This window comes from Ochotona princeps, chromosome 23, assembly GCF_030435755.1.
Source record: "Ochotona princeps isolate mOchPri1 chromosome 23, mOchPri1.hap1, whole genome shotgun sequence".
NCBI lineage: Eukaryota > Metazoa > Chordata > Mammalia > Lagomorpha > Ochotonidae > Ochotona > Ochotona princeps.
In genome coordinates this window covers 38,052,511-38,124,599 of record NC_080854.1, presented here as the reverse complement: position 1 = coordinate 38,124,599, position 72,089 = coordinate 38,052,511, and positions in this window count along the sequence as shown.

Below are 72,089 nucleotides of genomic sequence, written 5' to 3'. Positions count from 1 at the left end.
TCCGTGGCAGCAGCCGACTTGGTGTGGTTTCCTGTCCCTTCTGCTCTTCAGACTGGCTGGCTATGTCTTCCACAGTGCATGGAAAGTTGTGGTTTGCAGCTGAATAGGAAGGCGAGAGAAGCAGTAGTCAGCATCTCACTTCCCAGCATGACTGTCCCACCCTGACTCCACCCTTAACTCTGTTTAGACAGGTATATGCATCCGTGGCGAGGGCTTGGGCTGTCTGCAGGTAGAAAGCAGGTTGCTGTCCGGCACCAGCTGGACGTGTGGACACCATGCTGTCCCTGGGGCCAGGGAAGGATGATTCCTGGTTCATAGTCATTGGCAGCACTTCTGAACTTATAAAGGTCCCCTAAAAAGCTCAAGGGAAATGACCCTGAATCCATTAAACAGAAAAGCCACGGCCGGAGAGCCAGCAATGAAGGCCAGCCAGCCCTGGCTCAGCTCACTTCAAACACCAGGAGCCTCGTGCGCAGTACCTGATTCATCTGGCAGGAGCCCCGTCTCCAATGCAAAAAGGAACTGTCAAAACATGAGCCCCTCTTCTCTGCCTTCCCATAGTCATTATTTCCTGTCTTTAAAGAGACCCTCGTCTGCCTTTCATCTTATCCTTGTGCCCGTGGCAAGTGCTGGGCCTGCTCCTGTGCGCGCGTGCGCGCGCGCACACACACACACACACACACACTTGCTGGTTGGCCATGCCATTTTTATGGCTCTGTTTAAGTAGCTGCTGCAGACTCCCAGCCTCCTGTGAAGGTCAGGAGGAACACTTTGGGCTAGTGGTGAGCTCAGATACAGCAGAGGAGGAGACCCAGGCTAAGGATCCAGAGCCCTTCCTAAGCTCAGCGCACAGAGAATGCACACCTGTGGCCATGGCTCTAGAACACCTGTCTGTGCTCCTGGTCTAGTCCTTCAGCAATTGCTTGAATACATGTTTTATGCACTGTGCAAGCTTTACCGACAATGATGCCTATACCTCAGCTACACTTAATGTAAGCAATAAATGAGCTTCAAATTCAGTGCAAACTTGATTCACCAGAGACATGGTTTGGAAAGTGTTACAGTCTTTGTGATTTCTGCCTCTGGGTTCTACCAGCCTTTACAGAGCAGGGTCTCGCCCCAGCCAGCCCCACTGCTTCCTTCTGGAAGTCCTGTTGTTGTTGAAGGTTGTCAGGGCATGCAGGTAACTGGAGATGAGCTGGAGGATGCCGTCCCACTGCATGTTGGCAGACTCAGGTGAAGCTGGGACTAGGGAAGGATGGCACAAGGTTTGCAAGCCACCCTTGGGGTTGGTGGGGAGGTGTCTACTGCATCTTGAATGACCTTGCATCCCTGCTAAGCATCTGACTTGGGCACTGAGACTGACCCATTTTTAGGGGGTCAACCCTTTTCAAACATGCATGTGGAAGCTGCATCATCCATTGACAGGATCAGCAGGAGGGACATCCTGGGCCAGAATGCTGGCCCTGTCTACTCTCTTTGGATCAGTGCACCTGACTTGAGGAGCCAGGGTGTGTCCTGGAGGGCTCTGGGCTGTGGGTGGGAGGGAGGCCCCCTGCCCAGCAGATCACAGTCCAGGAGCTGGACACGGAGATCCAGGTCCTGTATCCTGCTCTCCACAGAGACACCTCTCTACAGCCTCTTCTGCAGCTCACCTGTTCCTGAACTAGTTGAGAGCCCAGACTGTGTCAGTGTGGGAGCTTGGCTCCCCAAGGCAGGTAGCCATAAAGGCAGGCATTCTGGAGTCAGTATTAAGCTTGATGGGCACAGATGCGGTTCTTGATGTGGGGAGGTGGAGTGCTGTTTAGGTTCCCTGGGTCTCCTCACCAATCTGTTCCCATTGTGAGCACTGCCACCAGTCTCAGAGGCTGGCAAAATGACTGGTACCAAGGGAGGTAGCCCAGCTCCTGGCCTCATGGTGCTGGTGCTACAGCCTCCCTGGTTCCTGAATAAGCATATAATAAATCATACTTGTTCATGTATTACTGGATGATAAGAAGTATTTCACAACATTTTGTGGAAAATGGAGTTAAAAGCCCCCCCAACAACATTGCCCCCCAAACTACATTGCTCCCAATAACCACCTTCTGTATACCACAGTGGTTTTGGAAGGGACAAGGGAAATCTAAAGTATCTTGGAACATGTCAATAACACAGACAGAGTAAGTGGCTCCCAGAAGAGAGAGGGAAGAAAAGTAGTAAAATTGAAAGGCTGAAGGCCTTGGATTCTGGTGGGCATGTGGTGGAAGGCCAACCCTGTACACTGCTGGTGGGAATGGCCACAGTGGGGGACAGCGTGGAAATGCCCCCCAAACTGCAAACAGAAGAACTTCATTATTAGGCCAATATCCACAATGAACTCAACTCACAGGTTCAAGTTCAGTGTTGCAGTATTCATGGTACAGTCAGGGAGTGGGGTAATTGCAGAGTCCTCCCTCTGACCAGCACAGAAAGAAAGTGTGCTGTGTGTACAATGGAATACTACTCAGCTGTTGATAGGGTGGAATTGTCATGTCATTAAGAGTGGAATCCAAGATCTTTACATGAAATGAGACGAACCAAGTATAGAAAGCCAGTATCACATGATCTCACCTATGTGTGATCCAAAAAAAAGAAGGTCACTTCACTCAAGGAGACATAATCACACCTACTGGAAGCTGGGAAGGCAAGGGAGGGATGGAAACATTGACTAACAGGCTCCAGGAACACCTGGATAGGAGCGAGCAGCTCTGGGCCTATCTGGAGACTCTAGGTAAGGCTAAAGTACTGCACATTTCTCTATGGAAATAAACTTCTGAAGGTAGAATGTGAGGCTTTTGTCAGAGAGAGATGCTCTATGTTTGAGAAGATGAGCATCTCTGATTGGACATTACACAGTGGCTACATGATGCTGTCAAGGGACAGTCAACTTCAGTGTTGACTCATGCGTATGTACAACTTCACGTGTCTGCTAAAAATTTACAAGAAATGCTGAGACATGCAAGTGAGATCACCTGGATACAATGGGTGTTCAAAGGATAATCCGAGAAGACAGGGCTGGTTTATTCCCATCGGTGCTGTAACAGGGCCAGCACAGACAAGTACTTGAAAGAACCTACCAGGCACACACAGAAGTTGTAGGATTGAGCTGAGCCCATGTCCATGCACACAGCAGTGAGCAGTGACCTTCCAAGCACAAGCTCACAGCTCAAGCTCCAGGAAACACACAACGACCCTGCTCCACACTCTGCTCCACCAAGTGGAACAGGCAGAGGCACTTCCTAACCTGCTGCATGGCCTCCGTCCCAAACCCAGATCAGACAAGATATTCTATAAAAGAAACTCGGCAGGCCGCATCTTTCACAAATAACAATGTCCAATTCATTTAAAAAGTGGCAAACATAAAAGGTCCTTACACATTTCACAGAAAATGTATGTTATGAAAAAATGCACAGATAGAAAATAATTTGCATGAAAATAGTTTTTAACTCCACTTTCCGCAAATACTTCTTACCATCCAATAATATATGATAAAGTGTGATTTATTATATGCCAGCCTGGCACAACCTTCAAAAATCAATGAATGTAATCCTGCAAATCACCAGGCTGAAGAAGCAAACCGCAAGATCACACACTGCTAACTGATACAGGAACAACATGGGGCAAAATCCAACAGACGCTCAGACACAAACTCTCAGCACACTGAGAACAGTGGGGAAATGTCTTGATAGAAGTTGATAAAGAACATTTATTTTTAAAATCCTATAGTTCACATCATCCTTAACGGTCAGAGATTAGACAATGTCTGCCCACTATCAGAGATAAGACGTGGGTGTCACTTATCCTCATTCGTATGTATGAAATCACAGCTGGCAGAATACATCAGCGTGCGCACACACACACACACACACACACACAGGCACTCCATAAATAAATGTAAAAGAAACATAACTTGGCTACCTGCAGGTGATATGGTTACATGTAAAATTTCAAAACTGTGTAAAATGCCCTGGGAACTAGCCAACAAGTATGCACCATAGATTTAAAGCCCCAGCATGGAAGTGTTTTCCTACATTCTAACAATGGGCAAACACCACCACTATAAGCAATGGTGTCATCTATGAGAGCACCAAACACAAAGAAGTACCTAAACACAGATCTATAAAGACATCTAGGGGATGAAATAAATCTTAAAACTGAATATAAGGACTATTCATGAATAGAAAGACTCAATATTGTTAAGAAATACTTTTCTCAACTTGATTGAGTTAATGGCAGTGACATTCCAGCAAAATCCTAGTATTTTACTCTGTGGATATCCCATTATTCTCTAACATGAAGAGGTAGATGTTTAATACCCAAGTGTCTCTGAAGAAACTTAAAACAAGACGCGACCACGACCTATGCTGTCTTTTTCCAAGGCTACTTGAAGCCACAGCAAGGACAGTGTGTTCCAAGGAGGGGATAGACAAGCAGATCAAATGGATGCTAGAGGGGACTCCACCCGCACATACAGCGGCGAAAGGACAGCTCTTCCTACAAAAGCTGTTGGAACAACTGGGCATCCATATGAAAACAATTCTTACTGAAGACTTCATACTTTCCACAAAAATCAATTCTGAGTGAGCCATGGACTTCAGCACAGCAACCGAAAGCAGAATGTTTCTAGGAGAAAGTAGGAGCAAGGAAGCTACACAAGCAGGGATTTCGTGGTGAGGGTTTAGACACAAAACCACAACGTCACACAGACAGTAAAAGTTGAGCTTCAGTAAGATTAAAATTTTAAATTCAACTCTGGAAAAGAGTTTGTTTAGGGAACGAAAGAGATGTCACAGACTGAATGAAGTATTTCTAAGATTGAAGTCGGATGCCGAAAGTGGAACTGTGGCCTGAATGACCCACTCTTGTGGCCAGCATAGCCAACAGCTTCCCTGTTGTGGGTGACTGTGAAGCGGCTGATCTCAGCATGCAGTCAGTGTGTTCTGCTTGGTGAAATTTCCCCTGTGAATACAGGTGAGCAATTTTGTTTGTTTTGTTTTAGATGATGTTAACATAGTTGATCAAGGTGGATCAAGGGTTAGGGAAAAGTGGGTGTAATCATTGTTTCCAAATATTTTATTTCTTCTTCCTGTTTCTGGAGGAACGGGGAGATAAGGGAAGAAGCCATACCTCGCCTCCCAACCGCCCCAGTACTAGAGGATGGGAAATGGCCATCCGACATCAAACCAGGGTCCCAATGTGGCACATGCTCTGAGGATTCTGTCCAGGTGGTTTTTGATAGTTCTGAGTCATAGTCAGTCTCGCCCTTTCAATGTCCATTGACTAACATAGTCCACCTTAGCATTTTCGTTTGTCCAGGCATTTGCTATCATTGTTTAGCTGGGGTAGTTGTCCAATTTGTCCTGCCTTCCTTCCTCTGGCATGGTACAGATGTCCTTTGCAGGCCTCAATGGTTGCCATATCCCCCATGTGGATCTGGGCCAGCTGTCCACTACTCCATCTTCTCCACTGAGGAGGACCAAATCTCTGAGGTGCGCTAAGTGAACAATTTTGACATCACTACATGTATATATACATACTGGAAATAACCATGTAGGTAAGTGACAGCAAATCATGAAGTTCAGTGAGACACCAAGTAGGAAAAGGTTGAAGCACAGATTTACCTCAACATTGCAACTTGGTCCATGTTCAGCTTAACACAGTGCAGGTGGTCAAGGAGAGCTATTTCTTGACATGGTTCCTGTGTACATGGTGGCTTGGTTCATGCCCACATGCATGTTTTTGTTCCTGCAGCCAGCAAGGCCCAGATGCAGACTCCTGTAACAAAAAGCCTATCTAGCCATTATTTAAATTTATTTGAAAGTCAGAGATAGAAGGGAAGAGGGAATGAGAGAGAGAGGGAGAAAGAGAGACAGAAAAAAAGACAGAGAGAGAGAGTGAGAGAGAAAGCAAGCACGTCCATCCATTGGTTCTCTCTCCAAATGGCCACAACAGCCTGGGCTAAATGGAAGCCAGGAGCCAGGAGTTTCATCCAGGTCTCCCATGTGTGTAGCCAGGAGCCCAAGCACTTGGTTCACATTAAACTGCTTTCCACAGATCATTAGCAGGGAGCTGGATTGGAATGGAGTGGCTGGGACTACTCGTGGTGGCCACTGAGCATGATAACACTGCAAGTGCGGACCCACATGTTGTGTCCCTCGGTTGCCACCTCCCCCTTATGCTTTCTAACATATTATGCAACAAAAGGAGCCAGACTTCTTAGAGAAATGACTGGCTTATTTTAGGAGCACACACACACTGTACATAGGTATGTGCACTCGTTTACAGAACAGTAAGAGGCTGAGGGGATTCCAGGGCTAAGCGAAGGTCCTTGCAACACCAAAGGTCACTTGGGTGAGTGACACTCACTCTGGTTGTCTTGAATTCTTCCCAAAGTATAGCAGGAGCCTCCATCCTCTGACACTAACACATGTAATTTATTGCATAAACAAGTAAGTGGGGGGGGGGTGGACAAAAACCTGTAAGGAATTCACGTGTTTTATGTGGGTGTCCAACCTCAAGGAAAGAGTGTGGGCTACATGTAGTCACTTTCTCCTGCAGAACGCGTCGAAGCCTAACGGTGTAGAAGCCCATCGATAGCATCTCAGTCGGATGTGCAAGGTCAATCTCAGCAGTGAGGCAGGGCGCTGGACACACTGAAATGCGGAAGAAGGCATTTTGAAATCCATTCCAATAGCTCCATCATGAGCTGAGAGGTGTCCAGCAAACCACTTGACCAGTGCTCCCTGGAGCTGTCAAGGGAAGGCCAAGAATGTCACTGCCAAGAGGAGCTGCAGGAGGGCACTGGGCGCAGTGAATGCAGTGTGGCATCATGGATGGAGTCCTGGGATGAGACAGGTGAAGGAGAGCTGTGAGGACGGTGGATCTTACTACGAACACGAGCACGGAGAGCCTCAGCCTTGGCAGGTGTATTGTACGAAGATGAGGTGTCGATATAAGGGAATGTAGAGGCATAGATGTGGGTGATGTTGGCGCATGTAAATCTGTGTGCCTATTACAAAGCTAACTGTGGATTCCAACTTTATGTCAAAGAGAGGAAGAACTTCCTCCCTTATGAAAATGTGCAATGGCGATGATGGGTGGACCCATAAATGATGAGGACAGAGCCGCTCTGGGACAGGGCACTTGTCAGGTGTTTTTGTCTGGTCAAGATGGGAGTTAATTCTCCTGGGAGCTGACAACATCACTCCTGACCTGAGTTTATGACAGCGCCACTGAGCCAGTGAGAAAGAGTCAGAATAGTCCTTGGGGTGTGGCACTTAAGCATGGAGCCCAGCTGTCATGGCAGTTGCACTCCCAAAGACAGTCCAGCAATGGCTGTGGGGATGGCATCTTCAGAGTCATGTCCCCCTCCCCAATTACGACAATAACTTGTGGCAAGTGGCAGCTCGTGCCAACTGAACTGTTTGCCTCCAACACACCACTTAATTTAAGTTCAATTATTTAGATGAGCAGGGCCAGTGATTTCCAAAGAAAAGCCTCACATCCTTCCCACTAGGTTTTCTGCCAAAACCCAGCGTGAGTTTTGTTTTCTTTAAAAACTACCATTTCCATATAATTGGATTAACTCAGTGTGGGATGCTGGCCAGAGGTCGAGGCTTTTGAGACCGGGCAAATTCCTCCCGTGACCCCAGGCTGCACTCATCATATTTTGGGAGTTAAAGTTGAGCTGTTGGCTGCAAACCACCTCAAGAGTCCTTCAGAAGATCCAACTGTTGGTAAGAGGGGTAGAAAAAAAAAACAAAGAAAACTCCAACGGCACAATTAAAGCTTCAGATGTTCAAACAGCCACATTCAGAGATCAAGAAATGATTTCTTAATTGCTAATTGCTAGACACAACCTTTAACTTTGCTAAGATGGACAGAAAGGAGGAAATAAAAGAAATTCTAACTTTAGAGTCTGTGCACAAGTCCTGTGTTCCCTTCAGTGCTGCTGCTGCTCTGAATCCAGGGTAGACCTGTCCTTCCAACCTCCTCCATCTCTTAAGACTCAGACTCTTGGCAAGGCATTCCATTACCAAGTCCTGCTGCGTGCTGCACATGTGGGCTGTGGGGATGGGAATCCAGTTCGGAGTGAGGCAAAACCCTGACCCAAGGAGGTGTGACATTTCTTAGCTTTCACACAGCTGTGTTGTTACGTATTGAAAAAGCTGTTCTCTTCAGCACTGAGCAAGGCCAGCCAGGTGCCCACAGCTTGCTCAGGTCGTGAGTGGGGCGGGCTGGGCGTGATGTCTTTCTGGTGTGGCCATTTATAGGAGCCAGTGAGTGGGGTCAGGCAGGGTGCTGCTTGGCCCTGGTGGCCTTCCATCTTCTTCCACTTTTTGCTGCTCTGCTAGTACATCACAGATCACAGGGTTTAGAGTGTATGGAAATGGGAAGTGCAAGGCCAGTGGCTGGTCTCCAGCAAGGGCCTTCTTCATTCATCATCCATGGCGGAAGGCAGGAGGGAAGGAGTGAAACCATTCCCCCAAATCAATCACAAGAGCAGAGCCCCCATGACCTAGTTGCCTCTTATAGACTCCACTGCCTAACAGTTGAAGAAGGGCAATGAGATGCCAGGGTGGGATTTGTGGAGAATAAATGTTCCAACAACACCACATTCCCTAGTGACTGCCCTCCTTCCCAGAGCCAATTTCCTGAGAATGTTCTAGGGCTGGATGCTTTGAGACCCAGTTCCGCCTAGCACTTGTTCTGTGCTGGTGTAGCTCCCTGTCTGCACTGTTCATGGGCAATGGGGATGTGATGAGCAAATTCTCTTCTATGCAATAGGGAAGGCCAGGCGACTGTGTACAGCCATGTGGTGCTAGCAAGACAATCCTGCAGGTGCTGTAGAAGCTGCAGCCAAGGGTCAGAGTCCGCAGGCCACATGCATTGCTGGAATCCATTGTGGTGCTCCTGGGTGGTTCTAACTGTGCTCCCAGGTCCAGCTGCTTGCTAACGCGTGCCCTGGGAGGCTGTGGGTGATGACCCAGATACTTGGTCTCTGCCACCCACACAGTAAATATGAACTGAGTTCTCAGCTCCCAACTGTGGCCTGGCCCAGCTCTGGACATGGTGGACTTCTGGAGGGTGACCCAGGAGCTGGGAGCTCTGCTGTCTCTGCCCCTCTCTGCCTTTGCCACCTCCTCTCTGCCTCTCAAAGGCTCCCAACAGAGGATGGGCAATTGGCAGCTCCTCACATCCCCCAGCACAGTGAGGCAAACCCTCAGTTCAAAGCACCAGCGAGAATAACACCCTCCAGGTCTTTGCATCAGGTGCCCCAGCAGGTGAGTGACTTACATCCTCAGGACTCCAACTCTGTGCTTCCTACAGGGACAGGAGACAGGGATGGGGTACCTGCAAATCCAGATGACAGGGATGGGGTACCTGCAAATCCAGGAGACAGGGATGGGGTACCTGCAAATCCAGGGGACAGGGATGGGGTACCTGCAAATCCAGGGGACAGGCTAAGCTTGGAGCTGGACCCTGCAACAAGCACATTGCTGGGGCTGGGGACTTCAATAAGTACCTCTCACCAGGGCCTTTATTCTCATTGTTTTGAAGGTTTATTTACGTTGAAGGCAGAGTTACAAAGAGAGAGAAGCACACACACTATTAAACCCCGTAAATGGCTGCAATGGCTGGAGCTGAGCTAATCAGATGTCAGGAGCCAGGGGCTTCTTCCACATCTCCCACAGAGGTGCAAGGTTTCCAAGGTCTTAAGTCATCCTTGCTGCTTTCTCAGGTGCCGTGTGCTGGGCAGCACAGGGAAGGCCATCAGAGCAGAGCCTTCCAAAGGAGGAGCAGGCCAGCTGGTGCAGGCAGGAGGAGGCAAGGCAGCAGGGAGGAGCCAGAGGCAGCACCACCAACAGGCTTGTGGCCACAGCAGGGAGGATGAGGGAGGATCAAGAGGCTGAGGAGGGAACGGGAACCCCTGGCAAGCAGTAGAGAGGAAGGTGCCCACCACCCTGAATCTCACAGAGGCTGGGATGGCCATCCAGGGACAGAGAAGAGGGCTAGTATCGGGATGTGTGCAGGCTCTGCTGCGGACAAAAGGACGTTTACAACACAGTGCCATAGAGAGCGGAAACGGGGGTCTGATTCAATCCCGGGAAGCCCACAGGTTCAGATGTCAGTGAGATGAGTGTTGGAGTGCAGCTGGTTATACTGTTGCACCTTGTGGCTGAGAGCTGGTTCTCTGGGGCTGGATGCTCTGCTTCAGATCCAACTTGCTGATAGTAAGCCTGGGACACAGCAGAAGGCAGAGCAACTCTGTCCAATCACCACTCAGGATTTCATTGGAATTGATACATAAAGGAGCACTTTCTGAGTGTGAGTGTTCTTGGCAGGCAAACGCTATCTCTGTGTTTTGGTTCTCATGAGCCTCTCATTACTTAAAGTTCGGGAAGAGCACAATAGTCAATTAAAAAAAAATTGAACCGGGGACAGACACTGTGGTGCAGCATTTTCAACTGCTACGCGTGATGTCTGCCTGCCATGCGGATATCGATGGTGTCCAGCTCTCTGCTTCCTTCCAGCTCCCTGCTGATGCACCTGGGAAAGCAGAGAATGGTCCAAAGGTTTGGGCCCCTGTGCTCACATGGGAGACCCAGGAGCGGCTCCCAGCTCCTGACTTCAGCTTGGCCCAGTCCTGGCCATCACAGCCTTTGGTGGACAAACCAGTGGGAACTCTCTCCGTGCTCTCTTTCCATCTGTATCTGCCTTTCAAACCAATCAACAACTTATTAACAAAAAATCCAAGTAAATAGAACTCACTATAGGTTTTGAGTGAGCATGTACTTTTGTGAATCAAATTGTGCTTTCTCATTAACCTGCAGGCTTGCTTCAGAGTTATTCTCTCTTGCCTTCTGGTCAACCACCTAGGAACCACATCTCTCAACGTTCAGGGTCCATGGCCTGTCTTTCGCCAACCGGTTCATCACCATCACTGTGGCAGCTTCAAGAGCTTGGTATAGTTTTGCAAGGCAAAGGTTTCTTTAACTTTGTTTGCAATCACCAACTAAATTCTCTAATTTTGATTTTCATGGGGCCAAGTACTGCTACCTACACTCATAGCATGAGATTTCTGTAAACTAATTACTAGCACCTTTCTGTTGTGACACTTGGTGGCATTATCTGCCACAACAATATCTAATAATTAACAAGATGCATGTATGGTTCATTAAAGGAAGAAAAAAATGTTACAGGAAATCATTCATCAAGCAGCTAGAAAACGAATAGGGCCCCGTAAAGAAGAGCCTCAGAATCCTTGAACACATAACACGCATTAATAATGATAGCAACAATTAGCATGGGGGCAGATGGGCTCATCGCAGCCGTTTGGGTTCAGTAACACATCCTTCTGATCAGTCACCTGCTGTCGGCATGAGTCAGCCACTGACCAGCCCTCCAGGCTCCAGGTGGGGGCACGGAAGGAGAGGCTGGTGGATCATCCAAGGTTGGATGCAGGAAAAGGGGGACACAAAATCCAGGATTTTCAATTCAAATAGCCATGTTTTTGGCCCCCGTTAATTTTCCTGTCAGTTCACCTCTGTGTCAATGGCCTTGGAGGCATCCCTCAACAGTGACAACAGGTGGAATGATATTGGCACCACTGCATTCTTCTCAGTCTCTTGTCTCCAAGGGCCACCTGCACTGGCCAACTTCATCCACCCTCTCACCCTGCTCAGTCCCACTCATCCAGGCTATGATGTGGAGTCCTCTCCCAGGCCTACCATCACCTCGGCCCCTTTCCTTCCACATTGTCTGCACGTTTCCCAGGGCTGTGTCCCCAGCTGCTTGCTCTGGACTGCTCCTGAGATCTCCGGGGTCTGTGGATTATCTGGTCTGCGGTGTAAGCTCCGCTCACCTGCTTTGTATGACTGCAGAGCCTGACGCTGGCTGAAACCACCTCCTGAAGCCGCTGCCTGTCTCCAAGCCCGCTCCCCTCATGCTGCCCATTCACTGAGCCACCTGCTGGGAGCTGGCCTTTCCTCCTACTCCATTTCGTCATCCTGAAGTGTGTGGTCCTTTGGCTTCCCTTTGGAGTTTTGCTAAGTGCTCCATCGTCCCCTGCCCTTTCCCTCGAGTTCTCCTTTGCTCTGTGCTGATTCTCTGTGTAGAGGTTCCTCTTGTGGCTTGCCTGGCTCTGCTTGGTGACCACGCACAGGTTTGACAGGTTCTTGTGGGAATCACGGTTCACATTCCCCAGCGGCACCCCTCTCCAGCCACCACCTCCCCAGCGGCACCACCTCCACACAGTCCCATCCTGCACATCCCCCGTCCACATGTGGACCAGGGCACAGCCCTTCACTGCCTGCATCAGCTACTATGCCACTCCTCCCAGACTCCATCCCAGGCACCTGGAAATAGGCTTTAGCTCTTCCTGTTTATCCCCTTGTATTGCACCAGTGACCTTGAGTTATGATGTTCTCAGCTGCCCTCTCCCAGGGCAAGAAAAGCCATAAAGATAGCAGCCAACCCTTACCCACTTCCCTTTCATCACAGCCCCTGGCTCCACCCCACGGCATATGCCAAGGCCTTCTGCATGCTGGTGTAGACTTGCCCCTCTCAAACCAGCCAATCTGGGCCTGGCCTCCCTTTTCAGTCCCTTACCTGCCCCCTCCTTCCTCGCCAACCCCCATGGAGAAATGCATTTTGCAGCAGCCACGGTCTTTGTGCCTCAAGTGTGGCTAAAGCTGATGCTGCGGCAGCAATTGTGGGATTGTCTCCTGTTTTCCTTGCCTACTCTTCTTTGCCCGATAATTGTTGTCAACTTGAACGATACTCAGATTCCAGCTGAGACGCCAAGGGGTCGGACCCATTTATCTTCAGATGACATCTGCTCAGAATTTTCAATCACAAAATGTGTATCCAGAGTGTGAGGAGGGGCATAGGAATGGGATTATGACATAAAAATGCTAAAGATCCTACAGGACTCTGGATTTGGTGATGGGGCTAATGCAGTTTGCAGTCCCCGGGGGACAGGCCAAGAGTGGTGTGGACTGTAGTGTGCGTTCATAGCCTGCAGCCCAACACAGATCACAGCAGGTGGGTGCCCCAGGCCCTGGGAGAGGCTGTCTGCCCAGACCTGCCACACAGCTGCAGGACCTGCTGCCCCTGGCCTCCAGGCCCCTACAGGGATTGCATAACCTCAGAACAGCGTCTCTCACTGGTGATGAAAACTGAGAGCCGGGCTCCTCTGGGAGGGCGTGTTCTGTGTCTACGGCTTTCCCTCGGGTCAATCTGTCCTTTATGACTCACGCAATTACTCATCTTGGAAATTCTTAGGAATTTTAAAATCCCTCAAACAATTGCTACAACCTTAAAACAGGCAGGGATTATTTTTTTCTTCCCGAGATTTTTAAATACACCATCCGGGTCCGCTTGTCTAGACTCCACTGGCTTGCACAATGCATGTTAACAAAGGCTTTGGCCAGGCTCTTCTGAGACTTCTTGTCAGTTAGGCCTTGGTCTCAGCCCTTCCACCATTTGGGTCTGAGAAGCCCATGGTAGTTGGAATCCTATCACAGCAATTCAGTGAGAAGGGTCCACTTGCTATTATCCATCACTTTCTCTCATACCCACCTGTTTTAAAAAAATCAATTAGTTTTTTGAAAGGCAGAGGGAAAGGGAGAGAAATCTCATCCATTGGTTCACCCCCAGATGATTGCGACAGCCTGAGCTGGATCACACTGTGATCACAGGGGGCGTGTGGGCACACTGTGACCAGTCAGGGGCTCCTTCCAGGTGTCCCACAGCGGGCATGTGGGCACACTGTGACCAGTCAGGGGCTCCTTCCAGGTGTCCCACAGGGTGCGTGTGGGCACACTGTGACCAGTCAGGGGCTCCTTCCAGGTGTCCCACAGGGTGCGTGTGGGCACACTGTGACCAGTCAGGGGCTCCTTCCAGGTGTCCCACAGGGTGCGTGTGGGCACACTGTGACCAGTCAGGGGCTCCTTCCAGGTGTCCCACAGGGTGCGTGTGGGCACACTGTGACCAGTCAGGGGCTCCTTCCAGGTGTCCCACAGGGTGCGTGTGGGCACACTGTGACCAGTCAGGGGCTCCTTCCAGGTGTCCCACAGGGTGCGTGTGGGCACACTGTGACCAGTCAGGGGCTTCTTCCAGGTGTCCCACAGGGTGCGTGTGGGCACGTGACCAGTCAGGGGCTTCTTCCAGGTGTCCCATATGGCACACTTGGTCATCTACTGCTTTCCCAACTGCATTAGTGTGGAGGTGAATCAGAAGTGGAGCATTTGGGACTAAAACAGGTGCCCCATGTGATCCAATGTTGCAAATGGAAGCTTTACCTGTGACACCACAATGCTGGATGCCACACCTCATTTGAAATGTGATGGGCTGGGCCCACCTTCAGTGAGAAAGCTAACTAGGGCAGGAGAGAGCCGCCTGCCCTTGATGTTTCCTGTGAGTACTTTTCCATGCCCTGTAGCCATAAAACCCACTTCTCGTTGCCTCTACTTCTCATGGCCACCTTTGGAATCAAGCCTGCTTCTTGCCCCCTCCTGGATATATCAGACTCCTAGGACAGTTGCTTTCACAAAGTCTTCATTTTTCTTGTTTTGATATTCATGCAACCCTCATATTTCCCTTCCTGTTATCACATTGGTTTATACCATTGTTTCAGCAGCATCAGATGAAAGTTAACCAGCTATACATCTTGCAGAAATTCGGAATATAGAATTAGAAATGCAAGTCACAAACTTGGATGCATACCCAGCAATACAGACTTGATGCACATAACTGAACAACTCTGCTAGAAAAAGAAAAAAAAAAACTCTTGAGAAAGATGATATTGCTGTTTTGAAAGTACAGTGGAATTTCCTGTAATTCTTATGAATTTTCAAGCTGAGACCTTGAACAAACAGATGGCAACTCAACTATTCCCATCAATCAATTCGGAATCGGTAGGATTTGCTTTTCTAAAGCAAGGTTCTCTAGCCATTGTGATGGTCAGATTGTGTCGACAGCCGCTGAGCCAGACAAGTTCGGGAGGGCTCCCTCCCCTGCAACCACAGGTATATCGGGGAGGCCACTCTGCTTCTGACCACCTTGGGCCTGTGTCTCTGTTTATTTTAAGGAAAAGCTTCTCTGACTTGAGAGGGCAACGATAGCCTGCCAGAACTAAGATGCCACACCAATGTGGAGTTGATGGCTGCTGGTGAGATGGGTGTTCCTGCTTTCCTGCCACTGACCCCAAGGCCTGGGTGAGTATCTGAGACGTAGCCTAATGCTATTCAACACAAATGGGATGGTCTCAAATATAGGAGAAGTAAATAGGAAAAGGTGCCATTATTTAAATCCACCATGTCTAACATGTGAAACACACCAGAGAGACAGGCTAGCTTCCCGTTTGCTCATGCTAACTTTTCATGATGCCACTCGTGGAAGCTGGGTGGCCCTGGTTGCACCATGTTGGGAAGTGGGGATGTGGGGTCAGCGCCAGCCCAGCAGCAGCGACACCTGCGTCTCCTTCAGTGAGCTACGTCCAGACACTGCAGGCACTTCCAAACAGGAAACTTGTCCATTTCTGAAGTCCTCTCATATTCCATTGATTTTCTGAATTGCTTTGTTGATTTTTGGTCAAATCCTTCTCTGTCACTTTCATTTGCAACCTGCAGCTCTAGGTCTCAAGGTGCAGCGGCAGCTGTGCAGTCCGTTTGTGACGCAAGACGCCTGCTCAGCTTTTTTGTCCTTTTGGATATCTTCACTAGATCTGTCTGCTCAAGCAACACCGGCCTGGTTTCTTGGCTAGGAATGATCTTTGTGCTATTTTGCAGTAACTTTTGCAGTAATTTCTCTGAACATAATTTGCATTGCCCTTATTCAGTTCAGGAAGGAGGATCAAGTCATGCCTTCCGTGTGACCTGTTCAGCCCGCATTTTCACATTTATTTTGTCATCACTGCAGCTTGGAGGCAACTCGGGGTCTGTCAGCTCCATGACCATCATCTTGGGGTCAGCAGGACCTGTGGCCCGCTGTGTTCTGGGGGCTCCAGGTGCTTCTAGAACATGTTAGAGTATCACACTCAGCTCGGAGGGAAAGCTGGAAGGATGAGTTGGATGCAAGTTCTACCACCCATGGAAATTATGACTATGTCATGGTTTGTTCACTTGAGCAATGTGACCTCACACTCAGGTCCGAGAGATGACAAACTCGAGTTTGACTCCCAGCCAACACGCCAAGACCTAGAAGATCTGGCTCTGTGGGACTCTTGGCTTTGGCTGATGTTTATTTTGCCTGTATTAGCCTCTTTTTCTACAAATCCAGGATTTCCGTCCCACAAGGAGGGGAACCTCACCCATCCGACTTGGGAGGGGTGCTGGAGGGATCTGGGCAGACACAGGGAAGGACGCTCCTTCACCTCCTGTGCCTGGGCTCGCTCTCCTCACCTGTGCCCTGGGACAGACACTCACCTCTCCTCCTTAATTGCCAAACCCAGCTTCCTCTGTGTGTGTTCCTGGGAGCTGGCTCCTGGCTCCTGTCTGCCCTAAAGCTACTCTGACTCTGTGGCAGTGAACTACCAATGCTCCTTCTTGTTCCTTCCAGTTCATGGATACAAAGTTTCTGAGGTTAGACAGAACTCCTTTACACATCGAAAGTTTCCCACTTATAACCAATGGCCTTAATTGGCACTTCAACCCCAGGTTTCAATTCTTTCCAAATACCATTTCCTTGACCCAGCAGAGTGGGAGCAGGCCAGGCTCAGGAGTTCTGGGCTGTCTGTTCCACATCACTGTAGGCAGCGGTGGGGGAGGGCTCCTCTCCTCCCTCCACTTGCTGACTTCTCCCTTGAGTGCAGATTCATTTTTACTGAGAAGTTCCTAAGTGAGAGGAACCATCCTGGACACCAGAGCCACTGCAGTGAACGAAGCCAGCCCGGTCCCAGCGTGTGGTGCTGCTGGGTTTCAGCCTCGTGGCAAGCAGAACAAACACCTTGAACCAACACCCAGGTTCAAGCCAACAGGAATGTTTGGATGATTGCCATGGAAACAGGGAGCTTCACCTGTTAATGGAAGCACTGTCATTCGCTTGTCATTTTATCCCTCTTGATCGAATAAGGTCTTGGTTCTTGTAGAAATGACCAGCTACGTGGTGTTAGCCTCTCACCTCTATGTCCACTCCCCTTGCGATCAGCCCGGTGAAGACTACAGTTTGGGGTTGTAGTGTTGTGGTGTACTACCACGTGAGATCATATTTTGTGAGTTTATTTTCAAATCACATTTCATATCCACTGCAAAATGAGCTGTAAGGTCCAAAAGTGGTATCGCTGCTGCCCAAATGCCTCTCAGTCCTGACTGCCTCCCTGGCTGTTACTGTAAACTTTAAACAACATTCTTTTTTAAAATGTATTTATTTTTTACTGGAAAGGCAGATTTACATAAAGAAGGAGAGACAAAGAGAAAGATCTTCCATCTGCTGGGTTACTCCCCAAATGACCAAAATGGCCAGAGCTAAGCTGATCCAAACCCAGGAGCCAGGAGCCAGTAGCTTCCTTCAGGTTTTCTATGTGGGTTCATTGTCCAAGAACTTGGGCCATCCTCCACTGCCTCCCCAGGCCATTGGCAGTGGAAGTGGAGAAGCTGGGACACCACCTGGCACCTGTATGGCATGCTGGTGCTTGCAAGTGGAGAATTGGCCAACTAAGCCATCACCAGCCCCATGCTTAAAGTAGAGCTAAAAACACTGAACTTCAAATGTCTAAGATGCTAACTTTGCTAGGCTGCTTTTTACTAAAATTAGCATTTCCTGAAAATATTGTAACTACATCATTTTAAATTGTGTGTAAATTTATTATTTTAAAAATGCTTACTTTCATCTACTTGAAAGCCAGAGAGAGAAGGTGAGACAGCATGACAGCCGGAGAGCAAGAGGAAGAAAAAGAGAGAATGAGCGAGCTGAGCGGAGGTGAGATCTGTCACCTGCTGAGTCACTTCTTAAAGGTTCATCGAAGCTGGGCTTGGGACAAGCCTCCCAAGTGGTGGCACAGAGAAACTGGATCAAAAGTGGAGGTGACAGAGCTTGAATTCACATTTTGACATGGGTTGTGTATTTCCCAGGTGGTCTGCTGTGCCGTAAGACCACCCCAACTTATAATTTGATCAAAGGACTAAAATTCTGTTTCATCTTGTAATGTTATGAATCATGGTGTACTCAATTCAAGAGATTACAAAATTGCTTAATTAGTCAGCATCCGTTGTGAAATTGTGCTTTTCCTTGTCTCACGGATGACAACATCAGCCATGGTATATTGTTAACCTTCTCTGGAAGGCATATTAGCAAACATGGGATAAATTGCTTCCTTTCGCACACAAGTGTGAAATAAACTATTTCTTTGTCTAGATATGCTTCAATTTTTGTGCAATTAAAAGAATTGCCAACACATGAAGAGTGTACATGTTTATGGGGCTTCATGTGAGGTTTTGATAATACACAAAGGCTATACTGTCCACCTCAGGGTAGACATCTTTACCTTCCAACATCTTCACTGCTGTTTTTTTAAAAAATAATATTTCTTAACTTACTTGAAAAGCAGAGCTACAGAGAAGAATGGAGAAAGAGGGAGAGAGAGATTGAGAGAGAGAGAGAGAGAGAGAGAGAGAGAGAGAGAGAAAGAATCTTCCATCCACTGGCTCATTGAGCCAAACGCTGCAGGCCAGAATTTCATCCAGGTCTCCACCATGGGTGGCGGGGACACAAGCTCTTGGACCATTCTCTGCTGCTCTCCCAGTGCATTGAGGAAAGTGGAGCAAATAGACTTGAACTATCTCCCAAATGGCTGCCAATACAGGAGTGCGTGACAACACAGTCCTTGCTTGTAACTTATCATGCTCCGGTTAGAGTCACTGTTACCAGAAGGGACACAGACAACCATCACTAGTGGTGAAGCTTTAGAGGTGGGAGAGCTGTGAGCGCAGCCACTCTGAGGAACAGAATGGGCATGCCTGAAAAACCAGAACCCGAACCAGCACATGGGCCAGTCACAGGACCTGCTGTTGGTAAAGACAGCACTGATCTTTCCAGAAACACAAAACATTTCACAGTGTCTAAGATGAAAGAAGCCATTGTGTGAAAGACACACAAACATTTAATGCTGAGACTGCGCATGACGTTGGGGTCTTACACCGCTGCATGCTACTGCCTTGGTTATTACAAAGCCAGCTCTGCAGTGGGGGCTTCCCCTGTCTGCCAGAGTTTTAGCAGGGACCTGCAGACACAGGGTTCAGCCAGCCCAGGGCGGCTGAGGCACACACTCACAGATATGTCTATTGTCACCAGCCCAGTCTGGTGAGACGGGACCATTGAGCAGCTGCTTGCTGTGGCTGCAGAGGGTGGTCAGGAAAAAATGGAGGCAAAAGTTGAAGGCAGCAATACCCACACCTGGAACAGAAGCCAATGGAGAGAGAGCTCAGAGGGCCAGGCTTAAGGACAGCAGGAAGGTGCCCGTACAAAGAGCCTGCACACACTCTGGAAAGCTTTGTGTATGTGTGTGTGCACAAGCATACGGGTTGAGAGATACACAGGGAAGTCAAAGTCGGAGGAGGCCACTTGGGGACCTGGCTGGGGCCGCAGGGCAGGTCCAGCCTCAAGGGTTCTGAATGCCTCCTGACTGGGTGAGCCCTGCCTGCCGCTGGTGGGGAGCCACCAGACGTGTGTGTGTTCCCAAGTACGGTTTATAAATATTCTCTCCTGATTGTGTAACTTGTTCAAAGGCATTTTTAATATTGCTTTAATTTAATTCTGGCATGGAGAGACGTGCCTGCCCTGTAGCTTTCGCCAGATCCATGTTAGCAGCCTGGTATGAACGAGGGGTGGAGAGAGGGAAAAAATGTCAGCTATGCCTTTCATTTTGGGAGAGGAGACCAAATACAGATCTGGAAATCACCCTCCCATAACACGTAGCCAGGGTTCCAGGAGCTTGCTCGGGGGTCTGCTTCACACACACACAGCTGCTGTCACCTACAGCATGTATACACATGCCGAGAGAACTCCCCGTCACTTCCAGCACGTGTACGCACACACACACACACACACACACACACACAGAACTCCCTGTCACCTCCAGTATACACACACGCACACACTGTTTACAGGTATGCCTGCGTAGAGTTCAGGAGGCATGTCTGTAGGTTGCATGAGAACACCATGCTGGTACTTAGGCATTATGAGCAGATGTATGATCTTCAGTTCAAACATCTTCCCCAGAGAGGAATGCATGGCTCTCTTCATTTCGTTCCGTGGGCAGCAGGCAGGGCCAGGCTTCCCATCTCATAATTAAGCAGTAATCCCTGGCCACGCAGTCATTACCAGCAGTTGGTTAACAGCTCGGCCTGAAGCTGAAGACTGTTAACACTCTATCAAACTCCTTGTTAAGAGGCTGAGTTTTTATTTAAACACACTCGGCTCACAGCTGGAGAGCCAGCCAGCCCGAGCAGCCCCCAGTGGCTAATGAGCAGGCCATTCTGCAGCCGGAGTGCCACGCACCTTGTGCATTCCAGCACATTTCCCTAAGTGCTGTTAACTGCAAAGGGACCCAGGGGACTGGGCGTCCACTCTGTCCCTCTCGGGGGAAGATCAGCTGGTACTGATGTCATCAATGTTTCACCCTCATGGTTCCTTTCCAGATTATTTCAGATTTCAAATGCAAGGGGACATCCTGGGGAGGCCAGGCCTGGTCCTGAGGATGGTAACACTGAACAAAGCCCTGGAGTCTGTGTTTTCTGACATGGTTTTAAAGAATGAAAAGGCGAATTTCAAGTCAAGATGAAACAAGAGCCATTGAAGATGCAGGGATCTGGGCCACGGTTCCCATCCGGCCTGTTCTGCACCCTGTCCTTCCGACACAGCTGCCCCTTGCCCTCAGTGCTCCTGCAGAGATGTCTCAGACATGTCTGGATGTCTGTCATTGTATGTGACCTTCAGACATGGGATTGGTCTCTTTATCAATTGCATGCTTGAGCCGCTGGTCCCTGAAGTAGCATGGACAGCCACAGCTGGGAATTGTGGAATGAATATCCCAATCTCTCTCTTCAGAGGAAGATGAACTTAGTAAAGTAGTGATCAACCTGTGAGTGAATGCCAGGCAGTCGCAGCTTCAAGACCCACACATGTGGCTTCCTCCTTCGGTTCTCACAGCGTGCCTTGTCCAAGTTAAAGACACCAAGTACTCCTGCAGCTATTAATAAGTCTCTTGAGAAAGGAATAGGTGTTTGAAGCAGTGTAACAATCGGCAGATTCTGCGCTGATGCCCCCTGCGTGTAAGCAGCCTGCTCTGCTGTGCCAGCCACAGCACTTACACCGCACTCGACCTGTTTTCTGTGTGAAGATGGGTGTCTTCACCACCTGTCCACCTTCACAACGAAGGGCAACCCTTGGCCAGTACGGTCATCACCGCCGTGCTTAGCTATTGCTTTTGCAATCGTCTCACGCCGCCTCTGTGGAACTGCACTTCCGTACAATCACAGGGTCGGAGTCCATTCAGGGGAGTCTACGGCCAGACAGCGGGCAGCACAGGTTGAAACCGGAGAAGGCTTTCATGTGTCCTTGTGTCTCTGGGCTAGACCAGAGTAGCCAGGCCCAGGCCGTGGAGTCAATCCATAGCCTGGGGAAAGTTTTCAGGCAATGCTCATGTGTGCAGCCTGCACACTGCATAGACTCCAGAACGGGGCTACGCTCCTAGGCACGGCAGAACACCTGCCTGAAGCCCCGATCAAGTGCCAAGTTGGAGAGACACAGAGGCAGCAGTCTCTGGTTACAGCCTGTGAGCGGGGCAGCTGGCTGGAGAGCTCATGCTGGATTGAAAAGCTATGTCATGGGCCTGGCGGCGTGGCCTAGCGGTTAAAGTCCTCGCCTTGAACGTGCCGGGATCCCACATGGGCACCGGTTCTAGTCCCGGCAGCTCCACTTCCCATTCAGCTCCCTGTTTGTGGCCTGGGAAAGCAGTCGAGGACGGCCCAAGGCTTTGGGACCCTGCACCTACGTGGGAGACCTGGAAGAGGTTCCTGGTTCCCGGCATCGGATCGGCGCGCACCGGCCCGTTGCGGCTCACTTGGGGAGTGAATCATCGGACGGAAGATCTTCCTCTCTGTCTCTCCTCCTCTCTGTACATCTGACTTTGTAATAAAAATAAATCTTAAAAAAAAAAAAGAAAAGCTATGTCATGCCCAGCTCAGACAGTCCGAGCCATAGGTTCTGGGCTGGGACACACAGAGGGAGCTGTTGGCCGTGGAAGATCCCGTGGGTCTAGTTTTTCGTGGTTTCTATTCCCTTTCGTCCGTGCTTGGAGGAATGGAGCCAGCCCCCTTTGTACCAGGGTCTGTGTGATAGTGGCCTCTCTGCAGGGCTGGCCATGACAGAATAAGGGCTCTTCTGCACAATGCTTCTTGAAGGGCCGGAACTGAAGCTTCCAGCCCCCTTTGCAGCTGAGCCAGGCCCTGAAATGCCCAGGAGAGCTGTGAAACTTGTGAACTGTGAACGAGGACTTTTGGCAGCAGAGACCCGCTTTGTAACGAGGAATCCATTTGCAAAGAAGTGAAGGGAAGATGGAGGCAGGCAGCCAGCAGTGAGCCCGGAGGAAGGCTCTGCCGACTCAGCACCTTGACCTGTTTGGCCTTCACCATTTATCTCTCCATCTAGGGACAAGCACGGTCTGAGAGGGGAACAGGTGGGTGGCCAGAAAAGCAAGTCTCCTCTCCCTGCATCTGCAAGGGAGCCAGGCTGGGCTGGTGCCGTAGGCAGTGGATGCCCCAGGAAAAGGAGACAATGGACAGATTCCAAGCAGCTAGGTGGGTGCAGGTGTGGTGACCCCCATCCGCAAGGCACAGGCTGCAACATGGCAGTGGACACCTGAACCTGCCACCAGCCAGGTGGTGGACATGCGCATCACCCCTGCCGCCACACCTCAAGGCATGAACGCTGCAGCTGTGGCATCCGGCCTGGGCATTCACTGTCTGTGTGCCTGAGTGTAGGGAAATGTATGTGCAGATGTTCCAGGCTTACAGTGACAGGCCGTAATGGACTGGAAAGCTCCCAGGTCACTAACACCATGAATGCCAACAATGGAGCTAGGTGACTTACCTTGAGTGTTCACTCTCCTCAGCTGGCAAGGGCTGTGGAGCAGCAAGATGGCTTTCAAGTCAGATGTTGAGGGCCTCACGTGACGTGTCAACCAGCATGGTGCCTCAGTCAGCTGTAGAATGCCGGTGGCTGCCCTGGTGGTGGAGGGGTGGCAGGAAGGCACAGCCCACAGGCCCTGTCAGCACTGCAGGAGAGAAGGGACTGCTTGTCACTAGCCTGGGGTGAAAGACAGGATTCAAAATTGGAAGTACAGCTGCCACTCAAGCATCACTTTCACCACATCTCAGAGTAAAAAAAAAAAAAAAAAAATCCTGAGCTGAACCTTCGGCTGCGAAGGCCTGCCTGCACCAGACATTTTCCCTACACCCACGCACGCAGACATTGAATGCTGGTCCCATGGTCTCCAAGCCCGTGCTCGCACCAGGCCCGCAGCGTTCGTGCCTTGAGGTGTGGCGGCAGGGCTGGTCTGCAGGTCCACCTCTTCCCAGCTCCACAAATGGAAGATTTGCCCTTCCCGAGAGAGCTTCAGTCCTGCTTGTCTCGCTGTGCCTATTGCTTTGAGAACTTTCACCTTTTCAATGAAAGGAAGCACTTGAAGGCTTCGCCTTGGCCTCTCAGAGTTACCAGCGTATCTGCACGCTGGTGGAGCTGTTCCCAAGCAGAAGAGTGGCAACAAGGGCGCAGCAAGGCGAGACTGCATAGGATGAGCTGATAAGTGAGATGGTCCCCTGCCACTGATGGGCAGGGAGCACACAACATGGAAACCCCTGACAAAGGCCTGGTGGGGCAGGGCAGGACAGAGCGAGAAATGACAATACCACCCAGGAAGCTGCAATCTGAAATGTAGGCATTGTCTGGAATTCCTCTATTCAATTCAGATCACAGCACATGAATCCACGCAAAGCAAAACCTCTGAGTAGATCCAGGGTGTGCTGTGTCTGAACATGGATGCACACACACACTCAGGGACCGGCATGTGCAGACCTTCACATTCAGTGTCTGCACACACTGCTGCTCACACACAGGGTCTACCGTGAGTACACACACACTCACACTCATGGGTAAAGTCATTAATGTTAACCTTAACCTTAGCCTTAACCCTGTCTTAACTTTACCTTAACCATAACCTTAGCTATGGCTAGGGATACTGGCACAGAGGGAAGGAAAGCCCTGCACATCTGCTGCCTTCTGGAATGACCATGTGCCCAGAGAGCCAACCACCATGAGGCAGTTTGCTTGTGGAACCAGCATTTGATCTACTAGTGTACAACCTGAAGTTCGTGCTCTCTCCCAGTGTGTGGGGGCCTTGAGGAGGGCAGAACTGGAAGGTGCTGCATTCTCCGTCACCCGCCTCTCCACGCCAGCCAGCAGCCCTGCCCCAACCATTGCAGTCTTTATGGATCACAAACACACTTTGCACTTCCAAGCCCCTTACCACGCTTGGGATTTCTTTCTCCTGCTTTTGGCCCTACAAATGCAACAATGAAATCTTTCTGGTCCTGGCCACCTCCAACATTGAGCCTAGGAGTATTGTGGCTGGGGTCCCCTCTAGCTTGTGCCCGTGATGAGAGCTGTACTGGACTACTCTGTACTTACCAGCAGCGTGGGGTGTGGGACAAGTCCCTTGGCCACATAGTCTCTTTGTATTTTCACCAGCTCTTCCCACCTTGGACACAGCTCTTAATCCAGTAATGTATGAGCAAAGAATAGGGAACATGGAACCTCAGTGGAAATCGGAACTTGGGTGGGCTGCCCTGACCATTAGGGTTGGCTCCAGGAGCCCCACCGTCTCCCAGCAGTCACTGCAGGCCCTTCCTTGCGGGCACAATCTAGCATGTTATCAGTGTCTATGCTTCACACTGCAGCAGCTCTCTGAATGCAAACATTCCTGGGGTGCATTCACTCCCAGCATCTGAACAAAACTGGGCCAACCCTTAGGCTTGGTGCAGATCCGTCATGTGATCAGTGAGCAGTGACACACGAGCTCTGTCTGTAGGGAATGCAGGGTGGGGAGCTGAGATGAGGATGCAGAGGACAAAAGCCCCTCCTGCTACCCGCCAAAGCATCACATACAGGGTAATACCTTCCCATTGCAGGATCCCCATTCTCTTTATCCCAACAGACACAACTCAGCAATTTTAGAGTAAATTATTCCTTTCTCTGCAAGTGTGTGATCTTTGCATACCTAAACACTTTGTCAATTCATTTGGCAACAAATGGCTGTCTATTAAGCCAATTTGTTCTTTTCACTTAAAAATAAACTCTAGGTTCAGATCATTAGGATTGCTCTTGGGAGAAGATGGTAATACAGATTTCTGCTGCAGGAAAATGTTCCCTTTTCTGTGATATCATGCGTTGTGGGAAGCACGGTCCCATTTTCATCTTGCCGCTTTGTGATTCATGCTTTCTGTGCACACTTCTGTCTTTTTAGGGTGTGATAAGAGCATCAACATACATATCTTTCTTTCCTTAATGTGAACTGTAGAGTGCAAAATACACGCTTCACAGAAGAGGATCATATTATCTCAATTTACAGAACTTTACAAAATTAGTAAGAATTGTTTCTTAGAGCAGCAGCATTAGACTCGCATCAAGAATCAGTAGAAAGTACGATGAGTTTTTCCCCATCTGCTACTTCTGTTCAGTAGACCCCGTGCCAAGGCCAGAGTCGCCCAGGGTTGCTGTTGGTGTGTTTGGCCAGCACGCCGCCGCCACTGCACTGGGATGCAGAGTATTGGTCCTGTCCTGAATGTCCCCTGTGCGCCTCATTGCCTCCCTCCTGCCTGCGATCGCTAGTCGTGCTAATCCACTTGCTCTGTACACAGTGCTGCTTTTTCCAGGGCAGTACAGTCTGGAATCATGCACCATGCATTTTTTTGACTGGGGACTCTCACGAGTCACGTGCATTCCAGTCTGCTCCATGTCACACTGTGACTTAATACCACAGTTCTTCATAGCACTAGCTAGCACTCCATTGTCTTAAGAAGCCTGTACCTATTTGCCTGCTAAAGGACACCTTGGCACCTTTCAAGAGTTTGCAGGTTTTGTGCGGATACACAATTTCAATGAAACAGAATGAGTCGTTACTCAGTTGAAGTAAACTCCCCCTACCAGGGGAACAACCACTCACATTGCCCACAGCGCTGGCGTTTGGCAGGGGAGTTTTGGACTTTGGCCATTCTGTCAGGTGCACAGCAACATCATTGTCATTTACAGCTTTCTCACGGAATAGGATGTTGAACAGCTTGAGGTATGCTTACTGGCTTTCTGGCCAGCATCTTCGTGGAGGTGTCTGTCCAGGTCTTTGACTCACTTTTTAGTTCACAACACTTGTCAGAATTTTGGGAGAAATCTTTGTGCAACAGTCCTTTATTGGCATGTATTTTGCGATAGTTCCTCCCAGGCCATAAGCTGGTCTTTTCATTCTTGGAACAGTCTTCTCCAGAGCAGAATTTTAAGAACTTTAGTCAAGTCCATCTTTTCATTCCTTATTTTCTGGGAGTGAGCTTTTGGCGTTACACCCAGTTGGCCACCACCAGCCTCCAGTGATGTGTGATGGAGTCTGTGGTCCACAGAGGGTTAATTTTTGTGAAGGGCTTTAGGTCCTGAACAAATGGCTGGGATTTACTTGCATTTGAATGCAGACACAGGAGTGCATCACCAGTTGAAAAACCTCTCTTTGCCCTTGTTCCCTGTCAAGGACTGGTTGACTGCAATTATGTGGATCAATTTCTGGACCTTTTCTTCTGTTTCCTTGACCCGTTTGTCTTTTCTTTCAACAATACCAAATTACTGTGGTTGTCACCGCGTTATGGGAAGTCTAATGTCACCTGGCATCAGTTTCCCAGGTTCATTGTCCTCTTCCAATAGGGTGTGGGCTGATGGGGCTCCTTGAGCTTTTCAAGTAACAGAAGACTCAGTTTGGCAGTGCCTGCACAGTAGCTTGCTCAGGCTGCAGTTGGCATCGCAGTGCATATATGGATTGTACTGTGAGAACCAGCATCTTGACAATATTGAATCTTTCCAATTATCCATGAACATGGATGATCTCCCCAAGCATTTAACTTTTGGATATCTGTCATCAGAAAAAGTTAAAGTTTTCCTTATTGATCTCGTACATATTTTGCTTTTTTTTAAACACATAATATTTTGAGGAATGGAAATGCAAATGGCAATGTGTTTTAAATTTATAATTTCATATTGTTCATTGCAGGTACATGAGAAGGGGTCGTGTTTTTGTGTGTTCATCTTGAAGCCTTCATAGTGCTGCTAATGAGTGCCTGAGGTTTGGGGTCAGTTTTTTCAGATTTTAAACACTGATGCTGTGTCATGTGTGAATAATGACAATTTCATTTCTTTTTGAATGTGAACATTGTTCTGTCCCTTTCCTGTTCATGTAGCTAGGACTTCCAGTGTGATGCTGGAAACAGTGGTAAGAGAGGACATTTTCCTTTGTTTTTGACCTTAGCAAGAAAGGCCTGCTTCTGACAACTGGCCATGATGTTAGCAGTCGGCCCTGATGAACGTGCCTCCTGCTGGGTGAAGAGCTTTTGTCACAAATAGAGTTGAATTTTGTTAATTTTTTTGCATCTATCGATATGATTCTATCACTTTCTTTTTTAGCCTATTGGCGCAATGAGTTACAGTAATTGATTTTCAAATGTAAAAGCAGGTTTATATTTCTATAATAAATACAACTTTGCCATGGGCTACAATTTAATTTTTAAAAATTGTCAGATTCTATTTACTGTATGTTACTGAAGATTTTTAGGTTGATATTTATCAGACACGTTGGTTTGCAGTTGTCATCTCTTTACCTGATTTTGATTTTACAGATAACATCACCCTGACAGAATGATTTAGCAAATGTCCTATGGCTTGTGTTGTTTTCTTAAACATGGTGTAAGGCAGTGATACAGTGAAACCATCTGGCCATGTTTTTTTTTTTTTTTCATGAAATGTTGCTAACTATTGATTCAATATTTTTAACAGCTATAGGCTGATTCACAATATTTAAAATATTCTGTTTGGGGTTAGCATTGGAACACAGCAAGCTCAGCTGCAGAATGCCACTTTAGACTCCAGGTGCTTGGCTTCTGATCCAACATCACCATAATGTCCACCCTGGGAGGTGGCAGGTGATACTCCAAGTGCTTGGGGCCCTGCTTCCCACATGGAGGCCAGGCTGGAGCTCTGGCCTGTCCTGGCTTTTGTGGCCATTTGAAGAATAAGCTGGCAGATGGGAGCGAGCTCTCTCTCTGTCTCTGCTGCTCTCTCTCTCTCTCTGTCACTTTGCTGAGCCTGGTTTAGCTCTGCTTTTCTGACACATTTGAACGTTGGGTTGGTTTGTGCTCCTCAAACTTGAACACAGTCCTCTGGGGGAGCTGGAGATAGGAGCTAATGCTCCTGGAAGTGCAGGTGATGATGGGCACACACACGTGCCTCCAGGATCTTCAGGAGTAATTTCAGTCCTTGTCAGGGCTGACTGACAGCCCTAATACAGTCCCACATTCAGAGCAGATGAACATTTCGCGTGTGCTCGCTCGCCTCCCTGGCGCCCTGGAACATCTATTGTCAAATGCATAAAATGACATTAGAAATGCAAACTGGATGTAGCCAATGGTAACGTGTTATTTAAAACTTATGAACTCAAACGGGGCCTTATTTCCTCCAAATTGAAATTTATAGTTTCATCTGAGAGTGAGAGTTTGAATATTGATGGGGCTTCAGCACACAGTTATGAACCGGCAATGGGAAGCAATGTGAGGCAGCAGGAGGCTCAGAGGAGAGATTATGGAAATGCAAGGACCTGGTGAGCAAGCCAGATCCCAACAGCTGCCTCCCCCGCAGCTTCTGGGCAGCGAGTGCTGCTGGGTGCTTAGTGAGTGCCACCTGACTCAAATGCAAAGAAGAAAAGCAGAACAGTATGAGTAGCTCCTTACATCTCCCAGAGAAGTCACCTCTGAAGTCCCCACATCACCACACCAGGTCAGCGTGTGACAGATGCATGGCTTGGTGTGTCACCCTGGCAAAATCACGATGCTGTGTTTTACTGAAGTTGGAATCCTAATCCGTCGCCCCATCGACACGGAGGGACAGATGCTGGTGGTGTATCCAGTGTTTGGGTGCCTGCCCCCCACCTGGGAGACCCAGCCTGGTCCAGCGCTTTATGGCCAGGCAGGAGGAGTGAACCACTGTGGAAGATCTCTCTCCTTTTCTCTTTCCTTTCTCTGTCACTCTTCCATTCCAATAAATAAATAAAATCTAAGAATGAAAACCTCAGGATTTACAAATGTGGTGCAAATAAGAAACCTCTGTATACATGGTAGCTAAATAAACTGCTATGTTGCAACGCGGGGAGCGAAATGTATATTTTATATGTAATAATTCTAAACATACGATTCTGGTGTGTCTTGCTCACATGTATTTGCCATGTGGCATGCATGTGTGTGCCGCCACAGACATCGGTCCCACAGCTTGCCCCGGCAGAGCAGCGGGATTCACAACAGCTGTGTGACTTGCACACACTGCTTGCCTCTCTCTGATGAGCCATGGCTTGCTCGGCCACAAGTCACAGCAGAGCCATGCTGGTGGCGTTGTGTGGGCTGCAGAACCCGTGACGAGCAACGGTGGTGAGCGTGGGTCCTGTTGTATACTTCCAGCTGTTGGCCAGAATTTTAGGTCCTTAGTGTGTGGCGTTTCCACATGATCTTTAATGTAGAAAACTTCACTCAGTCAACATTTCAGCCTGTTTAAAAGTTGGGAGTCACACAGCTCTCTGGCGTCACGCCATTCGACCTGGGGCATACACTGCCTTTATTTTTATATCACTATATGCTTGTGGCTTTTTTCTCTCTCCTAAAAAGAACAGGTTCAGCACCAAAGGCAGCAAATGTCACTGAAACCAACCACATCGGTTAAAGTGCTTGTAATGAGCTAGGAATTAGTGTTGGTTACGTTAAACTAGAAGCTGGATTCTTTCCAATCACTTCTAAATGCACGGACTCCCACTGCAGGAACTCTCACTCAGGCTGAACCGCGAGAAAATGTCCTTTTGTGCATTTAAATGGCGACCTGACACCATGCAGCCTGACGGTAAACACAGGTACTCCTTTTAAGACTGCTAGCCTAAAGATTTCAGGATGAGGAGCTGTGAGCCAACAGCCCACGCATGCGTAGGTCCACACCCCTGAGCTTTGAGGGGGAGGAGCCGTCTCGTTTAGGGCCAGAATGAAATATTTATGCTGGGCCCAATAAAGCAGTGATGTAAAGACACACTCACACACCTGGGGACATGGCTGTCACTGGGGGCGCTGGTGAAACGGCTCTGGCCTAATTTCATGTGACTTCGGATGTGTGCAAATCACAAGGAAATGCAAACTGACTACACTCGAAGAAGATCAGCAAGGACAGAAAATCATTGCAGATCCGAACCTTATCAATATTTCACGAGGCTGAGACCAAACATCTCAGTCCTCCAGCAAGAGAGTTGGTTTCCCGCAGCCTCGCGCTGGCGACAAAAGTTCACCGCTGTGAACGCCAAGAATTCAAGATGAGGCTCTGTCCCAAGTAAAACTACAAGGTACAGCCTCCCTTTAGGGGTCTGGATTGCAGGGGTAGCTTCACGGTTTGTTAGCATGTGCAAGCTGTTTAGTCTGGGTTCTGCTCAACCAGACCCTACGAATAGGAGGTGAGGCGGCATCTGCTTGGAATTCAGCCTTTCGCGCGTGGGCGTGACCTTGCGTGCACCAGTGTCCACTCCGCGGTCAAGCGGCTGCTCTCTCCGCCTCTGGAAGGAAGGGCTCCTTTCACAGGCCGCCACACTCCTGCTTCACATCCCTAAATGTGACAGCTGGACAGGGCTGGGGACTGCTATAAAAATGTTTCAGTCGCTTAAAAACAAATCAAAACACAAAACAGGAAGAGACCTCTGACCTCAGCCCTTAACAGTGGATTTTAAATTTCATCAGTTTAGCGTTTTCCCTAAGAAATACGTTCAACTGTCTAAATCTTTCGAGATACAGCTCTTTGCTCAGTGACAAATCTCTCTTGGTTAGAGACAAATACACCAAGAAAAATAAGCCAAACGCACCAATTAAGGCTCCATTTAATACTGCATATAAACATAAGAGAACATTGACAAATTTAGCCATCCACTAGACTTGGAAGGGTTATGATTTGCTTTGTCATTTGGGTTCTTTTTCCTTAAGGAAGAAAAAAAAGAAAGAAAAACTACTGGCAATGTTTATAAAAGCAGGAACATTCTCTCAGCAGGGAAAAAATATCTAAAAATGTCAGAAGTTTCCTCAAAATCTAAATGTTTTGGGCAGAAAAGAGTGATCATTCTGGGAAACTTAAAAATACAAAGAAAAAAAAGTAATGACCCCTGAGACTGGACATTTTTATTTTAGGATTTATTTATTTGAAGGGCAGAGTGGCAGAGTGGGGGTTGGTAAAAGAGGGAGATGTTTTCCATTTGCTGGTTCTCTCCCTAAATACACCAACAGTTGGTTGGACCATACTACAGCAAGGACCCGTGGGTGCCAGGAAACCAAGTCCTTGGCTCATCTGCAGCTGCCTCCAAGAACATGAACAGGAACTGGGCACAAGCAGAGGAAGCAAGACCTCACTATCACTCTGATGCGGTGTGGAGATACCCCAAGCAGTGCTGGAACCACACACACACACACACATGCGCACACACACATGCACACACACTTGAAAGAATTATGAAGAGAAGAGACTGGAGATGAGGTGAGAGGCTGGGAGATCTTCCATCTGCTGGTTCATTTCCCAAATTGCTTCAACAGCCCAAGCTGAACTAGATTGATGCCGAAGGCCAAGAGCTCCATCCAGGACTCCTGTGTGGGTGCAGGATCCTCAGCAGTTAGCACATCGTCTACTGCTTTCCCAAGCATATTTGCAGGGAGTGAGATACAATGTGGAGTAGTTGGGGTTGGAACTGCCACCCATTTGGGATTCTAGTGTTATAGCTCTACCATAACACCAGCTACACCATAACACCAGCCACACCTTAACACCAGCTACACTGTAACACCAGCTCTACCATAACACCAGCTACACTGTAACACCAGCCACAATGTAATACTAGCTCCCTTACTGCTTCGAGGCTGAGTCATTACTGCCATGCTTACAGACAAGACAGGACCCCCAGAACGCTCCACCTCTGTTGGCTTCTTGGTTGGGTGATGCCTGAGTCTTCCGGCACCTGGCCTGGCAGCAGTGTGTTCATGTCAGCAAGAACGACTATGTTGCTGCCTGGGACGAGGAGCTGTGCAGAGCATGACGACGGGGGGCACATGACAGGTCAGTCCGCTGCATACCTGGGGTCTCGTGGAGAGCTAAGCCCACACGCCCTGGGTCCAGTCCGCTGCACACCCAGGGCCTTGGAAAGAGCCAAGACCTCACCCCCTTTTCCGCCTCAAACCCTGGCTGGCTGTGGTGACTCTCAGCTAAGACACACACTTAAGGTGGGAATTGCCTGCCCCCCGCCATCTGGGTGCTGTCATAAGAGAGGTTCACATACAATATTCAAGTTAAGAAAATTATGAGCAATGCGAGAGATGGAAGAACAGGGCTCAGGGCAAGATGTGACGAAAGAAGCAGGCACATTGGCTGTAGGACGAGCACGAGGCACTAGCGGGCGGAGGGACGATGCAGCAGGCAGGTTTCACGTGTCTGCCATCTGCTGCTGAAGAACAACAAACCTGGACTCTGTTCAAGTGCCCCAAGTCACTGCTAATCTGATCTACTGTCCGCGCAGGGTGCGATGATGCGGAACCTGCAGGAGGAAGCGGGGCAGGAGGTACAGTCGTCTCCATGAAGTGAGGCACTGACATCTGCTTATTCCCTCGGCACAGCGTCCGTGTTGCTCCCTGTGGTAACAGGCAGGAAGAGCTCCCAATGCAGAGGTCGGAAAAACAGTCAGAGCACGGAGTCTTTGGGTCCATACACACCCACAACATCCAATAAAGTGACCCTGAGCAGCAGGAGTCGAGCCAGAGTTCGCAGAGTTGAACTGCAATCGAGAGTCACAGCAACATATTGGTGTGAACCCTGATGCAGGCACCAAGGAGGCAGAGCAAGAGGCATCGGTCCCCACCCTAGAGTCAAATGCTCAGCAAAAGGCCCCAAGAACATACGCTGGAGAGGAACATCAGCAAGTGAGTGGTTCTGGGAAGCACAGCACACACAGAAGGATGGAAGCAGGAAACAACCAAAAGAAGACAGAGCTAGTGCTATTGGCAAAGCTCCCTCCTGTGGGCAAGACATCAAGACTGCAAGCAACAGGATAGACAGAAGGCTTATAGCTAACCAAGAGGCTTCTGCACAGTGAGTTTGCATACATTGTTCCACTTCCCAAGTGGTACAAACGTGATGCTGGCCCGGGACTAGCATGGTGCTGCATCTGGGTCCTGCAGGTGCAGCCTAAGCTCTTGAGCCGTCCTCTGATGGCCAGGCCTGTTGGCAGGGTGTTGGATGGGAAGCAGAGTAGCCAGGACGCCAGGCAGCTCTCTGATAGGTGATTCTGATGGTGAAGGCAGCATCTGATCTGCTGTGTCACCCTGTTGGTTTCACTCAAGATACTTGGACAAATTAATGACGAAAAACCGTAAACACCAATTACCTGAACAAACAGCAGGCAACAGACAAATCCACCTGAAAAATGCATACAAATGACCAGCAACTATAGGGGAAAAGCTCTGCATCCTGCATCATCAATGCGTGGAAAACCACCCTGAGGCTTATGGCTCCATCCAACAAGGAAGGGGGATCCTGGTCCGTGGAGGGAGGGATGCAAATGAGCAGTCAGCATGGAGCACTGAAAACAGCAGCCACGTCAAAGAAACAGCACTGCCCACCTCCTCCCAGACAGGCTCCCCATCCAAAGGCAGAGGTAGGATGGCATGGCAGGGTGTGGCCACACCCACAACGGAAGAATGCCTTGCTGTCCTTGACGCACACAGGGCACTGGAGGATGTCGCACCAGATATGCAGGCAGAGATGCAGACACGATCTGTTCTCACTCAGGGAAAGGAGCTAAGTAAGTGGACCTCCTGGCAGTGCAGAACACATAAGTGCTTCTTAGAGAATGGGAACTGTTGGGAGAGGAGGGATGGAGAATGATGGTGGAGTAAGCGTGTGGTCCAGTTAGACAGCAGGTGTTAGCTTCAGCAAGGTAACCGCACCTACAGATATTGGCCAACTGATTTTGGAGTAAGAGATGTCTTCAAAGCTTCTTAACACAGAAAGAAACAAGAAGTTTTGAGGAGGTAGAAATGTTAATTACCTGGTGGCATGTTAGATTGCACACATGTCGTATACTGCATGCTAGTAAAGACTTCTACAGTGCAAATGTGTGTCATGAAAAATAGATCTGATGTATTTGCCAGCTGTCTTTTTAGGCCAACTATCTTCAACTGTTTGCATCTCATTGTTGAGAATTCGCCACTCTGCACATGCCAGGATGCTCAGCAACGTGGAGAGCAGAACTTTGCTGCATTCATCGGTCTATACAATTTCAAAAAATTTTGAAGGTCAGATTTTCTGTGGAGCACAAATTATGTTCCAAGGCTATTTCAGTTTCAAGTGCTCTTTTAAAGAAACAAAATGGTAGCATAACAGCAAAGAAAACAATGATCGCATTTGATTTGTGTTTCCCAGCAAGTATCCTAATGCTTGTTTTAATATCTGAACTCTGATCGCAGTAAAGGCAAAGTTGGAAGCCTGTTCTGTATTATTCATCCAACAAAAGCGAGAAAAGTGAGGAAATTTCAATTGCTAGCATTAAAAAAGTGGATTCAATTTGCATGAAACCCTCAAGAAATTGAGCAAAATGACTCAGAAATTTTCTTCTTAATGATACCAGGACATAGTAAAACACAAGCAAATGTTTTGGATAAAAATATATTCTTTTCTGCACAATATTGTACATTAAGAGGAATATGTTTTTTATTTGACCAATTTTGTACTCGCCTTCTAAGTAGTATCTGTAAAAATGCAATTTTTCAAAAGCTGAAATTTGCTGGAAGCTCTGCGCATTGCTAATGAATACAATAAAAACATCTCATGTTGTTTTTATGTTAATAAGATTCCAGTGTACTGCATATTCCTGTTTATAATTTTCACTTAAAACTAATTTTAAGCTGATTACTAGATGACTCACTTTGTAGCAAAGTCCTTAGAACAACTGTAACTTCACCATTTAGTTCAGGATTTTACTGCATTTCCTTCCATTTTTCTGTAATAGTAAGAGCTAACATTTATAAATATTGTGTGAGTAACTGGATCAGTTTGAGTATTAAGTCATTCTCACACACTATTTTATATTTTTTAAATTTATTTTTATTGGAAAGTCAGATTTACAGAGAGAAGGAAAGACAAAGAGGAAGATTTTCTGCTTGCTGGTTAACCCCCAATTGACCACAACGGCCGGAGCCGAGTCATTCCAAAGTCAGGACCAGGAACTTCTTCTGGGTCTCCCACATGGGAGCAAGGTCCCAAGGCTTTGGACCATACTCCACTGCTTTATCTGCTCACAAGGCAGGGAGCTGGACGGGAAGTGGAGCAGCCAGAACATGAACCGGTGCCCATATGGGATCCCAGCGCATGCAAGGCAAGGATTTAGCCACTGGCTTATCATGCCAAGACCCACACAGTATTTACTAAACATTACTAGTGATTTCCTGGGTTGAAACTTCAGTAAAATACCATATGAGTGTGTATTTCCATTTACTTCCTGGAATTATGGTAATAATTTAGGAAGAGATTCATGTTTTGAATTTTAAAATTTTGAGTAAATTTCACCATATGCAATATATCACATCGTGGATGGCTGAACGTGTCACCTCCTCTTTATGCTCTCGTCATCAGCACACGCTCTGGCCGATGTCCTGCCTTGGCCACAAACACAGCATGTGGATGTGCTTTCAACAAGTGGACTTCATTTCCTGTGGGTGTACACCCAGGAACAGAATTGCTGGGTAGGATGGTAGTTCTATTTTTAATTCTTAGACCGCTCGGCCACGCTCCCATTCTATTTTTAATTCTTAAAGAAGCCTGCCTGTTCTTTTCCACCACCAGCAAGCAAAGGCTTCCCTTTTCACACGTTTCACCTGCGTGTCACCTTGTGTTTTGTAATCAGGGCCGTTCTGGCTGCAGGGAGGCACCACGTTCTTGCAGGCTTGCAGTGTGTCCCTGATGGCTGGTGCTCAACGTGTCGGCCGTTGTGTATCTGTTGGCCATATGCCCGCCTTCCTTTGAACAGCATCCGTTTTGATCCCTCACTCAGTTTGGAATTGGGTTCTTAGCTTTTTGTCTCTTGAGCTTTGTTGGGTTCCTTAACTTTGCATTTATTAACCCCTTGTGAGATGGATAGTTTGCAAACACTGTCTCCCAACCTTCATGTTGTCGCTTCATTCTGCTCATGACTCTGTCACTGTGCAGAAATTGTTTAATTTGAAAAAAAAGTCAGTGTCTAATTTTGCTTTTATTCTTTTATTTGTGGGAGTCTTATCTGAAACTCCCGGTTCAGTGTAAGTATTTCTAACATATTTTCCTCCACTAGTTTTACTCTTCCAAGTCTTATGTTTGAGTCTGATTTTTTTTAAGTTGATTGTGTGATGGGAGACAGGTGGCCACTTTCTCTCTTCTGATCGAGGCAACCCATCTTTTCGAACACTAGTTATTGTAAACAGTGCGCTGTTTCCAACATGTGCCTGCAACATCTTTGTTCAGGGTGAGTTTACTGCTTTTACAGTTTTTACTTTGTGTTCTGTTACTTACAGATAAATGCACGGATGCTACATGACTTCATTGCTCACATGGACTCTTATAAGCTCCACCACTAGATACTCATGGGGACAGCACTGAGATGGGAGACAAGTCTCTGAGAAATCATTTTCTTCCTGGGAGTGCTGGCAGCAGGTTTAAATGGGAACAGTGGTGGTCAGGGTCGTGATGGGAGCAAAACAGAACTTTTAGCACAGAGTTCCAAGTGTGACCCTAATCTTTCTACTGGTTCCCCTGGTCACTGCCACCCTCCTTTTCCATCTCCAGCCTTGTCATTAAATGGAGAGCCTCTTAACGTGTTTGCTCTTAGCACATGGAAAGCACATGGAAGTTCTGACCTCCATTATTAAGAATCAAGGATGAATCCTGGACTTGGTTAAGACTTGAGTCTGCAGCTTTAAACCCCATCGCATGGTCTGGAAAAAGAGATCCTGGCTGTGACACAAATCAACTTGCTCATCTGACGCAGAGGCCCCAGTGATAAAAGCAAGCAGAGGCTCCGTGTTGCAGCATGGTAAGGGACCAGATGTAGCATAAAAAACTGGGTGTGAGCGTGCCCGTTTAAAAAAATGCTGAAATATTTACAGAGAGGAGAGACAGAGAGATCTTCCATCTGCCAATTTGCTCCCCAAATGTTGGCAACACCCAGGGCTGAGATGATCTGAAACTAGGAGCTTCTTTCAGGCCTCTCATGTGGGCACAGAGGCTCAAGTACTTGGGCCATTCTCCACTGCTAAGTAAGGAGCTATATGGGAAGTGGTGCAGCTTTGACTCCAACTGGCACCTATAAGGGATGTTGGAGTTTCTGGCAGAGGATTATTAGCCTGATAAGCCACTGTACTGGCCTCACGGTGTTCTCCGTTTTGTCTTTTTATTGCACTTCCCCTCCAGGAAGTTCATCAGGTTCCTACAGTGAAGTTCTGAGAAAGAGATCCTGACCAGGGGAGGGGAGAGTAAATTTGTGGAATGAGCTCAGCACCTGTTCCAGGAAGAGAGAACACCCAAGAGCCACTAACCCACGGCAAGAGTAGCACATCATGTCCCTTCCAGCCCCACCCAGCCTTCCCATCGCACCTCCAGAAAGTGTGACAGTTACTGAAACAGACTGGTGTTTCTGCAGCAAGGAGACGAGCCGGGTCCAGAGAAACGCTGGGATTCCACTGTCAGGGAGGTCACAGCCTCGAGGCCCAGGACAAGGGAAAGCTGAAATTCAAGCACAGGAGGAGAGAATGTTTTTCCTCTTTGCACCCAAGCTCACCACCAAAGTGGAGCTCCAGTATAACTGTGGTGAGTGCTGCAAGGTGCCAGCAGGTTCCGTCACCGAAGAGGCTGTGGGAAAGTGCAAAGCCAAGAGAGGAGTCAAGCTCAGGTTGAGATAGGAGCATGCCGTCTCTGACATTCGTGGAGGGTCCTTTCTGTGTGGTTCTGGCCCCTGACACTTTACTCCTGACTTTCAGGCCCACACTCCCACAAACACACCAGTATGCAGAAAAAAGGAAAAAGCAAAAGATCCAAAGAAACTTAGAGAAAAGTAAACAGCATAGAAAACAAATGAGACACATGCACACATACTCACACTCCTAGGAAAATCCTACCCAGATTGTAGGAAGCACATGAGCAGATGGAAAGTGAAAGTGCTATGAGGGTGGAGATCCGCTTTCCTTACAGAGGAACATCGAGGAAGATGACAGTGAACTTCTTACCATAAACCATCCAAGCAGGAATGGAGTAAACTATTTAAACTTTGGAAAAAATTGCCCAACCTAGGAATCTATATTCAGACAAAGGTAATACACTGGTGGGCGGGATAGCTTTCAGTCAAACTACCAAAAAGTTTAGAGAAGAAGTTATTTTCAATAATGTGGACAAATGATTGTGGTCCACACAGTCAGTGAAATTGGCAGCTGTAAGAAGAAATGAACAGATAAGGCTCATAAAACCAAGGATAAATTCCAAACGCACACGGCTGTTAGACATGCAGTTTGCATAAGGTTGTATCTGATGCGACTGAATGTGTATATTGTCCTGGATTAGGTCACCGTAAGTTACGATACGGCTCATTGTCAGCAAGCACAGAGATGTTGGAGAGCAAGGCCTCTATTGTGCATCATGCTCTCATGGTGGACACTTGGCATTGTCTGTTGGTTAAAATTGATAGAATTCTAGTGCAGAAAAGGAAATCTCAACATTATTTGAAAAAAATCACTCCTGCCTTAAGAAGCTTCATGGTGGACTGTACTGTCACCAGATTCTAACTGTGGCGCGGTGGGAACAAGCCATCCATTTGCTTTCTGTCAACACCTAAATAATATTGGAAATGAAGGAAATTTGCGTTGCTGAAGGCTAAAGAGCCATACAAAAGCACTGTACATTCACCAATCAAGTCATTTCCTACAGGATAGCTGTGAACAATTCTGAGACTAGGCAGTTCTACATGTATCTAGTACTGAGCAACTGACTCAATGGACGGTTTGAGAGCAGTACTAGACATGTCCGTGTTGTAGGAAGCAGAGCTGGACGTGTATGTGTTGTAGCAAGCAGAGCTGGACGTGTCCATGTTGTAGGAAGCAGAGCTGATGCACATGTGTTACAGGATTGCGGAACTGTCTGGAAATCCCTGGCTTTTAGACTGGAGCGATATGAGCACAATCAGCCGCAGTCAAACCTGGTAGCCACAGAGAAGCATCCCTCCAGTGTGAGATGACAGATGACTCTCCTCCACGAGAGATTCAGAGTGCAGCCTGTAGAAGCCCTTGGCCAAGAGGTGGGGCGCACTGTTCCCACTCACCAATGTGAAATCATTGCAGACAACACGAAATGAAAGAAAGCTATATAGATGAACTCCATGAGATCTCCTGCTTTATGTAAATAAATTTTAAAAATTAAAAAGCACAAAAAGTTTATTTTAATTACTCACTGGATAGGCTTAGCAAAACATTGACATCTGCATAAGAAAGATTACGAATGTGCTTGCACACTAATGGAACTTTCCTCACACAGAGAACCGAGAGAAGGAGTTCCAACAATAAATGACACATTATTTAATGGCCTGAGAAAATGTTCAGTTTTTCTGTAATAGACCCAGGGGAAGAAAAGAAGGAAATTGGCACAAAATCAGATTTAAAAATGATCCATTTCCCCCAAATTTGGTGGAAAATATCAACCCAGAAATCTTGACTCCACAATGAGCAAACACAAAGGGAATTAAACTAAGACATAAAGTACTCAAATTGCTGCCTGCAAGGACAAAGTGAAGGGCTGAAGAGTCGCCAGAGGCAAGACAAGACACTTTATCCGCAGGGCAGTGAGAAAACAAACCGCCTGTCTTGTAATTAAAAACAACTGACACTGGATTTATGAAATAAATCCCAAGAATGCTGAAGTGAAAAGAATAAGAAGTGTTTAGCTCTGTATCTCTCCCAACTATGTGTGAGCAGAGGCAACGCTTTGCACGGGAAATGCCAGAGAGCCCTGTGTCACCTGCAGACCCCTGCTGAAAGAAATTCTTCAGGTTAAAAGCAATGGAAATAGATGGAACCTCAGATATTCAGGGAGAACTAAAGAGAACATGGGCTGGTTTTGTGGAAGAGCATAAAAGAATGGTTTTGGAAGATACTTGCAGGCAATGTTAAGACAAATGCAATAACATTGCTTTTTTTTTTAGTGAACGGGCACATGAAATAAATAATAGAACAAAGGGCAAGAATGAATGTGTGAATTTGTTACATTGTACTTGACTTGGCACATAGGATCTCTCAGTAGAATGGTATAAATTAAGTATGGGGTATGGTAATTTGAAAAGCAACCACAGAAGGTATGGACTCTGTAACTGCATATCCAGCTGAAGAGCTCACAGACAATACTAAAAAAGAGTATTATGAGAGTCCAAAAGAAGCCAGAAGGAGGAAAAACATGTAAGGCAGCCAGAAAGCCAACTTCCAGATGGAAAGCATAAAATCAGCCACAATAAAGTTACATTAGTTATAAATGGGATAAACATTGCAACTAAAACACAGGGATCATCTAGCATGACTAAAAGCTATGTGACCAATTGTTTGCTCTCTAAATAAGACATAATTTAAATACAATGACTGAGACACTTAGATAAAATTTTTGAAGTGAGCCTTCATGCCATTGTATGCACAGGAAGGCTGTCGTGGATATATTTAGCAGAGAAAAGCCAACTCAGAAATACTATCAGAGGTCTAGATAAGCAGGTAGTACTAAACCAAAACTGAGACACCAATGAACAGATGCTCAGTGTGAAGGAAGCAAAACAGAGCAGAAGTGAAGTGGAGGTGAGAGCCTCACCTCACCTGTTCAGCATTGCACAGGCCCTCGAGAGGCTCTCGGGGAGCGAAGAGACCTCTAACCAACACCATCAGCTAGCTGGTCTTCCCTGGCGAGTTCAGGACACTGTGGCCCACAGCAACAGAACACACGATTTCCTACGCACACACCAAGTCCATGAAGACTAAACACAGGTTGAGCCAGAAAATGGGTGCCCCATGCTGTGCTGCCAGTTCTCAGACCACACGGCTATTCAAGCAGCACTGAACAACAAACTGTTCAATACCCCATTAGTTGAGGAAGAAATCCCAAGAGAAACACAAAGCATCAGAGTTGGTGGGATCATGCTAGGATGGTGCTGTTAGAAATTTTATACTGAAATGCTTTTGTTCAAAGAGAAGATGTTTCTGTTTATTTTTTACATATGTACAAACAGGAAAAGAGGAAAGTACATTAAAATATTTAAGTGAAGGAAGAGGTACTACATATGCTATAGTTAATTTAAAAACAGTAAAATATAACTTAGGCTACTAAATTTTGACACTTAACAATCTTTGGTACAACAAGATTTTAAAAGCTGATTCAAGAAGAAATTAATACTTGAACTTTATTTTTTCCAGGATTGATACTGCTATTGTTGACTAGTGCATTCTTTTTCACGTTTAATTGGTTTTTATTTTTATTTTTCTCTTTTTAAGATTTTTTTTGTTAGAGTTAGAGAGAGGGAAAGACAAAGAGATCCTCCAAGCCACTGGTTCACTCTCTAGATGGCCACAGTGACTGGGGCTGGGACGGGCCCATGCTAGGAGCCAGGAGCTTCGTCTGATTTTCCTAGTGGGTGTGGGAGCGTAAGCACTGCTGCCGGCCTCCGCTGGTCTTCCTGGGCTCCAGAACCAAGCAGCACCTCTTGCTAGATGACACTTGAGTCTGAGTGTGTGGAGCAATTTCCTTATTCTGCCCGCCATCTCTTCCTTCCGCGTTTCTCCTTTCTCTTGAGGTGCTGGGCAGAGCTGTTTCCATCAGCATTGGGGCACGTTTTGATTGGGCGTCTCATGTCTTCACAGGGCTCCCCTCTGCTAATGTAAAACATCTGAAACATAAACACCCATGCTGGAGCTCCAAAGCCCCAAATGTTAACTGATGGAACTGGTGGTGTTGGTACTGCCAGCCAAACAGACTAAAATCTAGGGAATTGAATTCATTCCTTCAATTTTGTTTTACTCCGTTTGAACAGTCATAAAGCAGCTCAAATTGTGCAAGAACTTTAAATGCTTTTTGTGTGAAAAGATCAGACTTCTTCCTGTTTCCCCAAAAGTCATTGCTTTCCACACACCTAGCCTTACACACAGCAGGCAGCAAGCTGAGGCCCTAAAGAAAGGGGCTTAAGTGTCGTTGCCCTGCAGAGGAGTCTCTAGACACCCTCACTCCTGTGGACCCCGAACTGTACACTCTGCCGAGCGAGGCTCCTGCCTCAGGCAAGAGAACCATGGCTGGATGCTGAATCCATCCGCTGGAAGAGTATGGATGAAATTGAGGGGAAAAAAAAAGCAAAGAAAAAATTCCAGAAATGTATGAGATCTGAAGACGGCTGTAGGGGCTGCTCATTATCCTGAAGCTAACTCACAGTATTCAGGGAGTCCAAGATGGGCCATCACTGGCTTGCTGCAGGGCTGGGACGCTTTGCATTGCACACGGATGCTCTGAAGTCTGAATTCAGGAGCTGAGTTCTCATGGCAATAAACTGGACCAGAAGAGTGCGGCTCATGGAACACACGAGGAAGCTATGGACAGCCCAAACTCCACACTCATAGTATACCATCTACACACACACAGACACACACACCCCTATGCAGCCTTGGAGGACAGCTCTAACAACAGTGACGGCAACGATCACAGCTAGGGAAAGCCTATGCATACACACACACAAACTCAGACACACACACACACACACACACACACACACCAGGAATTCCCACCTGAGGCACCTTTGACAGTGTGACTAGTCAGCGATGACACTTGCAGCTACGACCATTCCTTCTCTTTCTTGGCGTTTTCCAGCTTGCTGCTGGAGGTTTGGTTCTTCCCAGACACCCATCCTATTTTCCCGTATCTCCTGCGTGCAGGAAGAATCTGCCAGTGTCCCTGACTTCATGTCTTTCCTCTTTCCTCTGCTGGAATAGATGGGGAGATGTGATGATTTTAGACTTTCCGGAAGAGGCATTACACATACATTTCTTGTTTACCAGCCAGCCTAGTCTATTAAATGGATTCTCATCTGTGAATAAAATAAATCGCCAAGAATATATCATTAATAAAGACATATGAAACCTTTCCAATTATGTCAAATTATTAGAATTAAGAAGCCTGGAAGAGGGAGGGCAAGCCAATAAAACTGGAATACACTGAGTGATCATTAGAGCTGGTGTGCTCATGGAAATTTGCTGTGCAGTAATTTCATTAAAAATTCATAACTATTTGGGCCTCTGCCAGTGAAGAGCCAAGCCCACGGACAGCAGATGACCAGGGAACACGTATAGGGACGACATCACAGAGAACAGGCCAGTAGGAACTGTGGGGAGAGACAACCTGCATTAGGGGTCCTCAAAAAGCTCACCATTAACACAACTCAGGAAAGACACATGAGGGCACACACGTGCCCTGTGTGCACCCAGCATCGCTGCATTTCCCACCAGGATCAGGAGCCAGTCTCGCATCAGCTCTGACTCCTGGGACTTGGTCTTGGACCTAGAGTTCTGCCCAGACCTAACATTAAATTTTAGACTCTTGGACATTGTTATTCTGAGTGTCAGTGTCATAATACCTGTGCTGTGTTTGGGTCCATGCTGAGTTCTTAGCAATCATCCTGAACAGATGAACATTGCAAACCACGGCACCTTTTCAGGATGATCTATGCCCTCATCTACTTAACTCTTTTTGAGAGTTACATGTAGTAATTAGATTATTCCCCTGCAAAAGTCTCCCTGAGGAATGTGTCCCACTTAGACATTTGGAGTAGATAGCGGGACACAAAGGTCTGAGACGCATTTTTTCAGGAGGGAGCCGGATTTTATCTCTTCATCTTCACCCATTGGTGAATTTATTTTCTGCAGCCCTCAGTGTTGAGTCTGGGAAGCCAGTAGAGGTTGAATCCTTTCAAATCTCATGCGCACACCAGTGTTGGGCAGGATCTGTCAAATTCGAAATCCATTTTGCTGAATATATTATCCTGTGAAAAATAAGTCCTTTGTGTGTGAGGACAATTTGGCCATGTGTTTTTAATCCATTTAGAGTTAGCTTATGAAAATGTTTATTTGTAAGAGCTCTTAGAAGTCCAAGAAGCTTGAAGAATTTGATTTACCAGCAATTTGAAGCTTTTATCTCAGGAAAGAACATCTCAATTTGCTAAGGGTGAACCAGCTAGAACCTCCCGTGGCTGGGTTCCCCATAAATCTTGAATTTCAAAACGCTGTGATATGTTTTAAAGTTATTAAATATCTATGGTGATTCTCATCTTAAAGCCTGGAAAGCTAGCTTTCAAATGTTACAATCAGCAGAGCATATGAATTCTCATCTATTCATGTCATCCAAGACTTCTGCATTAACAGCACTGACGTACTGAGAGAGCAACCTGAGATTTCAGTGACGTGGAAGATGACTTTAATTATTTACAAAACTAAATACATACATATATATATGTGTGTATATTTGCTATGCTCTGCATTTAACATGACAAGTAGCGATCCATGCCCTATGCCCTAATTGACACAGTTTCTTTGGCTCAGATTCGCATCCTTCAGACTGGCTTTTGTCTTAGTTTAAAAGTACAGCCACAGTGGATGTTGGACAACAGTTGACACCTAAAGGATACGACGAACAAAAGTAGAATTGTGTTGGTTTTGTCCTTGATTCGGCATCCTGAACAAGCACCAACACAGTACCACACCTCTTCAGGGAGTCCCAGTGGCTCGAGCAAGGAACGGCCAGTATGCAGTTAATATAATGTCATGCTAGCCTCTTCAACGTCTTCTTTGGGTGATTCTCCTTCTCGGCCTGTAACGTGTGGGAGAAATGTGCAGAACTGTGTTGGAAAGCAACATTCACAGGAGCCCTTCCTCCAACAGTGCCACATGATGCCCCTGAGATAATCAAGCGACTCTCCAGTGGATCGAGTTGGTGGATGTGCAAGGTCAGACTTTAAACTTCCTGGAGGCATTGCAGTCCTGCCTGAGTCCTGCTTGGGTCCACAGCCTCCCTCCACCAGGGACGAGGACCTCCCTCCACCAGGGACGAGGGCCTCCCTCCACTGAGGACGAGGGCCTCCCTCCACTGAGGACGAGGGCCTCCCTCCACCAGGGACGAGGGCCTCCCTCCACCAGGGAAGAGGGCCTCCCTCCACCAGGGACGAGGGCCTCCCTCCACCAGGGAAGAGGGCCTCCCTCCACCAGGGACGAGGGCCTCCCTCCACCAGGGAAGAGGGCCTCCCTCCACCAGGGAAGAGGGCCTCCCTCCACCAGGGACGAGGGCCTCCTTCCACCAGGGACGAGGGCCTCCCTCCACTGAGGACGAGGGCCTCCCTCCACCAGGGACGAGGGCCTCCCTCCACCAGGGACGAGGGCCTCCCTCCACCAGGGACGAGGGCCTCCCTCCACCAGGGAAGAGGGCCTCCCTCCACCAGGGACGAGGGCCTCCCTCCAACAGGGAAGAGGGCCTCCCTCCACCAGGGAAGAGGGCCTCCCTCCAACAGGGACGAGGGCCTCCCTCCACTGAGGATGAGGGTCTCCCTCCACCAGGGACGAGGGCCTCCCTCCACCAGGGACGAGGGCCTCCCTCCACCGGGGATGAGGGCCTCCCTCCACTGAGGACGAGGGCCTCCCTCCACCAGGGAAGAGGGCCTCCCTCCACCAGGGACGAGGGCCTCCCTCCACTGAGGATGAGGGCCTCCCTCCACCAGGGACGAGGGCCTCCCTCCACTGAGGATGAGGGCCTCCCTCCACCAGGGATGAGGGCCTCCTTCCAACAGGGACGAGGGCCTCCCTCCACCGAGGACGAATGCCTCCCTCCACCGAGGACGAGGGCCTCGCTCCACCGAGGACGAGGGCCTCCCTCCCAACAGGGACGAGGGCCTCCCTCCACCAGGGACGAGCGCCTCCCTCCACCAGGGACGAGGGCCTCCCTCCACTGAGGACGAGGGCCTCCCTCCACCAGGGACGAGGGCCTCCCTCCACTGAGGATGAGGGCCTCCCTCCACTGAGGACGAGGGCCTCCCTCCACCAGGGACGAGGGCCTCCCTCCACCAGGGACGAGGGCCTCCCTCCACCGAGGACGAGGGCCTCCCTCCACTGAGGATGAGGGCCTCCCTCCACCGAGGACGAGGGCCTCCCTCCACTGAGGATGAGGGCCTCCCTCCACCAGGGACGAGGGCCTCCCTCCACTGAGGATGAGGGCCTCCCTCCACCAGGGACACTGGCTCCCAAGTCCTGCCCACTTGCTTCCATTGTTGAGGACAAGGCGGTCTCTGACTGACATCCCTCTTTTATGAACCACTACTGTTTTTGCATTTTTAATAATTTCTCTGAATGTGTTTGAAAGAGAAAGAGCTGGAGAGAAGTGAAAGAGAGAGAGAGAGCTCTCCTTGCATTGGCTATAAGGTCTGGTTTAGACAAGGTAGACGCCAGAACCTCCCTCGATGGGTTCCATGAGATGCCAGGGGTGTGAGCACATGAACCATCCTCTGCTATCTCCCCAGGTTCTCTAGCAGGAGCTGGAATCAGGAGCCAGAAATGGGTATTGAACCCATTTCCCGGTTCAAGCTCCCAGTTCCCGGCTTCAGCTTGACTCAGCTCCAGCTCTGCTGGGGAGCTGGGCAGTGAGTCAACTGATGGAGGATGTCTGAGTCTCCCTTGCTCCCTCTTTAACTCAGACTTCCAAGTTAGATAGATAGATAGATAGACAGACAAATGAATCTTACTTTTAAAAAGGAAGTGCAGAAGGAAACAGTGGGGAAGAGCACAAGACGAGGTGGCAGCTTTGTGCATGGTGGTCCTGGTGTTCAGGAGGACACGGGGTGCCAATGTCCACATGTGCGGACACTGCTGGGCAAGACTGACAGAGTGCGTGAGAGCACTGCGTGCTACGGGATGGGCAGGACGGCTGGGAACGGGGACAGAGTGCGTGAGAACACCACTCAGTGAAGGGCAGAGCCAGTGGCCTGGGCTGGCCAGGCAGGATGGCTGGGGACGGGGACAGAGTGTGTGAGAACACCACTCAGTGAAGGGCAGAGCCAGTGGCCTGGGCTGGCCAGGCAGGACGGCTGGGGACAGGGACAGAGTGCGTGAGAGCACCATGTGCTGCAGGACGGGCAGGACGGCTGGGGACGGGGACAGAGTGTGTGAGAGTACCACTCAGTGAAGGGCAGAGCCAGGGTATAGACAGATCTTGTGTTGCTACTATTGGATATTAAATTAAAATCACCAAGTTGAGTGATCATTTTAATCTATTGTTAATATCATCTAGATAAAATCATTCATTCGTAGATTTTAATGTTATTTTAATGTTTCGTAATAGGTTGGCAAATAATTGTCAAAAGACTTACTATTCAGCAAGAAGGTTCTGCTGGGCTTCCATACTGAGTCCAGTTTGCTCCTGTTAACAGCCTCCTGGTCAGTGCAGCCATAACGACAAGCTATGCCAGTGACCAGAGGATTCCCCTGACTCTGGACGCAAGTTTTCACTTCTGGTTTCTGCTGCTGTGCGGCCTGAAAGCTGGACTGAGGCGGAGTGGATGGTGCTGCACCACACACAGGGACTGTCTGCCAGGGGATGTGGCAGTCCCCAGAGGCAGCTGACCCTGCTGCACCACGATGTCTGGCCCCAGAACACGTTTCTGCCGGCGCCTGCGGGCACAGGGCCATTGGCGCCTGCGGGCACAGGGGCATCGGGGCTCTGCTAAGGTTCTAACTGCTGTGACGCTCTACTTTGTGCCTTGCTAAGGAATCCAGGAGCAGATTCCATAGGTTTCCTGTTCATCAACAGCCTTGGTAGCATTCTGAAAACCAGCGTTTTAGGTTGTTTTCTCAGGGTCCTAGTGTGTTCTCCTGAGCTGAAACTGTGTGAGTTCCGAGGTGACTCCAGACCATTGTCCTCCAGAGAGCAGCTGGTGACAGGGCCACATCTCTCCCCAAGATGCCATCTCAGCAGAAGCGCCCATCAATAAGGGAACGTCAGCAATCAATGAGGGAGATCGGGGAGAGCTCTTAATTCAAGAAACAGCTGCTGATACAAATTGTGTTTCCGATGTATTGATGGCGCACAGAGCATGTGGGTGGACGGAAACGAATGCTGACTGCTGTGCTGGCCTTGCTTGGGAGCTCTGTCCGACAGGCAGGCTGAGAGGGACTTGAGAAGCCTTGCACATGTAGCAGTAGTTTCCCCATCTTCTATCTGCTAAGGTTTGGCTCAAAGGCTGAACTCCTCACCTGCATCCAACACTGACATTTCTTTAGACTTCCTGACCTCTCAAGTTAGCCAAAGAAGAAGCTGGGTCCACAGCAGATCTCTCTGTGATGAGGGTCTTCTTCATGAGCCCATCAAGCCTACCGGGAAGAAGAAGCACCACCAATCACAGCTGTTCATACAAGAGCCTACCACAGGTGCACCTGTGGGTCCCCAGCGCTGCAGCTCACTCAACTCAGAGGCAAGAGTGTCCTTAGTGCCTGGGAACATCAGAATGTGAGAAGCAGAAGGTGGGAAAGAGGCAGAAAGGTTCAGAAGGACATAGAGATGAGGGAGGAGAGATGGGGTGACCAGGACATACAAGTCAATAGATTCCCTGGGTGGCTCCTCCCAAGACTAGGTTTGGGGAAGCATCCATCATGGCTGTCAGCAGTACCCAGCAGAGAGCTGAGGGTCCTCAGAGACCACCCACCAGAGCACCTCTGATTCTGCTGCTGACCTCAGCCTCTGCCGGCCTCCACACGCATCTGCCGTGAGCTCACAAGAACATGCTGTGTTGTCATTCTTACTTCTACCCCTGACTCTGGGGTTGTGGCCAAGACCCTCTTCCTTGAGCTGCCCAGGAGCACTCTGTTTACTGTGCAGCAAGTCCCCTGCCTAAGCTGTCTGGTTTTCTCACCAGGTTCTGATGAGGCTGCAGACTTGTCCATCCCAGGCACACTGTTAACTTCTACCACACAGGCCTGAGAGCTAGAACCCGGGTGTCAGCCAGGACTGTGAGGGAACAGTTGCCAAGGCCTGCAGGGTAGGGGAAGGATTTGGAACGCATTTTTAAAAACAATTCATAGCAAATATGAATTCCAGCCCCTTAGAATATGTCACTGGGATGCCAGTTCTAAGGACTACTTAGATCCCATTGACCCTGGGACAGGGAGAAACAGTAGCGATTCTGGCTTAGCCCCGCCCCTTGGGCTGGTATTAAATGTGCGCAATAAGTACCTTCTCACCTGCTGTCCCCTTGTGCCCATGCAATCTATGGCCATGCCTGTTGGGATGAATGGCATGGGACTTGAAGGTATAATCAAGTCATCTTCCTTGAGACATTAAAGGAAAATTAACGCACAGCGTGTTCGGTTTTGCTGTCAGTCGTGAGATCAGTAATGCTTATTTTTCCACTTGGCAAACAAAACACAAGAACGAGCGATGGGCTTTTCTGTGTCTTTCTGGCTCTGCGTGAGGTGCGTGGTGTGCACCACAAGCAGCAAGCCAAGCGTGGACACAGACCATCTGCGTGGCAGGCCAAAGGGCAGAGAAGAAACGTGCACTTTGGACACATACACTTGTGGAAGATGTGCACATCAAAGACCCTCCGAGCTGCATGGGTCTCTGTGGCCGGGCATCAGGCCCCAGCTAGGACGGTCACCTGCACCTGGCGGGACGAGGGTGCGCAATCTAGGACAGTCACCTGCACCTGACAGGACGAGGGTGTGCCTCGGAGAAGCCTGGGAAACCCAGGGCCGCCCGCTAACAGGAACTGTGCCTGAGAATGGTGCTCTTGCCCCCAAGCTGTGTCAGCTACAGTGCTGTCAGCAGCAGGGGAGGATTGGGTGTCTGAAGGTGCAGCCTTGGTGTGGCTCAGCGGACTAGTCCCCTGATTACAGAATGAGGAGCAGTGTGCACACACTCAGAAATAGGGCAGGGACAGATGCGGCCGCACCCCACAAGGCACAATGCCATCCCCTAACTTCACCTGACCCATGGGAGCACCTCCACCCCAAAGGGAAGAGTGACAAGGAGGAAGTGGTGCTTGGGGTTAAGCAGCTTAAGAAAAGGATAATTATTATTAACAGCACCCAAACCTTGGTCTTAGAGAGCATGTCCAAACATGTTGCTGGCTATGGGAGGTGGCTTCCAACACATTCTCCACACTTCTTTGGCTGTAGCCCTCGAGGATCTGTAAGCAGATGAAGCAAGAGGAAACTTGTAGAGCAGCCCATCTACCAATGATGATACATAGGTGCTGAGGGCTTCGCTCACCATGCAGGAGTGAGCAGCATGGGACCTGGGCTCTGTCCTTCCCAAGGCTTAGCAGATGCGAGGAGAGACAGCAGCGTTTTTTTCCTCAGCTCTGGTGACTGGGAGCAGGCAGCCAGACTTGGTGGGTGCAGGGTTGTCTTCAGGAGCCCAGGCATCCCCTGCCCCAGCCAAAGCTCTGAGCAGTACAGCCGGGAACATGGAGAGCAGACATGGGCAAACCAGTCCATTACTCAAGGTCCAGGAACTTGCCATCACCCCATTACAAGTGGTGCGTGCGGCTAAAAATTGCCTTCAGTACATTCCACAAAGAAAATATATTTACTCTTTCATTAGGAGAGAATTAATACCATAATATGTGTGTGTGCAAATAAACACACCCATAGCATGCCAAACTCTTCATAAGAAACTTCATTTAAATGCAAATCAACATTGCTGTTTGCAAACAGTTCAAGAATGAATAATGGCTGTCACCGGGAAAACATGCCTCTGTCTGCTGCATTCTCCAACTGGTGATAATTGAGGTGTGTCTGTAATTTGTGTTTCCATTGGATGATTTTTTTCTTTGTGATTTCAGTTATTAAACACCTGCCATAATTTGGAATGGGTTAATTGGATGATAATTTACTTCAGATCACTCAAGTCCCACAAGTGCTACTGAAGAGACAGCCTGGATCAGGCGGCTCACAGTGGGGTGACACCAAAGTTCGTGGGATGCCAGGACCACACGCTGAGTACATTTGACCTGGTGGGTCATGGGGTTCATCTGCAGAATGAGTGATGGGTGAGTGTCCTAAAGCCTGATGTGGTGTCAGCCTTCCTGCGCCCATTTCCCTGTGACGGGAGAGATTGGAGTTCGTGGGTACATGGCTCTGTCTCCATCACCCCAAGGAAGGAACACAGCCCAGAGCTCAGTCATGGGTCAGTCAGTCAAAGCACAGAGGAATACAGAAGTCACCAGCAGGCCCAGTCTCCAAAGCCACACGCCAGCTGGATGACTCAACCGGGGCAGAAGCAGGTTCATGCTCAGATGGCTGCCTTGCAAGCTGACATGCGTAGCCGACAACCCAAGCAGGTGGGGCACAGGATGGTCCGTATGACCCGGGACAGCAGGCAGGATGATCTGCCTCTGACTTCCCCATCTTCTGCTCTACCATGGCGTGGGTTTGGTGTCTTCATTTTTCTTGCCGAGGAACAGCAGCTTCCTGTGTCAGGTGCTCAGGAAGAGGGGAGGACCCGTAACAGGGGACTGGAGGATGGAAGAGGATTGTCCTTAACACACAAGCCCCTCAGAGTTGTGCATGCGGTCTGGCCACCCTGCGTCTCCTACCCCAGGGAAATCACTCCCAGGCCCTTTGTCCTAGACAGAGCCTCACATACATTTTTGTCTCTGGTTGACCGGGGCCCCACACAGCGTCACTGCAGAGTCAACCCTGGACCACGGCACAGTTCTGAGTGACAGCCAGAGGCGGGAACCTCACCTACAGAAACAAGAAGTGTGGGCTGCTGCTGCAGTGCTCACTACTTGGGAAAGTTATTGCCCTGATTCCAGAATAGCTGCCTTATTCATCTCTGGCCCTCATCTGGGACTTGCTTAAAGGCAGTGATCTGATGCAAGGCCAATGGCATGTGGCTGAGAAGGAATTTTCAAAAACAGACGCTCGTTTTCATTGCCAAATGCAAGGCTTGCATCATTATCTGCAAGATGCTGCAAGAGTGCTACCGCATGATGTCACACATGCACACACAGCATCTCCCCAACACAGCAGTAAATTAGGTCGTAGTTGTTTATTGCTTCATGTCACCTTGATTTTAATAAAAAAGAATTAGAAGATAATTTGTGTCCATTAATATTTTAAATCATATTTCATAAGTTGTCTTAACTTCTAGGAAAGACAGTTCCAGTATGTCCATAATTTTATTATGCAAATAAATGATTAAATTAGATCTTATGGATGCAGTTTTAAAAACACAATGCCTGTGACACTGGCACCATGGTAGTCAGGTTAGCCTATGTCTGTCACACCAGCATCCCATATGGCATTGGTTCATGTCCCAGAAACTCCACTTCCGGTCCAGCTCTTGCAGAAACAGTGGAATGGCTCAAGTGCCTTGGCCCCTCCACTAGTGTGGGAGGCCTGGATGGAAATCCTGCTTCCTGGCTTTGGATCAGCTCAGCTCTGACCATTGCAGCCATGTGGAGAGTGACCAGCGGAGAAGACCTTTCTCTGCTTGGACTTTGCTGTCACTCTCTTTTTCAAATAAAGAAATAAAATAAATCTTTTTAAAAAAGAAAAATCCATAAACGCATGCGTTCTGTGCTAGCTGCCACTGAAAGGCTCCGAGAGGGGATGTTTTTGGAAAGTCACTCGTCTCCAGTGCTGGGAAGGCTGGTGCACACCTCAGAGAGTGTTGGAGTAGGCCAGGGATGGGGGACCCTTAGGGCATGCTCAGCAGCCCTGGAGTGGGTGAGTGCCCTGGGCAGTGGCGCTGAGATCAAGTCCAAAGCCAGATTCAGGCAGCTGATGGCGTGGGGATAGGACAAAGCCATGATGGGCACAGCCCTTCCTGGCAGGCCAGAGAGCAGCACCCGTTTGATCCTGGCTGGCAGGCACAAGCAGGTGGCTGGAGTCTGTTAAGAATTCGGGAACCCTCACCCCTTATGAGATAGTCATGGGATCTGCCTGCAAGTGCTTGGTGCCTCTGCAAGGTTCCTCTGGGGCAGAACAGCCTTCGGTCCTCTGGTCTTCACTGCCGGCCCACCGGCTGGTGTTGTGCCAGTGATGACCCCACAGGACATCTCCAGCAGGTTCAGCAGCACTGGGGCACAGTGGGTCAGATGAGCTCTGTGAGAAGGTTCAGAATCAGATGCTTGGGTCCTTCTAATCTCTCCTCTCTTGTGTGTGCGAGTGCATGGTCGTCGTGCGGGGGACGTGCCTAGCAGATGGTGCAGGAGGGACGAGTGAAACAGAGCACAGGATTATCAGGTGCTGGCGTTGCTGCATCCCACTTCCCCTGTCCTTAATCTTTTCTTCTCGGGTACTCTGTCCTGTTGCTTTCCATCCTTCTTTATGCCATTTCGCTATGTTCTGCTCTGCTCTGTCCTACTCCATCCAGTTCAGTTTGTTTCGGTTGGTAACATCCCATCCCATTCCATCCCATCCCATTCCATTCCATTCCATCCCATCCCATCCCATTCCATCCCATCCCATCCCATCCCATTCCATCCCATTCCATTCCATTCCATCCCATCCCATTCCATCCCATTCCATTCCATTCCCATCCCATTCAATCCTATCCCATCCCATTTCATTCTATCCCATCCCATTCCATCCCATTCCATTCCATTCCATTCCATTCCCATCCCATTCAATCCTATCCCATCCCATTCCATTCTATCCCATCCCATTCCATTCCATTCCATTCCATTCCATTCCATCCCATTCCATCCCATTCCATCCCATTCCATCCCATTCCATTCCATCCCATTCCATTCCATCCCATTCAATCCTATCCCATCCCATTCCATTCCATCCCATCCCATTCCATCCCATTCCATTCCATCCCATCCCATTCCATCCCATCCCATCCCATTCCATCCCATCCCATCCCATTCCATCCCATTCCATTCCATTCCCATCCCATTCAATCCTATCCCATCCCATTCCATTCTATCCCATCCCATTCCATCCCATCCCATCCCATCCCATCCCATCCCATTCCATCCCATCCCATCCCATTCCATCCCATTCCATTCCATTCCCATCCCATTCAATCCTATCCCATCCCATTCCATTCTATCCCATCCCATCCCATCCCATCCCATCCCATTCCATCCCATCCCATCCCATTCCATCCCATCTCATTCCATTCCATCCCATCCCATTCCATCCCATTCCATCCCATCCCATCCCATCCCATTCCCATCCCATTCCATCCCATCTCATTCCATTCCATCCCATCCCATCCCATTCCATCCCATCCCATTCCATTCCATCCCATCCCATTCCATCCCATTCCATCCCATCCCATCCCATCCCATCCCATTCCATCCCATCTCATTCCATTCCATCCCATCCCATCCCATTCCATCCCATCCCATTCCATCCCATCCCATCCCATCCCATTCCATCTCATTCCATTCCATCCCATCCCATCCCATCCCATCCCATTCCATCCCATCCCATCCCATCCCATCCCATTCCATCCCATCCCATTCCATTCCATTCCCATCCCATTCAATCCCATCCCATTCCATCCCATTCCATTCCATTCCATTCCATTCCATTCCATCCCATCCCATTCCATTCCATTCCCATCCCATTCAATCCCATTCAATCCCATTCCATCCCATCCCATCCCATCCCATCCCATCCCATCCCATTCCATTCCATCCCATCCCATTCCATTCCATCCCATCCCATTCCATTCCATCCCATCCCATTCCATTCCATCCCATCCCATTCCATCCCATTCCATCATATCCCATTCTCTTGTATTTTATCCTATTCAATTGATTATATTCAATTCTATTATATTATGTCATATTACGTTCTATTCTGGTATATTGTTACCTACTCTATATTCTATCTAGCATATTCTATTCTACTGTATCATATAATATCAAAATCTGTTCTGCTCTATTTTACCATATTCTCTTCTATCATATTCTATTTTATTGTGATCTATCCTGTTTTATATCATATTCTTATCTATTCTATTCTATCCTGTTTTGTCAAATTGCATTCTATTCTAATCTAATCTAGCCTAGTGCCTGTTTACATGACTTCTTTTCTTTTGTCTTTTAACCCTTTAATGAAAACCTTAACCAGGAACAACAGAGTGTTAGGGGGTTGAATGGATTGATTTCTAACTCTGAATGCCAATGACTGGGTGGAAATAACCCCTGGGGGCAATCACTTGTGTGAGTTCCCTGTTTCCACCCTGTGTAGGTTTTGGTACACAAGGTCTGGGGAGTTGGAACACTTCTGCAGGTGTCCTAAGGACTTTTTGTGGCTCTTGGGACTCTATCTGGGATCACATGGTGTTTTCAGGGCCTTGTGGTGCACAGCATCCATCCAAGGTCAGCGCCAGATGAGTGTGCCCTCAGAGGGAGATGTCAGTCTTCCTTAACTGTGGCTAGATTTCATCTCTTGATTAAAAGAATCTCTTTAGTTTTTGGTACATGTGTCACCCTGGACCAGTCTGGGTCAAAGGTTGGCATAAGAAAGAGAAAGGAGAAATCGTTAGGTCTTACGAGGGGGCTGTCCCTATAAAACATTCCTAAGGATGAATTTTGTAGCTCAAGTTATTGACTGATTACACAGGACAATGTAAGGGGCGGGGGAGAGTAGTATGCCTCCTCTTTGATGCTAAGGCCGAGGAAGTGCTAAACATCCCCGCACAGATGGAAAGGACGTCCTTATGCATCTTGAACTGAACTTTGGTGTCATCAGGACAGCACAAAAGGAGAGATTACAAAGCTGACACTATCTGCTTCCTGTGGGCACTACTTTCCCACAGATCCTCTCGGCTGAGCACTTGTGAGCCACAGGCTTCCACACACTTGCACATCTGCAGGCTACAGAGCGTCTCGGGGGGTTTGCCGTCCTCAGGCCCGGAGAGGACCATCTTGGTTGGTTCAGTGGCAGACTGGACAGGGCAAAGGAGCCATGAGCAGCGAGGTGCCTCTGCTTCCAGCAAGAAGCAGTGGGGGCACTGTGGCCTGATTCAGCATTTCCTGGGAGGTTTACTTTGCAACACTTTGTTAGAGACTCTCACAGTTCATCAACAGTCACAATCCATCTTGGCTTTTCTGGAGGCTGTAAAATGATCCGTGAATGCCCAAGATATTTAAAACTGTCATCAGAAATCAGCCCCTCCCAAGCCCGCTGCCCCTTGAAAGAACCATTGAGTCCAGAGAAGAGAAACCAAGTTTGCTCCTTGAAATGAATGTTCCCTTGAGAGATGTTCTAACCTGTCCCAGGACCTCTTATCAGATGTGGGTAGTATGTTGGCCAACTCAAATAGCAAACACAGACTTCCTTCTCTTACAAAATCACTAGAAACTTTCTGGGAGAAGGTTTCCCTGTAGGAGCCTCATGATGCTGCAGAAGGGAAATGCTTCACCACGGAAAACAGGGAGTTCATTCGCTTCCTGGGAAGGACAGGCTGCTTCCAGGAGAGAAACTAGGAGCCAACAGGAGAGAAAATGGTGAGGAGGGAAGCCGTGACTCACTGCCCCACTCCTTCCTGCCCGGCCATGCATCCTGTACTTGGGGTCCGTGAAGCTGATGAGCTGTTTATCGTAGCCAGGCACGTGTCTAGAGATGGCATCATCATATGGTAGATCCAAATGCAGCCCCCAGCCCAGAAAATGTCAGAAACACAGCTTTTCCAGTGGCTTGTGAAACACCTGTCAGTGTGAGTAGGGGATGCATTTCCATTTAGCTCTTTGTGCCTCTGAGGACACAGTGCCAAACCAGGGCTGGGCTTGTCCATGTTCATTCTACATCCTCACTTTCATCAGGTTCCGCGAGGGCACCCTGTGGAGGGGACGGCTGGGCTGCTGGCCCACAGACTTGGATGGGGGCCATGGACTTGCTGGGACTGATCGGATTCGAACCATGTCAGCAGGGACAAAGTCTTCTCCATGTCATCTTCAATTTGAGATGGCAGACAGATCTAAGTTCTTGTATGGGGTAGAATCAGTTGAGGACACTGACCTACACGCGTTTTTCAGCACAGCGTGTGTGTGAGCACAGTGTGCACATGACCACACATTTTATCACTCTGCTGTCCGGAGAAAATAGCGTCTGATATTTTCTTGGGTAAGTTCCAAGTGAGGAAATGATCTAACACCTCTTTTAGGGAGCTGTCTTGGTGGGTTTCAATGTGGGAATGGCCGATGAGGATCAGGCTTTCTAAGACTGGTGGAATTTACAGCACTGATAAAAGCGAGACATGTGAGCAGAAGGCTCAGAAATCTGGTTGGGGCAAAGCCCCTCCCCAGCATCAGCTCGCCTGCCTCTCACAAGTGGGTGTGAGGACCTGTGTCATCCTGACCGAATGCCAGGGCCGGAACTCCGGGCACGGCTGCTTGGGGCTGTGTTTTCCCTTCTTTCTTTTTAATATTTTCAGACAGGCAGATTATTCAAAATTACGGCAATCAGACATCGGTGAGGAAGAAAAATGGTGATTTTTCTGGGCAGAAACCACTTAAATGCCGCCCGTCTTGATAACGTAATATCTCCACAACTGTTTCTGTTTAAAGCTAATAAAAGTAAACATAAGACATTCCTGTCCCTTCCTATCACATTTATTACTCTGAGCGACAAAATGACAAAATGATTAGCAGTTAATAAGGCCTTGGCTTAAAAGATTGACTGACATTGCATTACTCATTTAATTTCCGCTTCTCTGAGCTTTCCCCCCCACCCCCTTCCTTCCAGCACGGAGGGAATTAATATTATCACATCAAAGGCTTTCCTTTAAATGGGAAGAAAAATCATTTAAAAGGACACAGAGTGTGATTATTCAAACTAGGTTATTTGCACCTTGTATATATAACAATATCATGGTACAACTTCATTTCACTCAAATTGCTGTCAGTCACTACTAGAAGGAATTTGCTCCCAGCTTCTTGGTGCCATTGTGCGGCTGGAGTGGGGGAGGGGTGCTAATGTGGAATCTGATAAGAAACATATGAGTGTGGAGCCAGGGGCTGCCCACGAGTCAGGATGGCTTCTAGACTCAAGCTCTGTATGCAAATTCCTGCTCCGTTGCCTTTACTCTTGGCCTTCCCTCTTTGTTTTTCTTGCATCCCCCGCTTTTTTCCCTTCAGGCACTATGCACATAGCACAGAGCACCGAGCTCTCTGGAAATTGGGCACCATGGAGGAGGCTGCTTCAGCTTAGTTCTCTCCCTTCTGAAAACTGTCCAGCTGACACAGGATTCCAGTTATGCCCATCTCCTGCTGAAAGATAATTCATGCCCAGTAAATGCAGCTGAGTTGGACATGGGAGTGGCCAGTGTGCCCAGACCACAGCCCAGGAGCAATCTCTGTTATGACTTTGGTGAATCGCACTGTGGCTCCCTCTAACCAGCACTGTCAAAGTTCCGGTGAGTGTGGTTGGCCAACGCTCGCTCTTCCCTCCTGAAAATTGGAGGTTGTGGACTGAGCAGGAACCAGAGTGGTGAACCCTTCTGAGGGTAGGTTCCCTGCCAATCACTCTCCCAGGAATTTAGTCTACCTCAGAGTGGGCACCGCTCCTCGCAGCTCTGGACAGCAGGTGAGACCATCATGCCCTTGGGATGGAGCTCTGAAGCTTGTCCAAGGACACAGGGGAAGGTTCTGACCTACTACACTGAGCCATGGCCTGCACATCTCTGCTCCCAGGGGTGAGTTCAGAATGGCATACATGCTGCAGTGAGTGATGCTGCTCTCCAGGTGCCAGCCCAGCAAAGGAGCTCGACATATTGCTGGGATCTAATCTCTTCCTCATCTATAACTTGCCTCATTCTCATTGACGTACATCTAACTAAAACATCTTTCCCTTTTGTGTTGATTCACCTGATGACCATTTATTCATTGCCAACTACACAATAGTCATAAGCATGTAATCGCTGTCAGATCTGTAACACATTGTGGTCTAAGGTGACGTGGCCTGCATTACACAGCGAGGTTCCTCTGCGTGGGTCTTTGTGGTCCTTGGATGGCTAAAGAGAGCTCAGTTATGACTGCAGGGGAATGGTTCTAGAACAGGAGCCTGGACAAGCTGAGGGAGAGAGTGGTGGGCAGAGTGGGGGATTACAGACCCAAGCTGCATGGCCCAGGATGCATGCACAATCTTTGCAGAGAGTGTGTGGCATTCTGAAGTCTGAGAGCCATGGGACTTGGGGTCTGAGGCTCAGCAGTCACCAGCTAGGCAGGTTGGCTAGCATGAGCTGCGAGCAGTGCCGAGTGGGGCTGCGACCAATTAAGAGTGAGGGTCGCTGATGGGCTGTGTTTATTGTGACAAAGGGCAGGGACTGGGAGGGAGGCAGCACCCCACCCCACCCCACCCTTCATTTTCAGAGAAAGTTGCTCATTTCCTTTGCTGCTCTCAGCCCTGAGATGCCCAGGCCACTGCTTTGCAGCAAGTCCAATTGGCTTCTTCCTTTCCTTGTTGTTCACATGGAATTTTCATTTGGTTTAGAATACTCTGAGTAAATAAACTTTAAAGTCATTTTTTTGACAAAAGTAATAAACTCCCATAAATGAGAAGACAGGGATGGCATCTCACGCTCACTCCAGGAGCTGCTTCTGCCGTGCCCGTCATTATACCTTGTTCTAAATTCATATGTATTCATTTCATAAAAATAGTCTATATTTTACACTGATAAATTTATCAATAGAAAAAAGATACCGTGGAAAGATATAAAAAATTACCTGCCAAAATAATGATTTATGCTGGTTTGAAGCTTCTCCGCTATTATTCATGTGCACAAGACTTTTTTTTTCATTGTGACATTTACTTCACGTTATAGAAATGTCTTCCTCCATGCCAACGTCTTCATCTGAATAGCAAGAAGGGAGGGGCATGATGGTGGCTGCATCTGACATGCGCCCTGCGGGCTTGCTGTCACCCATGGAGGGGATCCTCGAGGATGGTTCCCCCAGGGACCCCACCCTGGGACAGTGGCTAGCTGGGAACATGGTGTTTGGCAGACCTGCGTGAGGCTGCAGGGAAGACATAATCTGAGCAGTGAGGCACCAACCAGGAGCAGGTCGCACACCTGACAGAACCTCAGAGAGATGATAGCCCATGCCCCCTGTTCCCCTGTGCGGAGCTCCAACAGGAGCTGTGCCTCCAAAGAGAAGGAGATGGTGTAGGATGTGGGGAATGAGGACCGGTCTCCTCTGGGTGCAGGTGGAGGGTGCACTTCCCTGCCCCAAGACAGAGTTAGGTCTCCTCACCAAAGCCATTCCTACAGGGTTTCTCTTCTGGTCCCCAGGCACAAATGAGTCTCCAGCACTCTGTGTGTGTGTGTTGAGTCCGCGAGGAACATCGAGCTTCCTGAAGCAGACCACAATGGTTCCCAACTATGGAATTTTCCCTGGCTATGGCAGAAACTTGGGCTTGAGTCAGGTGACAGCATTGTAGCTCTTTTCTGATCTGAGGGTTTTCACAGATTGAGAGCTGAGACACAGCAATCTTGACAGTTTCCCCGATGATGTTGTGGGAGCGAGATCACAGTTCACTTAGGTTCTACCAGAGCCCCTCTCACCAGCCCTCCTCCAGAAGACCTTTGACATCCTGATCCAGGAGGGTCCCATCCCCCCCCGTACCTGCAGCCCTGGTACCCAGACTTGTGAACACTTTCCGATGAGGTGCTTCTCCAGGGCCCCGTGATTAGTCCCCCGTCCCCCACCCCAAGTCTGCCTGTTCAGAATGTGCTCTGCACAGTAACATTCTGCAGGAAGGTGAAACCCAAATGGAATCTCCTTGCTGGACAGCTGTGTCCCTGACCAGTGAGGGGCGTGAGGCTGAACTCCATGTTTAAAGGAGGCTCCTCACCTCTACCTCCCCTCCTCCAAACCCTCACTGCACCTGCAGATGCAAGGGTGATGTGTGTGTTGAGTTTAGTACCTGGACAGGTGCATTAAATGATTGCACAAAGAATTAGAATGCTCACTGACAGATAAACAGAAGTGATAAGTAGATGGTAGATGGAATTGACAGTTGGGTAAATATTGGCAGGGTGGTATCCAATGTATTGGGTCACATGTAGACAGGCACATACACAGGTGTATTTGATAGACATCTGGGGGGATGATTGATAGAGTAACGGCTGGATGATAGCTACGATACAGACAGGTAGATGACAGAGGGGGTAGACACACAGATGTATCTGGGCTTGATAGATGCGTAGATGGTGGATGATTGATAGATAAATGGGTAGACAGCGAGATGGCCTCAGATAAACCCACATGAAGGAGACTACAGACCCAGCGTCAATGTGCCGAGCTTCTTGGGTGTTGTGCACTATGGGGATGTCTACTCACACACGCGTCTAAAACCATTTTTATTTTGTCTTTTTTAAATGTCAAGATAAACTTCTTTGAAAAATAACTCACTACTGTGCTGTGTCTGTGAGGCCATGCCATGTCTGCTGAGCCTGGTGAAGCAGATGAGGCTCGTGACAGAGCTGCCCCTCCCGTGCTCTGCAGCCCCAGCTCGTGCAGCCAGGGATCGCCGGGCCGAGCCCGTCTGTCGGCTGAGCCTTTGGGCAGAGATCTGTAACGTGCAATGCTGTAATATTCAAACACTGCTTCAGTACTAGCTCACAAATCTGCTTTCTGTGTGATCTGATATTTGACTCTTTGAGAGAAATACATAAATAACAAATTGACTAGGCAAAGATATCTATCTTTTCTCTTGGCATATGCAAAGCAATATTTTTTAAAGCAATAAAAGGCCACAGTCCGAGTTGAACTACAGAGGAAATGGTGACATTTGGGAAAAGGTGGTGAAGTGGTGGGTGGGCTTTGTCAGCTTTTGGAAGTTTGGTCCTGAGTGATGACCAGGGATGTCCAGCCATGCCATCCATCCCACAGTTGATCACGGTCCACCCTGGCTGGACAGAGTCCTGGTCAGCCTTTCCCCAAGTCAGGGATTCCCTCTGTTATATGTCAAAGTCTGCCAGGTAAGGCTGTGTCTTACCTCAGCCAGAAGAAAACGCCAGAAAAGAAATGGAATGAAATGTCCTTAAATCACCCAGAAAGAAGACATGGAGGGAAGAGTGTAGGCCCTCATATAAAGCTGGGTGGTCTCGTCTCTGTTCATTGAGATGTGCTGTGTCTTGGCTGGGATTGGACCTGCAGCACAAGGCTTTGGGGAGGATCTCAAATGTAGGAATTCCAAATCACTCAGGAAGGTTCCCATGCTGTGACCTCTCACGACCAGGATTGAAGGATATCCCTGGGACTCCAATTAGTCAAACCCTAGTGGTCAGTCCCATTAGCCCCAGCTCCAGCTTTCACTGGGGAGCAGAGCCTAGCAAGAGAGGGACCCCGGAGATGAGTGAGGAGCCACAGCTCAGGACTTCTGTTGGTCCTCCTGGTCGGCAGGGACTGAAAGTAACTCCCTGGTGGGGCTAGGGGTCCTTGGAACAGATGGGGCATCTGCCAGACAGCATTCAAAGGTTCTGGGAGTATGGGCAAGAATGAGTCCTTTTATTTCCCCAGCATCCCGTCTTGTCAAACACTTTACACATCCTCCTCTGTTAGTTCAGGATTGCACTCACAAGGGTGGTTTGTCCCTCCCATTTTCAGAGGCCAGGGAGCCGAGGCTAGAGCTGTGGCCTGGCCTTGCATGGGAGCTCAGCCCAGACCCCTGACTGTGGCTGCCCACGCAGCCTTTGCACAGCATGGTCTGGACACGCGGGACACAGCTCAGAGCCTGTGCCACACACACTCATGCCTCTTTCATTGACAGCCTGTGGAGGAGGTGTTTATTTTCAACAGTTGAGTGAAGATGGGATCTCACAAGCATTATCTTCAGTGGCCTCCTTGGCAGCACCCTCCCAAGAGCTGTGGTCATCTTTCTCCCTCTTAATCCAGCAACCGTCTTCCAGGTGACATCCCGGCGGAGATGTCTGTGCACTCATAGAAAACAGCATTACTGAAGCAATAGCTGCTCCCCAGTGGGCCTTGCTGAGTATTTCTGGTGCTGGGGCTGCACTGCTCCCACTGCTCCCACTGCTCTGTATTCCCTGACAGGTGGGTGCTGGGGAAAACAACGGAAGAAATTAGCTGCTGTGTGTGTCGGGCTCACATTTCCATCAGCTGCCCTGCCCTGCTCAAGATGCTCATAGGCTGCGAACTTCAGGTTGTGTGCTCAAGTTCCTGTTATCCCAGGCTCTTGTTCCAGGAAGACTGAGACCTGGACGGCATGTTGGCAGCCAGCAGGGCATGTCAGGGAGTGATCAGTCACCTGAAGAACAGAACTGGTGTGTCCAAATTCTGTGGGTCCGGCAAGTTCCACGTGCTGGACAGAGCTCATGGGAACCAGGGGCGTCAGAGACCCTGGGGTAGGGAGCACTGCAACTCTGAGCCTAGACATGCACGTCCTGATTGGCAACGGGCTCGGGGAGGCACTGCACAAGCCTGGCAGATCGGTCTGGCACAGATCTAGCCAGTTGCAGTCGTTGGCAAATGAGAAACAGCTCTTTAGAAGCAGAAATGACTACTTCATAAGGAGCAAAGGTGCCCTTGGAACTCAGTAGAAGCTCCAGCTGTGGTTTATCCTGGAACACAGCTGTCCACAGCCAGTAGCCGAGATGATGGATTAATGCCATCAGGCAATTTTTAATCACCTCCATGCCACTGATCTTCCCCTGGTACCATAGTTGTGTGTCTGCTAGGTGCAAGAAAGTGGCCCAGGAGAGTGAACCTGTGACAGGCCCTGGAGCTGAGGCAGCTGTCTCTGGAATCCCTGAAGCTGAAGGCTGCAGGCCCAGGGATGCTCCCCAGGAACCCGCAGTCCACCCTGTCAGAATCATGCCCCGGTGGAACCACAGCGGCAATCTGGGCTCTGTTTCCGCTTAGCCTCCACCTGGGACAGTTCTTGTTTTTATTCTGGAAAAATGAAAGGGGTGCAAGAGGAAGGTCCTTGCAAGATTGACCCAGACCTGCTTTTCTCTCTGGAGTCATCCTGCAAACTAAGACTACCCCTGGAAATCCAGCGCCATAAGAGGAAGAAGTCCTTGGTCTGAGCCAGGTCCTTCAGCCTCCTCTTCCTCTCTCTCAGTTCCCTGTAGATAGCATGGGAAAGCAGCCCCTCCCACTGAGGCCCCTGGTCTGCACCTTCCCCCCCAGGGCCCTGGGCGCCCCATCATTCTCCTGCCTCTACCAGGGTCACCTCTCTGGCAGGCTCCCTCCTGAGCCCTGCTGCTCTGGGTGAAGAAGAAACTCAGAGCTGTTGAGTGATGATGGGGCAGTGAATGAGAGAAAGGGGAAAATTAAGTGCCAACAACAACAACCAAATAAAAGGTGGTGGCGGGTGTGGGAGAAGAGGGTTCCTGAAGACCGCAGGGAGATAAATAGGGCAGATCCTCCTTTCATTGTCAGCGCGCACTGGAGTTATTGGAAGCTCTTATTTATGCTCTGTAAGAGAACAATACTAGAGAAGAAATGATTAAATACCAGCTCAGCCGAGCCCAGACGTCACATGGCTGTGGTGGGCTCGCCACTGGGTGTTTTGATAAAGGCAATATGAGTTGATCACTGATAGAGTTTGCAGGGAATCATCTGGGGTTGCTGACAGCTCTGGCGCTTTAATAAAATCATTAGAATGTAAATGTTTTTATTGCAGGATAAAGAGCCTCCAGCGAAGTTGACACCACTCTCCTCCCCTGAATGGGAGAGCCGATTAGCATTCAAATGATAGCATGATAGGCTGCTTATCTTTATTAAAATTTTTCAAATCGAGTCTTCATTTTGCATGATTGAGTTTTAAACAAATGCAATATGCAGTCGGCTGGCGAACTGGCCTGAACACTCCTGAAATAATTAAAGTGTTCCTTTTATTTTTTTAAAACACGTGTTTCATAAGAAATGAATTGGATTTGCTAGTTTAATATGACAATATCTAGTTAGCTTTGCATAAAAACAGGGGTGTTATAGTGTAATTATTGAAAGTGTACAGCTTTTAAACATATGTTTCATAAAACCGAATTCAATTTTCTGAAATGTGACAATACCCGTCATTTGGTGAAGTGTAAAATCAAGAAATCTCCTGGTATTTCAGATGAACCCAGCGTGAGTCTCAGTAATTGGTGGTGGCTTGGGGCTCACACACCTGGAGTTGCCAAGGGCCGGGACCTCCTTTCCCAAGGGACACCCAAGGTCGTGGTTCCGAGGGTGAGTGGGTGGGGCTGGGTCTTTCAGCTCACCCACGGAGAACCGGATGAAGATGGAAGAGTCCTTGGTGGAGGCAGAGCAGTTTGGCAGTGGACTCTGTGACCTTCCAGGCTCCCTCTCCCTGGAGCTGGGCGCACCCTTGTTGGTGACCCAGTTCTCAAGTTGCTCCGTTCTTGTCGTGACCCTGGACCAGAACAAGGTCCACAAGCCATGTTCCATGGCAACTAGGCTCCTGTGTCCACAAGGGAGGTCACCTCCCAGTGATGTGCTTGGGAAGTGGAGGTGCCTGAAGGCCTGGCTCCATGGGGACATGGAGGGACCAACTCACCTTGGTCACAGACGCTCCCTTTGTTGGGCTTGAAAAAACCTGAGCTTTTGAGAAACAACAGTGCATGCAGTCGTCAGAAGTCTCTTGGTGGGCCACAGTGTCCTCCTGGCCTGGCATGGGATGACCAAGACCGGCTTCATACACAGGTCAGCTTGTTTTGATTAGAATGACTAACAGGTCAAATTCAAGAATGTCAGAAATTTATAGAGTTTGACATTAGACTCTGCATCGGCAGCTTTATAATAATATGGCATGTACTGATACGCCCAAGCTCTAATCTCAGGATCATCTCCATTCACAGACTGTTGGGCATTCAGAGCAAACTGCACGGGTGCTTCCTCATCTGTGCAGTGGAGACGTAAGGCCGCTGGTCCGGCTAGGCGCAGAAGCAATGTTTGCACAGGAAACGCAGGAAGATGGGGTTGTGTAGGATAAAGCTTTGGCCATCTTGCAGAGTATAGAACCGTGCAAGGGCCACGGGGTCCCAGGAACAACTCCAGACCCAGAGAAGCCCCGGCTTGTACCTTTGAAATGTCATGAGAGAAAGTGGGGCCAGAGGCAGTGAAGATCTCTGGGCAGTGAGGGGTGACAGAGCTTGGTGGCAGCTGCTGGGAGGGACAATTAGCAGCTCAGGTGCACAGCAAGAAAGCAAACCTTGGATGTGAGGAAGTGAAGAGTGGCTCTCTGCAAGAGGGACTCCTGGGAGAGGAAGCAAAAGCTGTGTTTGCAGGACAGGCTGCCATGGGGTCCCAGTCGGATCCTCAAGAGCTCTGGCTCCTGGACATCAATGCCACCTGATCTCGTGTTCCAAGACAAGACCGCAGCACACCCAGCTGCACTGTCGGAAAGGCAGCCAGTGACTGTCCCAGCAACACCCTGGCCAATGTGCTCTGTGTCTGCAGCAAGTCATGGGGCCAGCAGGGCATCCTGCACTGGTGTCTGTTGGTGCCAACTCAGTCTAGAGCAGCTCGTTTTTTGCCCATCTGTGAGCCAGGGAGAAAGAACATTGACAAATGAAGCCGCATGCACATGAGGCAGGAGAATGAACCTGGGCTCATCTCACCTTGTGCTCAGTGCCATGGGAAGCCTGAATGCCTGGCTGAAGGGCTGTCAACTGAGCATGGGGAGGGACATGGCATATTCTGGAAGGAGCCTCCACCGAGGGCTGAGCCCTGAGAGTGCAGCCCAAGACGGACAGTGGGTGTAGCAGCAGGCAGGGACTCTGAGAAGAGCAGCAGGCCTAGAGCCAGCCTGCAGGGACTAAAGTGAGTGAAACCCAGCAACAAATGGGTAACTGAGAGCAGAGGGTACAAGCCAGCTCTTGGTCTGGGAGAGGCTGAGCTAAACACAGGATTTAACAGGCTATGTAGCCAAGCAGAGCTTCTCAAAAGAGTCCGTCTGCTACAAGGGCTAACCACCTGCTTTGCCCAATGATGCATTTACTTTAGTTGCTAGCTCTGCCAATAGATTCTTCTTGATTTCTTAATTAATTGAGTTGTATCTAGCCATAAGGCAGGAGCTGGGTGTTATCACTGCTTTGATGTGTACTGCTTTTGTGTTCGTAGCAGTTCAACTCTGAATGGGGGAGGTGAGTGGGCAGCATACACATGCTGTGCTAAAATTTGTTTCTGGGTGGTTTGCATTCTTTTTCTCCTTTTCAACCTGTGTGTGTCAGCAGTCTCAGCTTTCAGGGGCAGCGAGGGAGTGAGCAAAGCCCGCAGGAAGTGCGCTCCAGTCTCTTCCCCGCATCAGAGCCGGTTCTGTGGGTTCTGTATGTCTAGGTCCCACCCTGGGTGTGAGGTCCCTGCACGGTCTTTGCCAGGCCAACCTTTTCTTCTTCCTGTCTTCTGAAATGATACCACCTACTTTTATTTGCTTTTGGGTTAGCTCTGAAAATAGAAGCAAATGCTTCGTGGTCAAACAACATGCTGAGATGTTCTTTCAATGGGCAGCAGCTGACCATGTCCCAGCCTGGACCCAGAGAAACCAGATGGGGGCTGTGGGAGCCTGAGAGCAAAGGAATCCTGAGACACAGATGGGGTGGCTTCAGGCCCTGGGGGCGTTCCTACTCAAATCCAGGGGTGCTTGAAAAGGCCTTGGGAAAATGAGGTGAAAGGCAAGTTTGAAATCCATGCTTAGCCTTTTGGGGTATCTGAGAACTTTGAGAAGGTCCCTTAGACGTACAGGTGTTACTTTTGTGTTTGTGTGTGCGTGTGTGTGTGTGTGTCAGTGTGCACATTCATGGAGGTTCCCACTGTAATGGTGAGTGAGTGATCTCCAACATATCAACTGGGCTTCACTTGGAGGATTTCTCAGCATGGTCCCAGTTAACATTGTAGGATCACAGCCCGGCTGCCTCCCTCTTGCAGGAGGCGGCCAGCACGTTGGTTGGGTTTGATTCCCTGGATTCCTGGGCTGCCCTGGACTGTAAGTCATGACTTCTCTGTGTCGCTCATTCCCTCGTGCTTTGGCTGATGTGACTGGCCCTGTGTCCACTCCAGCCTGAGTACGGAAGAGCAGCCACACAGGTGCAGCCTGAGGCCTTTGCAGGTGGTGACAGACAACGTGGAAATTGATGTCAGGACAGTCCCGAGTTCTCACGTCATTGATGTTTCTGCGAACGCACTGGAGAGTCTGAGATTAGGAAGGAGAACTCTGTGAATGACAATATGTCCCACCCCAGGTCCACGTCCTGCAAGGTGGTCTGTCCAAAGCTGCAGCCTGTGCCAGGTGCAGGTTACAGACACCAGCTTCTCCATGGTCATATCGGCACACTGGCAGTATCCACAGTGACCACGCCAAGCAAATGCCAGGGGAGGCAGGAGAAAAGCTGCCTTGCTTTCCAGCAGCCAAGAGGACACAACATGAAGTGAGTGGCTAGAATTGCTTCAGCAGTGCAAGGGCTACCAATCGTGTCATCCAATTTCAACAGGGGATTTCTCTCTGTCTTAATAACTGGTGAGATGGGTGGACCCCAGTTTCATTTCGGTTTGGAAACATGCCCAGCACTGTGGAGATGATTATTCCAAACTCAGCTAGCTAGAAAAACCATTCCAGGCTCTGAACTTTTTTCTGGGAATCACACCAAAAACAGATTTTTTTTGGTGCGATTTCTAATCCTTTCAGTTTCTGGGACAACATCCCCTCTGAATCTCTCCATAATTTATATCTAATCCAGACCAGAAGAAAGAGTATGGGCAAGTCTGGAAGACCAAAAATGATGAACATGTAGGACCTTGGGTCTAGAGATCAGATAGAGACGCAAGGTTGCCTTGACTGCATCCAGCTCCTACAGTTTTGCTGACAGCTTCTGGGAGCTATCCCTGAGGCCTGTTCAAGGAGTGTCCAAGGTGTCAGCAGAGGTGCACAGTCCCACAGGGCCAGTTCTTCACTAAGGCAGACGAGGCGTGGGTGGGAGTTCTAACCTCCAGGCTGCTGTCTGCGCCAGGGGCCCCTGCAGCTCTCGCAGCTCCTGCTGACTCTGGGGCCAGACATCTGGAGTCGCCTCCTTGTCACGGAGATGCAAGCATTGCCAGTGTTCCCTTTATGTCATCATGCTGAAATAGTTGACCTCAGGCTGGTTGGATCTACTTGCCTCTTTCACACTTACTTGAAAGGCAGATTATATAGAGGGAGCAAAGAGAGAGGAAGAGAGGGAGAGAGTGGGGGAAAGCTGAATCTTTCATTCTGTTCACTTCTGGGTCAGTCTGGAGCCAGGACCCTCGTCCACATCTCCCAGATCAGTAGCAGGACACAAGCACTTAGACCACGCTCTGCTGCTTGCCTGGGCGCATTAGCAGGGAGCTGGGTCAGATGTGGAGCAGCCAGGACTGGAAGTTGGTGCCAGTATGGCAGGCCGAGTCTTAATTCTGAGTCACAGTGCCACCCCCTGTCTGTGCTTGGTTTTGAGGTGGTTGTAAGTCCTTGCTGACCTTATTGTATCCAAAAATCTCAGAGGCTGAGTGTACAAACCAGGACCAGCACAAACGGAGATGGTGCTTATGTCGTTGCAATGAGCAAGGAACCAGCACGGCACCTGGATCAGGGATAAATTCCAGCTCTTTGGAGAGAGTCAGATAGCCAGGCAGGTGCCTGCCCATGGCGTGGGGGGCCAATGGGGGTGCACCTTCCTTCAGTCCCTCTTTCTTTTCTTCCAAAACATCCCTGATGGTGTCACCTACCAGTATTGTTTTTTGACTTAAAGTTAAATCTAAATTGTCTGGTTTGACCAAAGGTTCTATAAACTATTTCTATTTTATGAAACTGAGTGACAGCAAGAAGAGAAATTATGACTTAACAATAGCTAGTTGAGAGTTCAAGTCTGACTTCTGCTCCCTCCACCCCCAGTCACTGTAGGTTGGAGTGGTTTCTGACCAGTTCCCTTCATTAGCACCAAGAACACAATCAAATGGGCTGCCCCGAGCTCATCCATGGGTGCAGCTGCAATACCCACCCCCCAGCTGGACACTTCTTGGTGTCCTGCTGCCCTACTTCCCGCCGAGCTCCCTGCTGATGGCCTGGGAGAGCAGCAGAGATGACCCAAGGGCTTGGGCTGCTGCACCACAAGGGAAACGCAGATCAAGCTCCCAGATCTAGGCTTCATGCTGACTCATGTCTCGTCACCAGGCGGAGAGGCAGAAAAGCTCTCTCTTCAGCTCTCCATCTCTCTGTAGCTCTGGCTTTGAAAGAAATAAATGTTAGAACAAATGAATCATCAAAAGATGTCTCTAAAATGATGCCCCTGATTTTTTTTTAATAGGAAAGGATTGCTGTTTGCTGGGAGGCCAGGGCACAGGGTGGTGGTGTGGAGGAACCTTGTTCTCATGAGAGTCAGGTCCCAGACTTGGCTCTGGAAGGTTCATTTCTCATATCCAGGAAGGCCACCTGGAACTGGGCCTTGGGGGGCAGTTACCTGCATCATCCTCGGTGGGAGGGGGGAGTGGGTTGGTCACTTTGATGTGGCCAGCACACAGACCCTGAGTATGGCCAGTCATCAGCAGAGGAAGGGAGAGTGGGCAGCAGCTCGTGCAGGGCAAGTGTGGGGCCATGCTTATAAGAGGCCTGTGCATTTCACAGGTAGACGGCCAAGCCCCAACCACAGGACTCAATCCCCTGGGAGGGTCTGGGCTGAGCAAGCACTGTCTTCCAGCCGTGTTTGGGGAAAGAGCCCAGAGCCTGCTGGGCAGGAAGGAGCCTTCCTCATGTGATCTAAGTTGCATCCCCTCCACTCTGCACACCACCTGCACCTGCAGGAAAGAGGATCAAGAGCAGACTCCCAAGTCTGGGACAGGCACTCCAAACAGGAAGCAGGGGCAGTGTGACAGCAGGGGCCTGGACCCTGTTCCTACGGGTTCTCTGCATTTTCCAGGATGTCCGAGCTTCCAGGGACCTCTCTGTGGGTGTGTGCCAGCGTCCTTTGCCCCTGCCTTCTTGCCTGCCTTCTGGGGAGCCTGTCTTCCTGAACTGGCTTTCTTTCTGTCCTTGTTTTTCCCTCCTTTCCTTTGTCTACCTGAATCTGGGAGGCCTACAGACAATGGACCAGGCAGGGCATCTCTGCGGTCTTCTCTTTGTGGGGACAAATCCCTTTGGGAAGGGCACGGGCATTCTTCCTGCTCCCAAGATTGCTGGCCCAGGAAGAAGCCACTGTGGTGGCCTGAGTGCTATGCGCTATGTGGAGTTTTGGACAGGTGAAGCCTCCTCGATCAGCTACATAAACAGGACGGCTGGACCCCTGGGGTCTCCTGTGCAGAGCCCTTTGGGCATGCTCTGAAGCTGGCCTTGCAGCTCCACCCACCCAACTGCCCACATCAACCCCAGCCAAACTTGAGTGCAAAAAAGAGAAGCGTTTTGGTTTCTGTTAAATAGTGCAGATACCGTATTATTGGTTCAGAAAGGAAATGTGCCGAGCAAGAACTCCAAGTCCAGCTGACGCGAACCACTGGGACAGCTTAGAGGATGGCAGAGGAGCGTGGTTGCAGAACAAAAACAGATGTCGCTCTCCGGGACACTGGAATAAAAAAAAAAAAAAGCTCTCATTTTGGGTCAAAGCAGCTGCAGCAGGCCCGCACCTGGGCAGAGTTTTCCCAAAGCAAGCGTCCCTGCGAGTGCTTGAGTGCAGAAGGGAGGAGAGAGAAGGAGACAGTACCTTGGAGCGTC